General features: G+C 32.9%; 3 protein-coding genes, 1 long non-coding RNA gene and 1 other non-coding gene across 6 annotated transcripts; 3 read left to right on the forward strand and 2 right to left on the reverse strand.

Annotated features, from left to right (window-relative positions):
- Positions 1-22,374: 22,374 nt before the first annotated feature.
- Positions 22,375-22,446, forward strand: Trnav-cac (transfer RNA valine (anticodon CAC)). The gene has a single exon. It is a non-coding gene; the product is annotated as a tRNA-Val (tRNA).
- An 8,956-nt stretch (positions 22,447-31,402) lies between these two features.
- Positions 31,403-34,735, reverse strand: LOC129909160 (DNA repair protein Rev1). The gene is made up of 4 exons (XM_055986158.1): positions 34,602-34,735; positions 33,053-34,545; positions 31,634-32,992; positions 31,403-31,568 (listed from the first exon to the last, which is right to left on the reverse strand). The coding sequence occupies exons 1-4, from the start codon at positions 34,626-34,628 to the stop codon at positions 31,424-31,426; spliced, it is 3,024 nt and encodes a 1,007-aa protein (XP_055842133.1). The 5' UTR covers positions 34,629-34,735; the 3' UTR covers positions 31,403-31,423.
- A 1,516-nt stretch (positions 34,736-36,251) lies between these two features.
- Positions 36,252-38,781, forward strand: LOC129909161 (uncharacterized). The gene is made up of 4 exons (XM_055986159.1): positions 36,252-37,189; positions 37,253-37,722; positions 37,777-38,146; positions 38,208-38,781. Exons 1-4 carry the CDS (start codon positions 36,343-36,345, stop codon positions 38,711-38,713), a joined length of 2,193 nt encoding a protein of 730 aa, XP_055842134.1. The 5' UTR covers positions 36,252-36,342; the 3' UTR covers positions 38,714-38,781.
- Positions 38,782-39,580: 799 nt separating this feature from the next.
- Positions 39,581-41,250, reverse strand: LOC129909164 (PHD finger protein 7-like). The gene is made up of 3 exons (XM_055986163.1): positions 41,034-41,250; positions 40,860-40,961; positions 39,581-40,787 (listed from the first exon to the last, which is right to left on the reverse strand). Exons 1-3 carry the CDS (start codon positions 41,130-41,132, stop codon positions 39,663-39,665), a joined length of 1,326 nt encoding a protein of 441 aa, XP_055842138.1. The 5' UTR covers positions 41,133-41,250; the 3' UTR covers positions 39,581-39,662.
- A 1,600-nt stretch (positions 41,251-42,850) lies between these two features.
- Positions 42,851-45,987, forward strand: LOC129909180 (uncharacterized). 2 transcript variants are annotated; one of them, XR_008771418.1, is made up of 3 exons: positions 42,851-43,317; positions 43,379-43,497; positions 43,561-45,987. It is a non-coding gene; the product is annotated as an uncharacterized LOC129909180 (long non-coding RNA). The 2 variants fall into 2 exon arrangements; XR_008771419.1 differs by having other exon boundaries at positions 43,379-43,472.
- Positions 45,988-54,821: the final 8,834 nt, after the last annotated feature.

Raw genomic sequence — 54,821 nt, forward strand, 5'->3', positions numbered from 1 at the left:
AAACACCTGTGATATAAAATAAATCTATAGAAACCTAGGTGGCCATCTTTCTTAAAAATATTCTCCTTATACCAGAATATTTTTAAGAAAGTTGGCCACCTAGGTTTCTATAGATTTATTTTATATCACAGGTGTTTAAAATTTTTCATAAAATACTTTTTTTACATTTTGCATCAAAAAACAGATTTCAAAATTTTTTTTACGAAAATGTGCAATAGCTATGAAATTTTTAAAGTGTTTATGTACTCATCCAATTATTGTAGAAAATTATAAAAAAAAGAAATAAATAAAATTCATTCATTCGTGGTTGTAGTGAACGAAAACATAAGATGATAAAATTTAAAATACACTGAACGAAAAAAAGTCCATATTTTATGAACTGGTTGCGATAGAACTTTTTTCTATCTGTTTTTAGAACAATCATAAGTGTAGCTTTAAGCCGTTTTAGGGTTGTCCATTCTCTATTGCACACCCCGTATATTTTCAGACATATTCTAAACAAAAATTCACAGGGAAATGGTTTCGGGAGAAGGGCCCCAATCGGAAAAATGGCGAAAATTTCCATTTTTTTTTGGTTTCCCCATATTCTTAACAGTTGAGGAACGAAATTCAAGCTAAAAAAATAATGAAATTTCAGGAACTTTTCAGTTAGGAGTTTTTTTTTTCAGGAATAGGATTATGACGATTACAACTAAACTTCAACTTTTTGAATCGTTATACCTAAGAAACGGTGGGTCTTAGGAAAAAAAGTGTCATGGCACTTTTTATATATAATAATCTGGTCTACAATTCTTGCTTTGAAAATTTTTTGATAAGACTTACCGTTTTGCTGAAAATCGTGAAAAACCAGTTTTTGTGACCTTTTGACCCCTATAACTCTTAACGCGGACACGATATCAATGTCGATTTTTCACATCTTCATAACAAAGCCGTCATTAAGCTGTATACCAAAATTCAGCCCAGTAGGAATTTTTCCGCAGATTGGGCTTAAAAATGACTAAAATGACTGGGCTATATAGATTTTGTGCAAAAAAACGACATCGGGATTTTTGAAATCCATGCAAACATTTGGCACCACTGTACATATACTTTGGCAGCTGTCTGTCAAAAATGTTGCTTTTGTTTTTTTTTTTTTATTTTAACTCCGAAGTGGGAAGGCCATTACATCCATGTTGGATGCAAACAAAAATTTTCATATGGCCATGGCATCCATGTTGGATTCAAAAAAATTGTTTTTTCACATAAAACCAAAAATTATCTGTATATTCTTAGCTACATTTTAAGACCATGACCATTAACATTAGTTGCGTCGTTCTTGTGTTATAAGCGTTTGAAGGTAGCCATATTGAATTTTTTTTCGATTTTTTAAAAATCAAATGTGAAAACTTTTTTATTTTTATTTCTAATTTTTCGAAAAAATTTTGGTAATTTTATATACATATCTGTTCAACAATCTTATCAGGATCCATTTAAGACTTTTATCTGAAAAGTGCATTGCGTATATCTCGAGATATTAACATTTCAATGCAACCATGTCAAACAAATTTTTGATTATTTTTTTCTATGAGAGTTTTTTTCAAACCTCGTTTTCTCCGCTTTTTTTTTACTTGCGATATAGGTACTATAGGGCAAGTTTAGGATTCGTAAAAAAAATCGAACTCGAGATAACAATTTTACATGACATTACGATGATGGAGAATGCCAAAAAAGTGGGTCCGGCAATTCTGTCTGTCTGTCTGTCTGTCTGTCTGTCTGTCTGTCTGTCCGTCTGTCTCTATCTGGAGCTGCAGCCTAAACGAGTGAAATGATTTTCTTCAAACTTGGTAGTTAGCAGTTTTTGGCGATTCCCTAGAGGGGAAATTGAAATTTTTTTTTTATGACCAAAACTAACGGTACCTGTCATATAACGGAAATAGAAAAGTTAATTTTTTTCAAAAACGGCTCTAACGATTTTGATTAAAAATTTTGTGTGTAATACTACACATAAGGGCCAACTTTTTAAATAAAAAAAATATTTTTTGTACCGTTATTAACGGTACCTGTCATAGAACGGTTTTTTTCGTTTCTGAATATCTCGTACAAAATTAACCCGATTTAAATGAAAATTTTTATACAAAAGTGTGTAAGTAAAGATAATATTAAAATTTTAGAAAATTTTCAAAAAACGCATTTTTGGTTTTTTAAAAAATATTTCAAAATTTTTTTTTGAAAAATCAATTTTTTGAAAACGGATCAATGAAAAATTTTGAAATTTAGTTTTTATGTGTAAATTAATTATTTCTTCAAAATGGCATACCAACTTTTTTTTTGAAAAATGTTAAAAAAATTTTATATATAAAAAATTATTTTTTTAAAAAACGGCTCCTACAATTTTCAAAATTTTTTTTCTAAAAATACCTTTTTATACGAGAAATAAAATGGCATATTTGTTTTTTTTTTTAAGATATTTTAAATCGGAGTTTTATTAATTATAAAAACAGATTTAATTTTTTTATACTACTTATGAAATTTCTTCACAATATCGAATTTTAAATTTCTTGAATAAAAAGCTTTAACATTATAGTTACTTTAAGCATAAGAGCAAGTACGTGCGACCCCAGTCGTGCAATTTATTTGTTAATATTTTCAGATATTTCTATATGAACACAACAATTAAACTACCTTGGCACTACTGTTTTTATCGAGAGAAAGTAAAATCTGGATAATTATCTGGATTTTTAAAAAATCTATACAGATAAAGTTTTTGTTGTTTTTAACACGTAAATTGTTTTGATTTAAAAAATCTCGATGTCGTTTTTTTGCACAAAATCTATATAGATAAACAAAAAAACACACCTAATGAAAACAACCCCTCTCACTGAGAACTAGTATTCGAATCATAAACAAGGGAAATTTTTTTGAATTTTCGTACGGATTAATGCTTTCTTAAAATTATAATAGCTCGGCTCCCGTGGGTCGTAGAAAGCTAAATTTTTTTTTAAATTGTAGATAATTTAAAGGACTACAATAATATTTTATTTTCTTAGCCAATACTCGCACCATTTGCAAAATAATAAGGCAAGAGTTTGCTAAACAAAAAAACGACTTTGACTTAATATTACTTATTTTTTATTTGTTTCAACAAAAAGATTGTGCACTAAATTGATAGAAAATGTTGTAACGAACAATTCATTGCTTTATTTTTTGCCGTAGGACATTCTGAAGTCGAGTTATTCCCAAAAAAACGATATTTTTGGGTATTTTCGCACCGGTTTTGCATGCGTTCATTTATCAATAGCTCGGCCATCTTTGGTGATAAAGAGCTCATTTTTTCTGTAAAATGCAGGACATTAACAGGGCTACAAAATAGATTAGAAAAATGTCAATCATGATATAAGCTTTTTTCGAAATAATGACAAAAATGTGTTTTTTAACAACAAGAATTTGACTTTAAATGGCTGCCATTTTATATTTACTCACTCAAATACAATGAAATTACATACAACGATAGAAAATATTATAAGGAAGAGAATGTATGTTTATTTTTTGGTCTACGATAATCTGGAGCAAAGATATTAGCTTAGAAGTAAAATATCCCAAAAAATGCATTTTTGTGAATAACTCCGCTAAAAAGAATGATCAGGTGGTGAGAAATTGGGTTTAAGCCTTTTAAATATACCCCTATCGATCCATGAAATAAAAACAGACAGTGCCTCTCTGCGCAAGGTGAGGCCCTTTTTTCCGACGCTTTGACTGGAGTAAGATTTAAATTTAAAATTGCTTTGATCATTTATCTTCATTTGATATCAAAATAGTTTGTTGTGTGTTTTTGTGTTTTTTTTTTTATTGGAGTTGTATATCAAATGCAAATGGGTGGGCTTGAAGAATGTTTGTTTATTTGTTTATCTTAAGGCTTACGATATGTGAGGTCAGACTTTTCAAAAAGGTATTGATGATTATTATCAGGGGAAGAATGGGTACTAATAAAATGTGTGTATTCTTTTCTTCTTTGAATACGATATAAGATTTAATAATGTCATTTGTTTACTTCTCTTAAGAGATTCTGTGGCTAAGAATATACGTAATTTTAATACAACTTGTTTGTTTCTTCACATAATTCGCATTCAGTTCGGGCAGTATACAAAAACAGGTGTTAATATACGCTTGTACGTTTAGGTAAGTAGAAATAGTAATGATGGTAACCTAATAAGCGGAGAAAACTACACAGAGAAAAATAGAACAAAAACAATAAGATTTCTCTATGGTTTTCATCTAAGAAGGAAACCTTAATAAAACAATCGATTTTCCTTATTTTTTTTTTTAATTTACACTTGAAGGGTTTTTCCAAGAAAAAAAAAACCACGACCAGGCCGGGGATCGAACTGAAGACATCAATCATTAGTCGCATAGAACCAACCTGCTATACAAATATTGATCGCGATTTTCGTTCTAGTGCCAAGTTGAAAAAAAATCAACTTTCCACTCAAATTTTAAGAAGCTTTTCTCTATAGAAATATTTAGAAATCTCCTTAAAAAAACCATTTTAATCGTCGATTTAAATAAGATTTCCTTATAAAATTAATAGGCAATAAAACAATCTGTTAGTTTTTAGGTGGTAATATTTTTCTCTGTGTATTTATAGCCATTTTGTCGTATTTAGAAAAGTGTACAAATCTTAGATCAACGATTCCGATGGGAGACGGATACAATCCCGAAATTTTTAGAACGGAAAACTTTTGCGAATTTGTTGTTGGCGAATTTGTTGTTTGTACCTAATTCCAGGTACTGAAATGGCAAAAAGGGCATCAGTTTTCTTTTAATATTACGATGCGTTTGGAGTTTTCAGCTGCAGAGTTGGTAAAATTCGAGCTTTGTGGCAGATGTTGAAAAATGATCCTTTTCACCTTCCTAAGATTAGTGAGATCTTCATTCAACTGATAAGACCTTGGGTTTCTTAAAAAGATCACTACATTTTTATTAACAAGGCACTTTTATGTTTTCAAAAGATTGTGTTTTTTTTCTATTGACAAACTGATTAAAAATTATGAGCTTGAATAGCCACAGAACAGTGAAAAAAGCATTGCCTCTTTGAAAAATTTCCTTTCTCATACTTATTTCTAAATCTAAACTGCACCATAACTACCATATTTAGCTAAACATGAATACAAACCATACACCACATCTAATGTTGACGATGACATTAAAACACGATAATGGACCTTGTCAGTTCCTTATATCTAAAGAAAAGTACCTATACCTACACTATCTGCACATAATAACCGATGTGATGCGACGACCTTTCACGTTCGCAAAGTTTCGCATCGTAAAACCAGCAATCGCACACAAAGATCACAACCTATGGAAGCATAACAACTTTGTAGTGTAGTGTGTAGACTTTTAGTTTTGCACATCCTTGCTATCTCTTTAATTTCAAGGAAATCTCATTGCCATCTCCAGCCACAGCCACGCAAAGATCATGATCATCTCTAAACCCATAAAAGGGCAACCAAGACAGCCAGACCAAAACACTGGGAAAACAATATTCTCCCATGGAGCACGTATAAAATTCAATTCCACAAAGTCGCCTCTGTCTCTCTGGTCTCTGGTCACAATTATGCAGAGTCGTCCATTCGTGCGCCTGGTGCACATGACTTGGGAAAAAATATATAAGTACAAACAAAAAAGAAAACCTGAACAAAAGTGCGTGGCCATAACCGTTGTTGTCGGTTCGGTGCCATGAACGAGGTTCACCTTGAGGGGGACGATCACTCCGATATAATCACTCCACTGTAGTTGCCCTTTTGAGGTAAAATCGTATTTCAACACAAGTAATTCTCGTAATCATTTGAGAGCTATGTACACTCGTAGCGAGAAGAAGAATAAAGAAACTGGACAGAATGAGCATCAACCAGTTCATAAGGTCGACTTTGACTTCCATGGTGCACACTGCACAGTGCATACAGCTCTCCAAGACAAGATTACTTCCGCGTGATAATGTCGACATTCGTCCAGTTAAGCTGATCTTATTACACAAATTGCACCCAGATGAAATCAAATTGGACGTAGGAGCGCCATGGTTGTTATTGGTTGCAGCTTTAACATCAACAAACCGTATTGCACCACACCGAGAGACCGACCGATCGGATCAAAAAGATTGTAATTTCATACCTCTTGATGGTGGCGTGCAACGTCAATGCACCTCTAGAGACTTCAGCATCACCAACATCTCCTCATCCAACAAAAGAATGGGAAACGTGATTGCAGCTTATTGCATTCGATTCGATTATGCGCGCTTTATAGCATTTTGTGTGCACTGTGCACCACTCGACTTGCAGTTGCAGGAGTGCAAATCCTAATTTAATATTCTGATCCTCATTACCTTCATCTCATCTCTCTTCCATAGTCTCTCTCTCTCTACTATCAATCGAGTTGCATGTCCACTCGTGCGAGACTAAGGTTTGATGATTTTTTAGTGGCATTTAACCTCAATGGGGTTACATGAAAGGTGCAACTCACTTGTAGCTCTATGGGTCTTTTTTTTTCTTCTCATAATATTTCTCATGACCTCCTCAGCAGGTTTTTGTAGCAAAATATGTAATGCCAGGGTTAGGAATTTGATCGAGCACCTTGTTGCATGAGTTGCAGACATCAATTAATTTCGAGATGTTAGGATTTTTTTATGGAGCTGAGCTGGTAATGAATCAATTTGAAAGCCTGTTGTTATATTAATGTGGACTTGAAGTGCATCAATCGTTGAGATGATGAAGAGCAATTAAATGATTGGATTCAGCAAAAGAAGATATGTCTGTTTAATTCGTGAGGTTCGTGTTGGAAGATTAACAACATCTTCATAACTGAAAAGTGTTATACTAAGTATGTTACTGGACGTAGAAAATTTCTTAGCATTGGAACTTAAAGATTGCATGTTAAGATATACATTATATTCTTCATAAAATGCTGGAAACAAATTTCCAGGAGGACAATGAAGACATTATTTATTTTTCTATTTTCATTCCATAAGACAAAAAATGAGAACTAATCCTATCAACTTCAAAACCCATGTTTAAAAAAATATTAATTTTAAATGTATCTGAAATTTTCGAGGCCTTTCCAATAATCACTATGGTCTACAACAATGGGACGCAACGAACATCAAAGTCATTATTCTCCTTCCCTTCAATGAGCAAAGCAGTCAATATGTTCACCAGGGTGTATACGTGATTTTATATTATATTTTTACTTGCATTTTATTTTTGAAAGTATATCATGAAACACTAGAACACAATTTTTTTATGGATAAAACAATATCAATAAATACATTTTGAACTTAACCTCTATCTCAGGACTGAACCTGTCCACTTTTTACCGACTTCCAAAAAGGAGGAGGTATTCAATTCGTCTGTTTTTTTTTTTTTTTTTTTTTTTTATGTTTGTTACCTCATAACTTTGGACTAAGTGAACCAATTTTGATAATTCTTTTTATATTGGTGGCTGCAGTGTGGTCCCATTTTGATCCATGGAAGTCGGTTTTGTTTTTTGATAAAAACTTGTTTAAAATATTTTGAATTATTTAAATATTATGTAAAATAAACAATAACAGGTAATGGAATAAAGTTGAAAACTTTAAAAGAAAGACAATACTGTTCTATTGTTACGCCGAATACGACATATTATGGACAATTTCTCTGGGATAGTTAAATTTTTTATGGACAAATCCCTGCATTACTAAGATAGACCACAACGTTATCGTGATACGTCAACAATTCAATCAAAATTTGAGTTATATTCTATTTTGTTGAATACGTAAATAGTGTACTACATATTTTTTACTAAATATAGTTTTACATTAATTGTTCTTTTTCCTCTAGAAAAAAAATTTTTTTGTGGCCAAAACCAAATATTTAGACAATGATACAATAATAAAATAAATTGAGGAATCTATAGTTCATGCCAAATTCTAACACTGTACGATTTTTTGCCAACATGGCTATTTTGCCTACATGGTTTTATTTTTTGCCTTGAAAGCTTTCCCAAATCACCTTTAGAAAAAAAAAAAAACATCTTTTTAATATTAGCTGTGTTTTATTATTCATGTGATCCAGATCAGAACAATCTTTTTATTTGTTTTACAAAAAAAGCAGGATCTCGTTTTGTTATTGTAACGCTAACAATTACAATGATCTGATCTAGATCACGGGAATAATAAAACACAGCTATTATAAGGTTCCAGTTCCTTGAAACATTTTTCTTAACAGCTCAGGTAATGAAACCTTAAAAAGCACATCACTACAAAACGGTAAAATATATACAAGTTCTGACAATCGTTTGTACATCTGAAACCACAAAGCATCCTGTTACGACACATTCCATAGATAATTCTCAGCTCTTGACAACTTCTACAAGATTGCTCTTGCATTCTTATTTAAATGCTGCAGTTTGTTTTACTTTATCTAGTGTCTTAATGAATGAAATGTTCAATCTGATCGCCTTAGGTTAAATTTTATACTACTCAAGTCGTTGAGAAAACCGCAAATTCTTCATTTATTTTCCAAAGATCACATGAATTATATGTGAAAACAGAGACGGCCTTATAGTAAAGGACTATAATACTCGCAGTATTCACTTCTATTCATCTAATAAAATTGCGAAAAAGATTCTCACGAGATATTGCGCGACTTCGTGGAAATGTGCAACTCTGGACAAAATCGTTAAGGGAAATCTAAGAACTAACATAGGTAGTGTAGTAGGCACTCTAGCACTACTGTGTGTGTAATAGAATAGGTTTAGCTCAATGCAAGGTGCTGCCATTGGCATCAGGCACCGAAGGTAGGTTTATCTTTTCTACAGAGTCTTTTGTCTTGTCCTTATGCTACATGTACACCACAAAAGGTCGGTACTTATTGTGGTCTAAGTCGTATCAGATGGTTGTGTTGCACTCTTCCCATGGGAACCTTTTTGCCGCAACATGACTTGAGAGAGCTCCTTAGTGTATAGCTTTAATAATAACAACATTATATGTACTTGGGAGTCATTGCGGGAACTGCAAATAGATAAGCCACACAATGGGATGTATCAACAAGTACAAAGTTATCGCTAGAGAACAATACAATTGGACGACCGACTGACTACCGACCGAAGTACCTACATTTCCAATTAACTTAAAAGTAAAAGAAGCGATTACTTCGAGCCTTCAAGCTTCAAGAAAACGACGACAGAGAAGAGAGAGATGGAGTCATTTCGATAGGCGATGTGTCATCATCAGAGAGTACATCACTCTCCGTTGATTGCCATTAAATGCTGCCTAAAATGGTTAAAGCAAGGTTTCTTGGTGTCTGGAATGTTGCCATTTAGTTGAAGATTATGTACGTTTTCAATGGTCTTGAGGCCCTTTTTAAGCAGCCCATTGCCGGCATTGCTTGCTGGTTTGTGTCTGACAACAACGACGACCCTGACAGGGAATCAATTCGATATGAACAGTTTAATAAATTTTCCAGAATTAAGCGATAACCTGCAAGCGGGGAGGGGAGCAGCAGAATAAAGGTAGAAGTGGGTACGGAATACAACAAGTCCGGGTAGATGGTTTTATGGCGGTAATGGCTGATGGTTAGTTGACTGGCTGTGGATGGCCCTGGAAGCTAACAACTGACATGGACTGGACATGGACATCCCACCTGAGAATGCTGAATGCCTAACTTTTTGATCGTCTTGGTTCGTCTGTCTTCTCTTTTTTTTTGTTTTTATCTTTGTGTTGGTTATTTTATTTTGTTTTAGCTTTTAGTGATCGTTTGACCAAAGTGAATGCCGCACTTGCGGGAGAGTGGTAGAATCAGTGTTGTCGGCATTCTGTCGCTTAATGGCATTCACTAAAAGGACGAAAAATATATATCTAAAGAACGTGCAAAGAATATGCCCGAAGGCGAAAAATGCACTTTAGGACATGATTTTTGTTCTGGAGGGTAGAATGTGTGTGCGGGAGATATGCTATGTTCTTCGGTGAATTTTTTTTTTTATAAAATATTTTTTTTCCTTCTTGACTGTTAAAATTAATGGCCACAAAATTTGGCGCCTGATTATCATTTGAAATGTCGTCGAAGGGTCGTTATAAAATACAAATAAATATTTTCCAATTAAATGGTTTTTGGGAGGAAATATTTTTGATTTTAATGAGACCTGTCTTGGAGATGATGAAATTACAATTCACAAACAATGCTTTATTGAGGGCTGAGTGAGTTGTTATATTTTGAGTCCAAACGTAAACGGAATTTGAAGAAGGGTAAGATTTCCTTCTAGAAATTAGGAATTTTATAGAGTTAATAGTTAACGAAATGTATGTGTTCATCAAACTGTATACCCGTTCGAATGGAGTATTTAGAAGGAACTACATTCAATTTAATGGAAGCTCACAAAGCTTATAACTAGCAAACAAAGATGTTGCTTTCAACGATACCTCATTTATAAAATTACGATTAGTAGTTTAGAAGTAACGACGGAACTTATGAACAGTCACACATGCATACAAACCATTTTCTTAAAATTAAATCAACATAATTCGGATCAAATGAAAAAATAACATCGATAACTTTGCCCATAATTTTGCTGAATATTATTCTTGTATTTTGGTTATTAGCTCATTTCCATAAGAAAACATTTTTGAATACAATGTTTTTCTTACAACAAAAACACTAAGAAAAAAACAAATTCAAAGCAAGACACTCCTCCAAATAAACATCTACAATACCTTTTATGCGGTATAAAGTACGACTAATAAATGTATTCAAATTCAAATAATAATAAACCATTGTCAGTCCTCGAAAACCACCTGTGCCAGTTTCAAAATGAAAATTGAAATGTAAGTACTTTTATACCTCTCACTTTGAAAAGGTATATTGTTGGTAAATAAGGTTCAATTAAAAGAAGCGTGGGAATCATTAACAAGGATTAAATAAAAGTAGATCACACAAACAAATAAAAACGAAGAACCTCAACAATAAGAACAACACTATGGTTGGACAGACAAAACCTGCCGGACGTGTCGTAGGAAAAAAAAAGACAATCGTTATGGAAGAAGCAAGATCTTCTGACAGACAACAGACGCTTTGAGCTATTTAATTTTGCATACACTTTGGAGAGCTGCAAGTGCGTGGGAACATCTTCATTTGAAGAAGACGTAGTCAATTCACAAAAAAAAACACAAAACAACAACAAACAAACGTGAGCTTGGGAAGGAATAGGTACTTCGCTTGAAAGATAACATCCGCATTGAATAGCAATGAAGGCATCTTATAGCCTTTGAGAATACAAAATATCTTAGCCTTTAATGAAGAAAGACATTGGGAATGGTGTAAGAATAAGTTATAATATTGTAAGTTGTAATAAGTTGTACTTTCATTAGCAATTAAGGGATTGACGATAAACTTTTGGAGAGGAAGAGGATATTTTTTTATTATTTTAACAAAACGAAAATTTTTTTTTATATCTAAATGAATATTGTATAGTCATTTTAGTAATCAAAATCTTACTTCCCTTGAATGAGTGACATAAAGTCAAAATGTAAAGTGCAGTGTTACTACACGATAAGAAAAAACATTAAACCAAGCAGATTTCTGCATGGTTTAAATTAAACAGGAAAATCATCTTATTTTTATGTGGAAACATTTTAACTTAAAAAAAAACTGGCAGCCACTGGGGATCGGTCCTACAACTGTTGGGTCACTAGGAAAATGCTTTACCATCGTGCTATCTCATTGTTGGAAAAAAGTATGATGAACTGCATCTAAAGCTAAAATCTGAAAAAAATTTTAAATTTTCGGGAAATCATATTGTTTTAAGAGGGTGGGATTTAAAGTGGGCATCAGCTTATTTTGGAGTGCCCCTTTTTTTTCCGTGCATACATAGAGAAGATTGAAATCTTCTTGCAAATGTGCACTGTAATGCTGTAAGAAATACATAGTAATATTCAGAAGGCACCAAACGATCAAATTACAATGAATTAGTTGATATGATTATGATTGAACAGATAAAAATCGATAAACATCGGTCAAACACTTAATCCTTCTTTTGGCTTTGCCTTATTCGGGTAATAAATGTGACAGAATATCCTTTCAAATCGAGTTTTGAATGTATATGTTTTTACTTCACATAAATTTATAAAAACAATCATTCACACTTCACACCCAAAAATCAAAACATTTTTTAATCAGACAAATCACGCATAACTCCCACTCACTCTTTTTTTTCTGCTTTTAGAATGGCACGAACAAAGTATTTGCCGATCAGATTTAAAAAAAAGAAGTTAAAAAAAAAAATAACTTATTAACCTTTCTAAAAACCACACCGCATTACCTGCCAAAGTTCACACAACATAGCAACACCATACATTTTGCCATAGCGCACACTTGGTGGTGCACCCTGCAATTTATCTGATTCTCTCTCAGTCGTCTATTTACATTATACCTCTCCTATGAACCCATTCAATATTACTACATACATTCGCCGCCACCGTCACTACTATGCCCCATAGTTGGGTATATAGTGTCAAAAACGTGACTTCATTTGGCCACCAATCCTGATCGCCAGTAAACTTTGTATCCATAAGCTCTACAATTTTATAAAAACAAACCAATAAGAAGGTATAACCAGGAAAAAAAACTATCTCGGCGAGCAAGCATATAGAAATCTTGAAGAATTCCAATCCTGACTTAGTGTCTATAATTTCACTTCGTGCTCCCCTAAAGCCAAAGTATAACGGCTGACTATTGCACTGGACCTCCACCAAGTTGTACACGAGTATTATGGTATTCTTCTCTGTGCGGCAAACATCACGTCGAACCAGCAGAGGCCCCATTAACTCTATTGCGAGGCCTTCAAGGCGAAAGAATAAAATTAAAGTTGCTGCAACCTTTGAGCGGGGTACTTATGTGGTTTATGTTACATTAGCCACATATGCCTACAGGTGTTCGGGAAATTGAATCACCAAGCGCAACCAACCAGTCGATGAGTTGTTTCCTATCTAAAACAGAGAGAGAGAAACTGCACCTTTTTAAAGCTGCAAATAGACACAATGCACCACATTGTTGCATTCTACCTCAATCATTGTGTTAGTGGCGACACCTTAAACTCACTTCACTTGCATGCTTGCACTCAGAATGTGCCGAGTGTTTTACTTCATCCAGTTTTATCTGAATATCAGATTCTGAGATTTTTCTCCCTGCAACATACAACACAGCTTTGCTGTCCGCCCCAAGTGTCCACACGTGATATCGATAAATCCGCACATATAGACACTCCGTATTATAGCCCAGCCCAGAATGGAATCGAGAGTGGGTGGATGGAATTTGCGAAGTTTAAGTTTCCTGATAAGACACAGACCTCTCTCATGCGAAATGGTCCCGAGCAGCTGCGATCTAGACAAGAAAAAAGTCCGCTGAGTTGTCAAGATTCCAGAACTGATTGGGAAACAGAATCCGCACTGCACACAGAAGAAAAAAAGCACTATGGTATTTGGTCGGTCAGTCTCCACTGGTGGTCTCCAGGTGCCTTTACTTTAAAAGGATCCTCATGTGTGGTGCTGCGTTCGTTACATTTATTCGTTAACCAAATAAATTCAAGAATTAAACCGTGAAGCGAAGGGATTTATTTCCCAAGGGATTTAGCAAACAGGTACCTTTGTATCAGTTTTATTCTTCATATTCCCCAAAGAGAGGCGTGCAGTAGGTACACATACATCAGCTAAGAATATTCAAGGATGCTGACGATTTTGGTGGTCTACGTTTTCCAATTCGTTGAAGTTTTTATGACCCATGAAATTTGTTTTTGTTTTTTTTTTATACATAGTTGAGCTGGTGTTTTGTTTTTGTTTTATCGTTTAGACAACAAGTTTTGTTGATTTTTTTGTCTGGCTACCTGGAAGGCAATTAATGTCGATTAGCCATACAAATATGAGGCAGAGATTAAATCATAATTTATTGAAATATTTTTATGTCTACTCAAGACAAGTTTCTTAGCATTTGAAATGAGTTTTATCAATAAAACCGAAATATGGATATGAGTTTCGGATTGGAATAAAATTTTAAATGAATGAAATATGGCTAGTTATGTGCTTCCTGTGATTTGTTCTAAACATGATAGTTTTCTTCAATCGCCGACAAAAAATATATTTAGGTACCAATAAAACAAATCACTCATTTTTAACACACTCTTTTCACAATTAAGCAACATCTAAGTGCAACAAATAATAAATCTCAGCACAAAAATCTAGTGTTTTCAGATTATTTTTGGAACTAAAATCGAATTCTAATAGGTCACTATGGCGTATACGCAACATTTTTAATTTTTTTTTTATAGTTTCCAAATGTGTAATTTTTCTTCGTATACCTATAAAACTTTAAGTTATCATAGTATATTGTAAAAGTATCATCATTAACAACATATTTCACGAATCATTAGATATTGATAGACTAAAGCAGAAAAATAAAATAGACGACTTAGAATGCTAAGGCTTATGTAGGTATATAAATATTCATAAAATGTAGAAAAAACTGTTGCTTTTAAAATTATAAGGAAAACAGTTTTTTAAAAGGCCTTGCCCTCGAAATTATCTTGTACAACAAACAAAGAATTTTTGGGAAAAAAATTGTTTAAATTGTTTAGTTCCCAAAAAAAATTAAAACTTTTTTTAAACTTAAATTTGCTTGACGTTTCTGATGAAACTATTTATTCCCACTAAAAACAAAACTTTTAAGAAATTCAAGGGGAACTTTTATAAAAAGAAATAAACTTAAAAAAAATATGAACTTAAAAAAATTCAAAATTGTGTTTTTTTTTTCAAAAACGGCTACTCAAGCAACTCTATACCTACTAATTTTTTTATTGCAATTGGTTAATTGATTTACGAGAAATTGAGAGATAGGCAACTGTGTCGCAAGAACTTTTTTTTTAGCTAATTTTTATTTAAATAACACTGGTCAACAAGGTTTTTGCCACAAGAACCAAAATATACTTTTCTAGTAGTTTTTAGGGTGCTGAATCAGAAAAATTTGATTGGCCTTCGTTTTTGAAATATTACCGTTAGAAAATGTCAAAAAACGTAATTTTGGCTGTTTTCGAGGTTATGTTTTTATGTAGAGTAATTAATTGTGAATAAATTTGTAACGGTGCCTATAGGAGCTAGTTTTATTCTTTCAAAAAATGTTTAAATCTTTCCGATATCTCTTTTATTGCCCGAGATATTTAAAATTTAAGTAGCGGTCTTTGAATCAGAAACAACACTGGCCAACCAAATTACACTTTTTTTGCCACAAGAATCAAAATATACTTTTCTGAAGGTTTTTGGGTTGCTGAACTCGAATCCACAATCAGAAAAATTTTATTAGCCTTCGTTCTTAAAATATTACCATTATAAAATGCAAAAAAGGGTTTTTTTTTATAACGGTTATATTTCAAGAACGGAGGCTAATAGAATTTTTCCGTTTGCGGATTTGAGTTCAGCAACTCGAAAACCTTCAGAAAAGTATATTTTGGTTCTTGTGGCAAAAATTCTGTGTCCAGTGACTTAAACTTTAGATTAAGTTTAGTTTCTCTTTGACTTATTAAATGAAACTTAAGATATCTCAAGCAATAAAAGAGATATCGGGAAAATTTTAAAAGTTTTTGAAAGAAGAATATAACCGTTACAAATTTGTTTATAATGAATTACCCCACATAAAAATAGAACCTCGAAAACAGCCAGGTTGACTTTTTCTAACGGTAATAATTCAAAAACGAAGGCCAATCAAATTTTTCTGACTTCAGATTCGGATTCAGCACCCCAAAAACTACTAGAAAAGTATATTTTGGTTCTTGTGGCAAAAAAAGTTAAAATTTGTTGACCAGTGTAATTTATTGAAAAAAAAATTTATTAAAATTGGTATGCCCATTTTGGATTTTTTTGTTAAAATCCAAAAATTAATTTTTTTATTCAATTAAAACTGTATAACAGGTTTCGTATACAAAATTTCGTTGAAAACGAATTAATAGTCTGGGAAAAAACTCAGATATAAGAATAAAACGGCTCTCTACCAGGTAACATTAACAATGATTCTCGAAAAAAAAATATTTTTTCAATTATTATTATCTATTATTTTCATTAAAATATGGACCTTGTCTAAAAACTAAAAATTGATTTTTTAAACGTTGGAGCCATTTTTGAGAAAATTAAACTTTTCCAAAATTGGTACCTACATACAGGGTGTCCCAAAAGTTAACGTCAAAACGAAAACGGTAGATAGGGTAGGTGGTGAAAGCTATTAGAAAAATAATAAAAAAGGATTTCTTAAGAAAAAAAATTGTATCTCGGTTATTTATGAAATATTCCCAACAATGTTGTACCATTTTGAAAAGAGAATTGAACACACCAACTTTTAAGGCAACTTGCCGAAACATCGTAGTGCATTTTTTTTACACTACGGTTCATTGAATTAGAGTCACGTAAAATTTTTTAGTACTAAGTTGGGTAAAAAAGTAATATTTTCTTTAAAACTGATGCAGCTGAGTTAAAATTTTTGAATGCATTTGATAGCAGGGTTATTCAAGGTTTCGTAACAAAAGAAAGAAATGAGAAAAATTAAGATTTGTAGTCACGGCACATGAAAAACCGTCACAGAGTGACCATTTTTTCGACTTTTTTTCAAATGCCCAAAATATATGGCTGCGATTTTTTTTATTATTTTTCTAATAACTTTCACCACCTACCCTATTTACCGTTTTCGTTTCGACGTTAACTTTTGGGACACCCTGTATATGAAAGTTTTTCATTATTGGTTATATGGCAGGTACATGTTATTTGAAAAAGACAAAGAAATGACGCTTTCAAAAAATAAAACTTTCTAACTGTACGAAATTTCCACCTATTACAATTTGTATACTTCAACAACATATTGCAACATTTTACTTAATCTTGTCTGTCTTCAAACATAAGGCGTTAGACATACAATCAAGCTAAATGAAAGCTAAACAACAACCACAAACCCAATTAACGTGTCGCATTTCAGAAATTCTAGACATGTTCGTTTTACACCTCTGCAAACTATTGCCACCAATGTCTTGTCTTGTATATGGCTACTGCTGCTGCTGCTGACACGCCATTCAAATGTGAAGCACTTCTTAATTATTTTGTTGTTGCTTGTTTTATTATTGCTCAATTAATTACCTACCGACTCCGCACACTGCATGTCAGCGTTGCAATTTAATTACATTTGATTCACTAATTATGTGTTGGTCGTTGAATATGCAACCATGTTACCATGTGGCAATATTGACAGATATGTAGCTGCAACAACATTCCTTCCAATCAGGATTAGATCTTCAGGAAAAAATAAAAATAAAAATCATCGATGTTGAACTTTAATTACAAATAACACTCTGCATACCATTCTTGACATCGGCAAAAAATTCCATTGAAATCTGAAACTGCAAAGGAAGGCTGATCCGTGTGCTTAAAAAAAATTCTGACACTCATCCGACTGCACCACAACCAGTTTATATTGTTGTCATTTAATTGAACTGTGTGCAAAAGTGCAAACTTCAGTGACCTTCGTATCGTGGTTAAACTTAGAAGCAAGTTCGAAGTGATTCCAGTAGCTTAACCGGATGTTGGGAATTGCTTTAATCACCTTGATTCTCTTGTTTATATTTTTTTTCTTCCAGTTGTTTAGGCCATGTCAATTGGGGGTGCCCTGCACCCCTTGGAGCGGTTTTATACTCTTCCTTTCCACACACCACCGGATAAAAATAATTAAAAAATATAAAGAGAAAAAAAAAACCATAAGTAATGATGGTGAGAAAAAGAGCAATCCCAATGAACAGGTGCTGCATATCCAGTTCTGATTTCTCTAGCCCTGGCATAAAGATGAAGATAGATCAATGAATACAGAATAACTTGCATATATGTATACACATATAGTGACTGTTAATTATGATGACGGGGTATAGGGAATATCTATAAGAATATTAAATGACTATGACTAAAAGTCCCTCTGGTGTTCTTATTGCGAAATACCTTTCGGAAATTGATCTACGAACAGGTGCAAGTGGTATAACGATGGTCTAATTCGTATGAGAATATATAAAAAAACAAAAAAAAAAAAAATAAAGGGGGGAAAAACTCTTGAGCCTAGATTTGATGATATCAGCTTCCTGTGAACATGTTTTCTAGAATGTCTCTGTTAAAATAGGATGCGTAGCGTATGTATGTTTGTAGAAAAAAATAACCAGATGTCTAGCTAATTTACGCATTAATATCAAACAGAAGGGTATGCAAGTAATTTTGCTTACTCGTACGCACCAGAAAGCGTAAGAAAGTTAATATGTTTTTAAAGATGTTTATCTGGTTTGGGCCTCAGTAGCCCTCTCACTGTCTTAATATTATTTATATGATTGAAGAGATATACAATCAATTTTTGTGTTCAGATTTTATGATGCTGGAAAGCTTACCTAGAGTTTTTTAAAATAAAAAAAAAATATTTAATACATTTATTTACATTAACTTTATATGTGCCGTAATTTGGAACATGCCAAATTCGAAAACAATATAAAATATTTGGAATACAATATTTGAATTATGTATCTAAGGTCAAAACAAAATTAGTTCTCTGATTTTATACTGTTTAATTCCATTGGAGGATGGATATAATCTCATTGGATTAAAAAACTTTGAAAAAAAATCTAATATTTTTCAGACTTTGTTTTCTGCTCCGGAAAAAATAGTTACTTGCGGATGGTCATGGTTAAATCGAAGTCCTTGGGAAGTTGAGTCTGGTTTCTAGTTCACAAGCCTTCGATAAGCTTTTTCAGAGCTCCCAGTTAGGTATAAATATAAGCCTGTAGTGTAGCAATAATACACATTCGCTAATTTTGAAAGTTTTTTTTTTTTCTAAAAGGCTTTAAAAAGATGTATAAGGTATCTTTAATCAACTTGCACATGCCTCTTCAAAAGCTTATTAAGCTTCCCGACTATACAAGCAATTTTTCTGAATTGTAAATAGTTTCGTTGGTCCTCAATGGAAGAAAAATTGTTAGTTAGGATTAATTACCAATTTGGAATTACTCCCTTTTTTAGAAACTCGTGACTTTACCAGAGAAATCCTTCATATTAATAGGGCAACCCGTGATTTTACTGAGGCGGATTGTGATGATTTTACCGATAAAACTGTGATTTTACCAGAGAAATCTGTGATTTTATTGGGCAACCCTTGATTTCAGCGAGAAACTCGTGATTTTACCGGGGTGACCTGTGTTTTTACCGGAGTCCGTGATTTAATCGGGGAAACCCGTGGTTTTACTGGGGCGACTCGTTATATTACCTGGGTAACCTGTGAGGAGCGAGTCGTGGTTATACAAATACATGTTAATTTGTATCAAATTTTTAAATTCCTATAGATAATTTGAGTATTTAGACTTTTTCAACTTAACGGCCGTTCCGTGGTATCAAATCATCAAAATACTGTGAAATTCGGGTTTTTCGCCTTTTTGAAAAAGTTGCGTTCGATCCTCGTGTACCACAAACAACTCTATCATGCAACTCTATCAAAAACCAGAACTACCGAATTTAACGCACCGTAAGCAAAAATTAACGTGAATGCTACAAACTAATGTTTTCTTTTTCTTAACGAACTTTAAACAAATTAAATAAAAACTCCACCCAAATAATCAAAAAACAAGCTGATGTACATAATAATTACTAGGTATCTACCACAAAATTTTCGTTGTAAATTTTGACCCTTTCCATGTACCACACCATATAATACCGTCACCCTATATTCAACAAAATCTAAAAACATTTAATAGACCTAATGGCCACTTACACAGAAATTATCTGTAGCAACTACTCTTCCTGGTATCTTATTTTATTCGATGCAATTAGCAAGTTACAACTCTTATTTTACAAACTAACATTCATTCCAATCCAATTGCAATTGCAACTGCACAACTGCTGCTCCACCCATAAGCCAGCGCTCTCAAGCTTGTTGGCAAATTAACATTCAAATAAAAAAAGCCGATAAGCTGAAACATAAAGTTCTCCTCACACCCATGTTTGCCAGTCACTTTGGTATAAAAAAAAGTTCAAATCCAAACAAAACGTCACAACAGCTATAAAGAAATAATTTCCATCACTATAGCTCCTGCATACAAACACCAGCCCATAGCCAGGCTCAATGTAATAATGGTCACCAAGTTCTCCTCTCCTCCAATCTCCAAGCTTTAAACTTTGAGAACCAATATACTTGCTGGCTGACTGCTGTTGTTGTATGCATACACTCCATTACCCGTAATGGGACACATTGTAAATTAATTAGTAAAAATTTGATCGCTGTCATTGGAAGCAACAACAAAACAGTCGATTATCAAAGTCTCGTGCGCTTTTAGCTTACTTCATGTCCCCACCGTCAACCATCGCCACCCAATACACAGAGCACAGGTCCAGAAAATGGATATTGAAAAGCGATTTCCGCGAGGTAGATCTGCCGCAGCGATAGTGTTTCCAGATTTTTTATTTTATTATTGCCGACAACCGAAACCCGTTTATTACCAATTGATATTTATTAGCCAAACATTAGTCGAATTTTGTAGAGCTCTCTATAGAGCTGGTTCTGGCGGTGGTGGTGGTGTAGCATAGTGGCCTGGCCAGATCTTATATAGCCGCTGCTAAAGTTGGTAGCAAGTTAAGGTGTGCAGCAATGCATGTTATTTGAATGGTTGCAGTTTGTTTAATGGGCACCCGCTTTGTAGACCTATCGCTCTGTAACAGCAGACTCCAATTTAGTGTTTTGTGGTATAACAGAGACGTGTTTCCATAGCCGCCATCACCCAGCACCACCGTCACCGTCGCTTTTCTGCCAGTGGTAATAATTTCATTTAGCGGGGGATTAGTGCGGCGCAGGGCAGTGAATGCGAAGTGTTCTCTCTGTTTGCATGGAGTCAGCCTGAGGCGTGCTGTTGTTAGATAACAATTAAAGTCGCGTTTAGTGGGTGGTGCCAGCAATCCCAAAAAAACCGGGTCTAAGTTAATAGAGACCTTTTGCCAATTGAATTGATTTATATTTCAGGAAGACACAAGTGGCATTTAAATGTCTTAGGGCTCGCCATCATCGCAAAGAAATAAACAAATTCTTCCTTTAGGCTAGGCTTACACTAACATTGTTGGGTTATCGAAAGATAAATATTTAAGTTTTCGCTGTTCAATGAGGTGAATTAATTCTTTGTAAGATTGCAACCTGCACGACTTTTAACTATGCAATATTTTACTTATTAACACAGTTAACTTAAGGAAGGCTTTAGGAGTAGCTAAGACTAACTTATTCTTAGAAGACCGAAATTATGATAAAAACTTATATTTTAATAGTATTTTTATACTTATTGAAGTAGTTTCCGTAATGTGGAAATAACTGTTGGTTCTATAAGGCCTTATAAAAGCAACAGTAGCATCTATAAGGCTTCATAGAAACAAAATTGTTATCTTGGTCTCTAAAAAAACAAAACCATATCTAATTCTTGAACCTGAAAGGACTTTCAATGAAGCAAGTGAGATTGATGAACCTAAGTTTTTGCTGAGTGTTTTTTTTTTCTATTCTGTATAATTTTAGTATAGACTATGCCTTAAAGAGGTGAAAAAAACGATTATTGCATTTCCGATTTAGCTCATTTGAGTGACGCAAAACATCATTACTCACGACTTCTGATTCTGACTAATTGATGACAGCGTCACCGCCTTGCATTTTAATTGAAAGCATCCACAGTAGCGGTGGCGGCGGCAGCGCGGCAACGAAGTCTTCATTAAGGTATCTACTTTGTGTGATGGTGCAGCACTAAAAAAAAAAAGCCAATGAGCCGACAAACGAAGCAACTTAACTTATGCTATAACCGCTTTTAATTAATTTCCAGCAAGTCTATAAGATATAATCGGTATGAGACTTTGTGGTTGCTTGGTGGACGGACCTTTTTTTGTTGTTGTTTTGTTTAAAAAAGACATACAGTAGTAGGGACAATATCAGAGCTTCTGTTCTTGGAAGAGAATATCAGCGCACAATTAACCATGATGTATAGGTACTCAATTCCATAAGAGGTATGTTGCAAAAGCGGCACCATATTTGCGGTGAGTGGTTTTTTTTCTTTTAGTTGATGATGGTTTGGTTTTGCTGCAAAATTCTCACAATCTCATAGTGAAGAAAAATAGAATTCACGACGTGAGTAGCAACGTTTTTTGAAATGACTAGCACTAGCTTATTAAGTTTTTAATGTTGGTGCGTAGGGAAACAACGCAACGAAAGAAATTGTACTGTATTGTATATAAAAATCCTTTAATTTTTGGATTCTTTAAGTGGTTTAGAGATGCTTCTTTTACTATATTTGTATTATCAACAAGTTTCCGTAGTGCAGTGGTTATCACGTGTGCTTCACACGCACAAGGTCCCGGTTCGAACCCGGGCGGAAACAATATGAAAATACGTTTTTTTTTATTTTTATTGAAGAAATAAATAAAATAGTTTGGGAAGCACTTAATTTTAATTTTAAATGTTGAGTAGAGTTATCATTTAATAGACAGGCAGTGGATTCCATGATGATTATGTACCAAAACAATAAAAAAAACATTAAACTGAAGTTTATTCAGAATTTTATCATTAGACTGAAATCGAAGGCAAATATTTTATTAAAAATATCGAATACAGAACCGAAAGAGGTTGAAATCATTTAGTTACATATTTGTTATAGTTCAAAAGCGTTCCCAAATTGCCTATATGAAATTAAATGAAAATGTAGTAGAAAATGTATACTTAGACACTTAGAGGACGCTTAGGAGATTTTTTTCAAATTTTATTACCAAAACTATAAAAACTGCTAAAGAAAAAGTAATTCTCAGGTGGGAACGTTTGATTTTTTAGGTGTATCCATAATCTCTATAATTAATCATATTAGGTAAGGATTCTGACCAAAAATATATTGAAAATACTTAATTATATCAAAAAAAGTTCCCAGAATGTCTATATTATTTTAAACTTAGAACTTTTTTAAAGAAAAAAAGTACACTTACATAAGTTCTGGGTTAAATTTATCATTCAACGATTGATGTACAAAAGACATACCTACAGACCTAATGGTAATTTATTTTAATACATCACCAAAATCAGAAAAAGAGCCAAAAGGGGTAATTACGGGAACGCTTTTATAATTTTTTTTTAAAGTGTGTCCTTTATTTTTTCCATAGATTTTTATTTAAATTCATATTTGTGAAGGATTCTGATAAAAAAAAAAAACATTTTGAGCTCAAATCATGGTGAAAAAAACCTGATCTCAATCTATCAACTTTTACTGGAGGAGGAAGGAAGCCTTCAACATAACCTGAGTTGAGGTGTTCATCAGATTCATCTCTTGTCATAGACATCCTACAAAAGTTTAACCCCATGAAACCCATCAAAGCCTATTCACGATTTCTTTCTTCATAATGAATATCTCTTTATGCAACACATAAACTTTGCCACTAGCACTGCCAGTTAGCATGATCCAACTGTGTGATAGTATAAAGTGTGATGAAGTGGACTTGAGTAGGACGATCAGTTGTATTTTTTTTTTTTTTTTTATTATTATTTTGTTGAGTGGTTTCGATTGCTTTTACTTTGCACCTTAAGAGTTAAACTCCACAATGTAAAAGAATATGATTGACATGCATGTTTAGCAGACTTGATATACGTACCAGCCTTCACTATTTGGATATCAATCATCAGATTTTTGCATGGCAGCCATTTGGCAGAATTTGAAGTGTTGAACAGACACTTCAGTTGTCACGTTGTATAGACATTAAGTTTATTGTAAATTTTTTGAAGAATAGAATGTTATTCACAGAAGTCAATAAAGCTAGTCATGACAAAGAATGAAACTTTGAGTAGTTTGTTTGTGATTCGTGACTTTTTGGTAGCCAAAAGAGTTATCAACACTTTGGCAAGATTATCAAAATTATGAAAGCATTTATAATGGATTTTTTTAGAGTTTTTAGAGATTGGAATGTTTACTGAAATAATAAGCATTTATACGTCAGACATATTTTAGATCTTTCAAAAACAATATGGTAGAAGTTAAGGGTAAAGGTTCGGATGGAAAAGCTTCCCAGATTAAAACATTAACATCTCAACCACTTAATACGAGGTTTTCCTATACACATTTGGACCTAAGGACAGTGAGGAACGGATTGATCGGGCTTTTGTATTTGGGGTTATTGAATTTTCTGATTCGCTAGATAGTCGACTCCCCCCGTTGGGGTTTTGACAAACTTACTGATAACAAACATTGCAAACGAAATAAACGGAACAATCTTCGATAATGTTCATGAATTGTAAAGTTCCTTAATATGTCATGTTCAGCAGAGGCCCTATAAACCTGCTGCATTGCAGAAAAACGATAGGGAAAGTGGCGTATAACAGTTTGTTTTGATATTAAGAAGTTTAAGTTTAATACTTTTTTTTTAAGGTTTCGACATACGTTTTTATTATTTAGTTCAAGACTTAAGGCTTTCATTTATTGGATGATATATCACTTCTTTTGGATATTTTTATGTTTTTTTCATAAAACATTCCTCTATCTCAGAATCATGTACTTCAAGCACCTGTTGGCCTGATTTTATAACAACTATCATTCTTATACTCTGTCCTTACGTTGGCCTTTCACCAAAGCAAACAAAAAAAATCTCTGCTGTACCATATTTTAAGTCCAAAGACTTTTTACACAAAAGGTATATGAATATTGAAGCACTTTACTTTAATAATGTCTGCAATAAAAAATGTCCCTAGTGATCCTTATCAACACAACACACAATCTGCGCACAACAACAACAAACATACATACATACATATATAATTAAAAGCCTCGTAATTTCATATCAGCCGCACACATTTTCCAAGACAATTTTATTTATGTGACCAGAGTCGAGCGGCAGTGTCGATCGATTTGCGTTAACATTGCGTGCCCGATCTGATAAGAAAAGTTCGCTTAGCCAACTTTAATCTTTGGCCATAAAATATAATGTTTGTGCTGAGAGTGTTGCATATTGCTTGCACTGCTGGGTCGGCTGTATAAAACAGCCTCCAGCTATATAATAGCAGCAGGAGTATTATAGAGGTGGATATAAAATTCAAGCCACTGAAATGGTCATGTTTTCTCACGGCGATACCGATTCCCAGAGCAATAAATAAACGACATAATGAATTTTTCATTTCCATCAACATGACTCAGCTCTGTAAATCACAAGATCGCAATTAAATACGCGCGTGCGTTAAAGCGATCAATCTCTATTTATAAACCAGTACCAAATCTAAAATTGGATTTTGAAATAAATGAATTAACCTAGAAATAGCTGATCACAGTAGGGAGGGAGATTTGTTGGGGGTTTGATACATTTGGTGATCTATAAGAGTGAATTCGATATTCTTAAAACTGGTGTAAAGGTGTTAGTTCAGGACTTCTTAGAAGTTCAGAGCCATTTGTAAGGAATTAATTGAAGCCAGCTTTTATAGTTTCTAACACTAACTTATTTACAAGTTCCTATAACATTATCCTCAAGACAATCTGTGTGTTTAAATGGTAAATAAAAAGCACCAATTAAGGGCTGCCACCTCCAGCAGAGACTCCCACTGGAATTCTTTGCAGGTGTTTAAGAAATTCTTTGTATTGGCTGTCCGAGTCGAGTCTATGGCGCCACACCCCATTGAGATCCGTCTGAGAATTTCGCAAGAGAATAATATGTATTGTTGGTTTCATGGGATTCTTTAAAGCCCCATAACATATTATTCTTCCTTATTCCCAGATCCCGTATCGTCGTGTTTTTTACAACTTCTTTTGCGAATATTGTTTGTGTTGCGCATACACGTTAAGTGAGCATAGTAATTTTAGCAACCAACAACGCGAAGACCCCTCTTTGACCGATCAACAAGTGGCGTTGTATAGGTTTCTTCCACCGACACTTAAGCTGTATAGTTATTATTTATTTTTATGCTTTTATGACCACCGACACATACACCATGAATGCGGATCGCACTGAAGCATGCCTACCATTAATCAAGAAATTAGAATTTAACACTCTCAGCTGGGGGCTAACCAAACACGTTCAACGTTCATCCCGAAACAAGTGTTCGAGGATTTTTATGTGTAATGTATGCTAGCTAGTTAGGGGCTTTGCTAATAATGATTTTTTCCACCCGTTAGATCCAACAAGCTGGCAAAATGTACAAATTTCCTACATTAATATGATGTTCACAAGCTGATGTGTAAATTTCAACGGATGCTTTGAGTTGAATGAATTTAAACGTCTTATGAGCTTGCAATGGATACATGATGACTATTGGAATCCAAAATTGCAGGATGGAAGTATTTAAGATGGAGATGATAGTAATATGTTTTAAGCTGACACAACATACATTTTAGGTAGTAAAATGTGACTTTCATTATGCTGGTAGATCGGGTCGCAAGTACTTGCTCTTGGTTTTGGATGATTTAATTTTATAGCGATATAATTCACACTCACTTACGACAAGTAAAATTATATGCCAAAAGAAAAATTTGAAAACCTAGAAAAAAATACTTTTTCAGCCTTTTATTTTTGACATTAATCACGCCAATAAGCGCAAAGTCTACTGACGCCAGTCAGAACAATAAACAAAATGTTTTTCCTGCGAAAACAACATCATCCCACGCACTAGATCTAGATATCGCCAAGTATTTTTTTTAGTTTATTGGACAAATTTTTTCCGGAACAGAACAGACCACCTACCAATTCAGCTTGCATGCAAGATCCAAGAGAAGTGATCCAAGCTCGTGCCTTATATGCAAATACATTGTTGCTACCATTTGAGTATACTGTCCAATATACATACTTAAAGCGTCACATTTAATATCTCAAGTAATTGCGCCCCAACACATTCCCGTAACGATTTGCATTCAAATTGAATTTAACTTGCCAGCAATGAGCCGATGACTATTATATGAGCGCGAGGTGTCCAATTGCGGCAAGCCTCAGCCCCAGCTGTCCTCAAATGCCGCCATATGAGTTGTGGAGTTGTTGTAAAGTCACAGAGAGTTAGAGTTGGGTGGTTGAAAGTGCTGAAGCATAAATTATGAGACGATACTCTTTTTCTCTCTCTCTGCATTGGCTGCATTTAAGCTACACATTAAATGGCTCATAGCGATGTCATATTTGGTATCAATTTAAAGACTCATCGATTCTGGACCATATAGCCGCTAGCTAAATGACCGTCATCGTCTTGTCGTCGTGGTCGTGGTCGTTATTGTCAGCGAGCTTGCGTTGTCTTTATGTTGTTTGTCGTCGTTGGCGCGTATGACGTCACTGGCGACTGAATGTCGGCTGAACACCTGCATCCAATGCGAGAATAGCATTCCATTCGTGATTGTCGTTGTTCGTCCTAAGATAGACTTTAGCTCTACCAATATCTTTTGGTTCTCTTTTTTTTAATTTTTTTTTTTGTTATGTTTCTTATGTTTGCTTTGTTTATTTTTTTAGCATCTTGTTGTAAAATGCCTGCGTGAAGAGACATATCCTTTTTTGGTATTCTGATGCTGCTCATCTTCTGCCAAAAAAATTGATATCGATTTTTTATTTTTTTCTTTTTTAAAGCACATCCACTCTCGCCAACATCAACCACATCCTTCTCGGTAATTTGAGAATCAAGTTATTTGAAAAAAAAGAACTAACAATCCAGACATTATATAGAAACCAGTTGACCATAGTCCAAGAAATATATTATGATGGAGGATACAAGGTGCTAATGGAATTCCAATGATGATGTCTTAATTAAACGTGCAGAGATTTTTTGGTAGCCATGGCGAGTTTTAAGTTAAGAAATCTGATATTTCAAACAAAATAATGTAATACAAGAAGTTGTCTTGCTGCTTTAAAAGCATCAACGGAAGCATATTATTCAGCATGTTCTTTATACTACTTGATTTAGTAATTAGAGATTGGCAAACTTCTGGAAACAAAAACCTTCTGTTTAAAGAAAGTATATGTACGTTTTAGCCTACGACAAAACACGTGCTAATAACAGCAGTGATGTTCATATTATGTTACAGAAAGTGAGAATATGTAAATTTTAACATAAAATTCGAAATTTGATCGAAAAATTGATTTTCCGCAGCTAACAAATTAATTTTGTTAAGAATATGTTTGCTCTTTTCTTTTGAAATATAATTGCATTATTAATCTTTGCCAAGTAGACTCCGTTTCCGCAGTTTTTGGAAATGTAGAAAAAAAAGTTCGAACATCAGCTCTTTCGTTTAAAATATCTTTTTTTGAAAACTTCGAATATTTCAGCCTATTTTTTATTCAGATTGTACCCACAAGTTTTTATTTTCTAAAATAAGTCCTTAAACGAATAAAAACCATTTAAATTATTATTCTCATAAGTTCTTAAGCTTAAAAAACAAAGTGTTAGTGTCTCAAAGTCGACTTTTTTAAAATTGCTTTAGAATTCTTGCGAAAAATATTGCTAATCAAAACTCCGTGGCGCCACTCTATGACCTCTGCAAACAGGATTGTAAGACTCCAACCAGAACAAAAATGTATTAAACGCTAAATAACTCTTATTCTTTTTTTTAATTTATTTTTCTGTGAAGTAAAAAAAATGACGAAACAATTTTTTAACTTTAATGTTGATTATATTATTAAAATGATTTGTACTACGTAATCAAGGCCCCTATGTCGTTATACATTCATTATCAATCATTAGGGCTTCGAGAACATAAAACAACTAACTAAATAAACCCTCCTCTTTTTAGCTTTTTGTTGTTTTTTTCTTCTTTTGGTTTAAGTCTAATTGCTGCATTTTGGCACAAAATAAAATTTAACCTTTAATTTAGCTGAAACTAAAGTGCTACGCACACTCCTTCAGATGGGCTCTTATTTCTTGTAGGTACACAATTTATGATGAGAAAAAAAAATCCTGAACAACTAAAACAAAACATCATTCGGAAGAGCCATTTAATTTTATGGCCAAAATTAAAACGTTTAACGCAGCAATTTATGTCCGAGAAAGATCCTTTTATAAATAAAACAAGAAAAAATCGAAGTAAGCGAAAAGAGAATGCCCCCTTAGGGGTGCATTTTGGATGCAATCAGTGAATTTTTTCGTTTGCAAATGATCTACGCTTGAAGCGTTCTTCAACTGCATCCATGATGTTATTGCTATAAACATGATGCAGCAAGAAGAATTCTTTGTATATACGTGTGTTGTGCGTGATTCAAGTTGTTCATTAACAAAATCTTAACCTCAAGTGCATCTCCTGCTTAACTATATAGATGATACACTCGTACACCACACAACAACAACGGAGTGGAGCTCATATCAGAGCTCAGCAATAAAAACACCATAAATTATAATTGTTTAATTACACTGGGGTCCATAAAATAACTCTCTCGGGACAGGATTGGTGAATCCTTTACTTTGCTTTTTTTTTTCTTTGAGCCAAAAAAGTTAACATAGCGAGCGGCAAATGAAACGAACAAAGATTCTTCAAGAGATACGAGATCGGCGCATGCTACTCCTTTGCCTTGGTAATTAATTGAGGTTTGCGTTCGCAGGCTAAGAGCGCATCAGAGCCAGTATCCAAAAGCATTTGGATGGCGGAGAGTTGGGATTGGGATTTAAATTTATGTTTTGGATGCATGTAGCCGGTGCACAGACACTTACTTCAATTCTCGAATAAGGTTATCTGAATTACGACGACCGACAACGACGACGACGTTCCGGCAATGTTGTGCCAGTGCGCGCATGTTAGTCTTAAAGGAAGATATCTCGTTGAAACGCAACATTGGCAAAGTAGTTAGTTAGTACCTATAGAAGAGAGTCAGCTTATGGTATTTTCAAGTAAAAAGATTGTTGAGATTGAGACTTTGGAATGATGAGACTGATTATCGCAGCGCAATAAATTTTATTATGGACTAATATCTATGTTTATATAATGGATATGTTTTCTGCGAGGATAATGATAAGGAACGAAGAACTTAACCATCTGCACATGCAATAGTGCTAATGAGTTCAGGCAATTGAAGTTTAAAAAGAAAAAAGAAATTCAAGGTAAAGTAGTATTTCTTTATTTATACTAAATTAATGAACGCTCAAGAGTTTCTTTATTAAATGTTGTATTCAAGTTTGAATGATAATTGAAACGAGATGACTATTATTTATTTGTACATTTTAAAAATGATCATATCAATAGAACAAAAAAATGTATTCCAATAAGAACCTGAGTCTTTTTACCTGTTAAATTATTAGTTCAGCAAAGCTGGGAGTTATTTAGAAAAAGTCACAAAATTTTGATAATTATGTTTGCAGTTTTTAATAAACTTTTGCCAACTTGAAAATGAAACCACCGCTATTTTAATATGCCCAATCAAGTCTTAATGAACGCTCACAGGACATGAGCAATTCAACATTTTCTTTTGTTTTATTCCTGGGGATTTGGTTTTGGGCCATTCAAATACTAAAGGTTTTTTGCATAATATTTTGTTAAAAAGGTTCAAATTTCGATCTAAAAGTATAAAAAAAATAAAAGCTTGAACTCGAAGAACATGTCTTTAAAAAGTTTTTGAGGTTTTCAACAAAATTTGTTGGCAAAGTGAAGAAATGTTTGAGCTCATCAAATATGTTGAGGCATTTCTTCAAACACTTTTTGCTATCCAACTATTCAACCCTGCAATATTTTAAATTAAATTTAGTACACCCCGATTTGGATGAAAACAAACTTCTCCTTCAAAAGTGCCTTTGAAAACGCAATAAAAATTTTAAGAAAAAGGCTCCAAGATACACTCGCGAGAGCATTCTTCATAGGTCCATGACCAACATGAATACCTCATACCCCAAAGTTGAGATCCGTCTCATTCTGATCTTGCCTCATTTTTTTTTAACGACAAATTAACATTTGGCCCGTCCATAGACACTTGAAGAAGTTAATGTTTGTTTAAAAACCGAATCGCGTTCTAAAAGTGTTTTAAAATATTTTCAAAACCCATAAATTGGGTTATTACGTGCTTCACCGAAACAAATAACATAATCTTCAGATTCATGTCGTGATTGAAAAGATATGAAAATTTTGTTTTTCCAAGCGAAATTTTAAAAATATGATACTTTCCTGGTTTCCTTTCCTAGTTTCCTGGCTTTCCCTCACCAAAATTGTGTTCCCTCACTTTCCAGTTAAGCGGACATCATGGATTTTCTATTATTTTAAGAAATAGAACAGTAACCCGGTGCCAAACGATAATTTTCAGAATAATTTGGAAGTGTTCCGAAATCCGAGCCACTCTGGATCACCAAACGAAACCAGCTTCAATATAGCTTCCACATCAAATGCATTTTTGTATTGAATAAAAAATGTATATTTTTCGTATAAAAAAATAAATTAGAAAATCACAGTTTTACAGTGTCCAACACTTTTTACATTCAATATTATTACTAAGATACAATTTATGACCATAAGTCAGTCGCATTTGGTTTTGAATGGCATCGATGATAACATTATAAGCTGTGTGCCAGCCACAACTTCCAAATCGATTGATTATCCTTGAAAAGAAAAAAAATAATAAATAGACGAAAGTTTAACAATTTTTCATAGCATCTATACATACCTACACAGATACACCAATGGATCATATAAATCATGAATCTTCTTTGCTCGAACATATTCCGTCGCATGCTCACATATCAATTCAATGTCATAATTCTCTGGCTCCGTCGAACTTTTCACCCATTCGAGAAGCAATTGAATTCGTTCTTGCTGATGAAATATATTCTCAGGGGAAATCGATGTAGGTGGTGGAGGTGGTTTTATTTCTTCAACAAAAGTTTTCCCAATTTGCATTTGAACTTCCATTTGTAGTTCTGGTGGCATTGCTCTAAGAAATTCTTCTTCCATTTTCGAAGGACTTATTGGGGCAGGTTTTTTTCTCGGCGATGGTTGCTCTTTTGCTGTGCGTGCTTGCTTTCGAGCATGATCCCGTAGAATTTCATTACGAATATCATCAGGTAACTCAGCAAATACTGTAGCATCAATGCCATCGGGAAGATCAGTGGTCGATGGCACAGGTCTCTTATTTGCGGCAGCACTTTTCAACATTCCCATAACATCCGGCATTTTAGGCGGTTTTTTACGAGGTCGCCCTTTCGTTTTAACCTTCGGAATTGCTCCTGTGGATTTTTTCTCGTTGGATTTTTCTTCAACTTTCATGGATTTATCTTCCACTTTTGCTACCACCTCTTGAGCCTTTGGTGGCTTATCCTGTTGCTTTTCGGCAACTTTACTAAACATATTCTTTATAACATTTTCCTTCTTCTCTTTTGGCTCATTTGGTTCATCCAGCTTTGTGATTTGAATACCAATTCCTCTTAGCTCATTTGGAGGCACATTCAAAGCTTTCGTTGTTGCAAGAACAGTTCGTGTAATGACTTCCAGATCACAAGTGTAATCTGAAAGCGAGACTGCTTTTGTAAGATTATCACATACACCATGACCCATAAATTTCGATGTCTCCACAGGTGCTTCTTTAGCTCTAACCATCAATTTGAGGGTTATACATTTGCCTTTTCGTTTTATGTTCGTAAGGCGAGTATGCACCTCGGTGCAGAGTTGCCGTAGGAATGTTTCCAATTCAGTTTGTGTCTTGAACCGAATTCCATAATTAACTTCAGCTGAAACTGACTTTCTAATTTGACCATACGCCAACGGACGAGGATCAATTCCTCTACAAAACTGATATAGAGTCTCTCCAAACTTTTTACCAACAGCAGCTTGAATTTTACTCAATGAAATAGCTTGCAAATCCCCACAAGTCGCCAGTTTCATCTCTTCTAATGTGTACATAGTGCTACTACCGACTCCCGGGAGGTCTCTTATAGGAATACTCGCCATATACTCTTCAACTTTATCAGAACCAAGGTAATACTGCCCATCTGGCTTGGCTTTCTTTGTTGCCATTCTCGCTTGAAGTCTATAAAATTACATGAAAACTCAAAGAGATCTTCCTTAAAGGTCATAGAGTAAAACTTACTTATTCTCTCCAACTCCAGCCGAGCAAGGACATGAAGTCTTATCACGTACCTCCTGTCGAACATGAGTTACAAAATCCATTGGATCAACTTGTAACTCGTTGATGAGGTCTGTGAGGTTTACAAACATCTCATCACAACTGACAGCCTCAATGTCTAAAGTATACATGGCAATTGTGTTGTACAAAGTGTATGCCACTTCCCTGTAACCCTCAAAGTCATAAGGAATTGTTTTCAGATTTGGACAGAGTTTCAAAGCGTGTCCAACAAACATCCCATTCCGAATGCCTTTCTCTCGAGCTTCGTAACTGCATGAGGCAATCTCAGACAGAGACTGTTTACCTTCAAATGCCCCACGAACTTTGTCCGAGAGAATGTTGTTGTGAAGTTGGTTTTCAAACTTCTTTGTGAACAGATCCATTTCGACTTTTCGGTCGGCACCTGGGTGGACAGGTACATCACCACCGCCACCCTTTGAATGGGTCACAGCAATTGGTTGACCTCGAAGGTAGGGATGGGAACGCAGACCAACAGAGACGAAGAAGCAATCCATGTCGATGTGCATTATGATTTGACCTTTTTTGACAAAGTTTTCTGCTCGGGGAAGACTCTTTTGGAGTTGTTCACGATCTGGAAACAATCCCGTGGATGTTTCACGAAGATCGGATACGTATTGCTTAAAGCCAGCTCCCAATGTGGCTATATGATGCAACCTCGAGTTATTATAGAATTCAGAGAGAAACTTGGGATCGACTGCAGTTCGAGCTAGACCTCGAGAAGTGGAGGCAGTTGATGTGTCAGCCTTGACACTCGGTTCAGAAGGTTGCTGAACTGGTTTGTCGGTTGCCAGGCCTCGAGAAGTGGAGGCAATCGATGTGTCGGGCTTGACATTCGGTTCAGGAGGTTGCTGAACTGATTTGTCGGGAGCTGGGCCTCGAGAAGTGGAGACAATCGATGTTTCAGGCTTGACACTCTCATCAGGAGGTTTGTCAGGTTTGACAATTGTCTCAGAAGGTCTCTTCATCTTTGCATTGAGATTTTCTAGATCTTTGAGTATGCTAGCAACTTCTTTTTCATCGATTTTGCTAGTTTCCTTTGCTTCTTCCTTCTTTTTGTGGACACCACGACCAAATGATATTCTTGGTTGTGATTTATTCTGATTATTGTACAACAAATATTTGGTATAATCTACAATTTTTTGTTCCTTCAGACAATCAACCACCCATTGGGCACTTATTATCTTCGATGTGTTCATATTGCGAACCTTTACATCGGGTAAATTGGCGGCAATAATATAAGTTGTATGAGATCGTTCGTACATGTGAAAGATTCCACCATGAACCATCATAATTCTTTTTAATTCATCTGCTGATGGATTGGTATGGCCATTGACAAAGATAGAAATTCCAGAGAAAAGATTTGTTTGACGAAATGGATTACTGGCAGCAACAAATTGTTCTTCCAATTTGGTTATTTTTGCTTCCATATAACCACCCTTTTTTTGATTGAATTTAGTTATTTTAATAAATAAAAAATATATAAGTTACTTACCCATTCATCGAAACCATTATTTGCCATTTTTGGAGTAATTTAAGTAATTTTTAAGGGAATAATTTTTGTATTTTAATTTTGTGATGAAATTTTGTATTTTTAAACTTGCGCGGTTAAAAAAATAAAATAAACAAACATGTATTTGTCAAAGTCAGCTGTGCAAGTGAGCTTTTACCAGTGATGCCAAAATCTATGCAATATAAACTGGGTTTACACAAAAAGCAACCCTCAAGTAAAGTTAAAACCGGTGGTTTAAGTTTAATTTTACGCCAAGTAGTAAAAAAAAAACAGATAAATTCATGCGCCATTTTGTTTATGTTTTTTATCTCTGAGGCCACTACAAGAAATGCAAACAAAACTTTAATTCGGTGCATCTTACAAAGAAAAAATCTTTGAGCGCTTTATGACATTTCAAAAAAGCAAAATAAATATAAAAAATAATTTTGTGGGACACTGACCGACCACTGCAAACAGCGAGGTTGTATGAAAAAAATTCTACACGTTCCAGTTTGGAATTTTTGTCTTCAGTCATCATTGGTTTGCCTGCTTTAAAGGCTTGGCCACACCGGAGGGTACGCGGTAGAGGTACAGGTAACGGTACGGGTATTTGTATGGAAAAAATTCCAAAGTGACACATCAACGTTCGGGTGTGGAATTTTTTTAATACAAATATCGTTGCCGCTACCCGTACCGCTACCGCGTACCCTCCGGTGTGGCCAAGCCTTAAAGGCTTGGCCACACCGAAGGGTACATGCGTTAGCGGTACGGGTACTTGTATGAAAAAAATTCCAAACTGACACATCAACGTTCATTTTTTTTTCATACAATTACCCGTACCGCTACCGCATGTACCCTTCGGTGGTGGTCTAGCCTTTATGGCTACTTTCCAAGAGTCGATTTTTGACCTGCCGGCAACACACGAATACCCAAAAGCGTGAGACGCATAAAGAACAAGGGAGAAAGAAAGTTCGAAAAGCATGATTTTCAAACCTGTGAGTCTCGGTTAAAAAATGTTAGAAATCATTTTGACGTTTCTCTTTGATATTATTTTTCTTTTTTTGTTATTTCGCTTTATTTGATTTCGTCGGCCGTAGAGTTCCCTTTGTCGGTTGTATTTTATTTGAGTGTATAGGTATTAACTTTCTTTAATTTACTAAAATGTTTTCGTTGCACATAGAGCCCACAGGAGTTGTTTTTATTTTTTGTACCTACCAAAAAATACTACACTGCAACAAATATCAAAGACAAATTCAAAGATAATTTTTGCGTCTTAGTGTAAAAGCAGTCTATACAATTCACATTCGAAATGAAATAATTTACGAACTTAATTTATTCGGCGTTATTATGAACTCCATTCGTATTGGAAATTTGCTACGATTCCCGAAAAAATAATCACGGAATCCGTCCGTAGTGGAAAATTTCATACAAATCGTCATCACAACCGGATTTTGTGATTGTATTATTCGGGAATCGTTGAAATTTTTCGATACGATGGAATAAGTGATAAGACCGATTATATTATTTCTAGTGAAAAAAGGCTCTATCAAAAATAAAAGGCCAACCTTAAAAAAATATTTCTTAACATCCCTGTTATTTTACAAACAAAACAGAGCTTTTGAAAGCTCTCAGCGACTACTGTCAAATTGACATTTTACAAAATATGTAAACAAAACCACAATTTTTGGAAATTTCTTCAAACTAAATTCAAATCGTAAAATTTCCCAAAAAAAACTTTGTAACAATGAATCTACAAGTCCTACCCCTCTCCGATTTGCAATCATTTACTTACCAAAAATGCCTTTTACCCAAAGAACTCTTTCCCAAACGCACTCTACCTGGTGCATTGGCCAAATGTAAGTTATCCTCGGGAGCTGAATATATTTGCAACATTTATCCCATGGAAAACCAAACACCACCATATTTCTGTTGGTTAGATGACACTGTCAAGGTAGGAGCTATTAAGAATACCATAACAAGCAGCTTGACATCATTGGAAGTTCTAGATAATAGTATCCAACCTGCTTCCCGGGTGAATCTTATTTTTACCATAAATGAAAAACTATTTGAAATGAAAAATGCCAACAGACAACTTTTAATTGATTTAACTAAAACCATCCTTCAGACTTATAGTTTTGTTAATAATTCTTTTATTATGTTGGAAGAACTCCAAGAAATTGGAATCACTGAAATACACATTCAATCCAAAGATTCCCATGTCTTTAAGTTTACAGAAACAACCGAAATTATAGTTTCAAATATTAAACTACAAACTTCAGGTGAAGAATGCTTCTTCCGTAATTTAGTTGCAATAGAACAACCTCAAGAAGAACTCCAACAATTGATGGAGAGCATGTCAATCTATGAAGAGCTCAATTGGAAGATGAAACCATCTTTGAATGCTCTTTTGATTGGTCCTCCCGGTTCTGGGAAGACCTCAATTTGTATGAACTTTGTTGTTGAGAATAATTGCAATTGTTACATTATTCGATCGGCAAATATTCTGGGGCAATATCCTGGCGAAACTGAAGCCGAACTGAGAAGAATCTTTAATTCAGTAAAGTTATTCATTCAATCTTTTCAACCAAATGGTATAACTTCATCAAATAACTTTCTTGATTCTCTTTTGTTAAACAACAAACTTTAACTTACAGATCCAGTTGTAATTCTCATCGAAGATCTTGACCTAATTTGTCCAGCAGTGAGCAAGAAGAACTCCAATGACTCTGGGAATTCAACACGAGTCTCAGGACAATTGGTATCCCTGCTTGACAATTTACGTCATTCGACGGAATCATCAAAAATAATTGTCCTTGCAACGAGTTCGCGATTAGAATCAATTATGCCAGCTTTAAGACGTCCTGGACGCTTTGGAATCGAGATTAATATTCCAGCACTTAGTGAGGAACAAAGAGCTGTTATATTTGCATCAATGTTAGAGCATTCTTTCTACGGGAAGACCTTTGATCTAAACACTGAACTTCTACAGAAGATTGCCAAGCAAACACAAGGTTTTGTTGCTTCTGACTTGGAACTTCTCATCAACTCAATTGGCCAGGAGCTTATTCGTACTGAAATAACTTTCGACAAGTTTACTGAGACTCTTGAAAGACTTTTGAGAACGGTAAGAGTGTAATTCCATCATTTCTTTAATCATTTTGTTTTAAATTAATTTCAGATGAAACCAGCATCATTTGGTCATACGGACGTTAAAGTCTTCAAAACTGATGACAAATTTAATTCAGTTGGTGGCATGGAACAACTTAAGAAAGCACTTGAGATCTCAGTGTTATCTGGTTTAAAACAGAAAGCAGCCTTCGAAAGATTTGGATTGTGTTTGCCGAAAGGAATTCTCCTCTATGGTCCACCGGGATGTGCAAAAACAACAATAGCCAAGTGTTTGGCAACTGAAGCTAATATGACCTTCATTCCGACATCGGCAGCTGAAGTTTATTCGCCATATGTTGGGAATTCAGAGAAATATATTTCAAAAATATTTGACACTGCACGAAAGAATTCTCCGTGTTTGGTTTTTCTTGACGAAATTGGTAGGGATTCAGTTGATCCTTCAAAATTTCTGTTTAAAACTTGATATGTTTTCTTTTTTAGATTCTTTAGTTGGTCGACGAAGTGCTGATGCTAAAAGTGATGTTCAAACTCGAATACTTTCGACTCTTTTAACCGAAATGGATGGCATTGGTGTAAAATTATTCTCATCAGCTCCTGGTGGTAATAGTATATTAGTTGTTGCTGCAACAAATCGACCGGAAATGATTGATGATGCTTTAATGCGACCTGGACGTTTTGATAAACTTATTCATGTTCCAGCGCCCGATAGAGACTCACGATTACAAATACTTAAAATGCATGCTGGAAAAATGCCATTCCATAATGATGTTGATTTGGAAAAGATTGCTAAAGCAACTGAACTATTTTCTGGAGCAGATATTTGCAATTTATGTAATGAAGCTGCTATGCATGCATTCACACAAGATAGCGATGTGGAATATATAAATATGGAAGACTTTGAGAGTGTTTTGAGATACCAAAAGTCTTCATTAACACAAGCTCAAGTTCAGTGGTATAGGGATTTTGAATGTTCACACAAGAGGTGATTGATTGGAGGGGGAGGCTTAGAGAAGAATTTTAAAAGTTCAATAAAAAAAATGTGGTTTAAGAAAAAGGTTTTTGTTCATTTTTCTTGTTTTTCTCACCAACTTCAAAAAAGAAGGATCTTCTCAATTATTCGTCTATATTTTTTTATGTTTTTTAGCTCAGAAGTTTCAACTGGGTCAACCGATTTTGGTGATTCTTTTTGTATTTGAAAGCTGGTGCTTTCTGACATTTGCATCCAGTTGATAACCGTGATACAAGTTTCAATGCATAGAAGTCGCTTTTTTTTATAAAAAATAATTAATCAAGGGTCGAATTACGGTATAAGATTAAGATCATACGTAAACGTTTTGATTCTATTATATCTCTATCTTTTTCTATTGATTAAATAAAGACAGCAATAGTCAATTCGTTAACGTATGATCGTAATCGTATGCCGTAATTCGACCCAGGTCTATTCATCGTTACTAATCGGAACAAAATTTTCTCCGATTTCTACAAAATGTACGGATTTTTTTTTATCGTTTTAAGGGTTAAAATTGACAAATCGCATAGACTTCCAAAAAAAAATTTTAGTGCGCCTCGAAAATCTTGAATACAAATAAATTTTTACTCATTCATTGCGTTGTGTTGCAATTTTCTCTCTTCAAGTCTCGTTGAAGATAAAATTTTGGAGTGGTAGAACTTAACTTGGTACAATCGACTTAACTTGATACAATCGACATTAGGCTGCATTTAATTCGGCTCAGTCGACCGATCTCCATTGAATCAAATTAGATACTGCTGATACCCGATTATAATCAAGCTACATGCTTGGCCCCTATCTTTCATCACCAAATAGTTTCTTTGTGAATAAAATTAAGCGTTCTTTTACTAACAAAAAATAACCAATTCCTTTATTTTGTATAACAAAAATTAATAATATGTATTCAATACATAATAAGTATTCAATTAATTCAAAGAAAATTCACTTGTTGAATCATCACCAAAATTCTCCAACGTTAACTTAAAACGATCAAATATTTCATCCACCATGTCTATGGACAACTCACGACCTTCATCTTCAATATCTGAAAAAATCGACTTCAACAGTTTACTAGAAGTTGAATAATCAAGAACATCCTCTTCTTTGCATGTAAGTCCATCGGCTGTTTCTTCAAGCTTCTCTTTATCGACTTTAACCACACCAACTATTTGCTTATTTTTTCCAAACATAAACATCTCTCTGATTTGTGGTTTCTTTTGCGAAACCAATGAAGTTGACGGCAGATTTATTTGTTCAGATTCTTCAGTGCCTTTTGATGATAGGACTTCTTCAATATCTGAGTTTTTTGTTTCAATCGAACTCAAACAATTTACAATTTGCAATAGATCTGGTCTTTCTTCGAACGTTTTCGACATGAACATTGTGCAATTAAAGTTAGTGTCTTTTGGTCGTTCCTTATCTCTTTTTGCTTGCAATAGAACTTGACTGCAAGTTTCACATGTGTATTGATTTTTGGATATCAGCGCGCTACCACATTTCTCATGAACTCCTGATGCTCCACACATACAACAAATCATCAACTTCCACAAAGTGGCGGTAAAGTAATCGCGACCTTGCGGACAAACACACCTTTTAGCATCGCATTTTGAATAGCCACGATGTAAATCAGTGTATCGTTGGGTTTCATTATTATCCCAAATTGCTTCACGATCTGGCACAAAGACTCCATGCTTGCGCATGTCATCGCGAAAGTCTTTCCCAGTGCACCAAATGCAGATCAAACGATAGCCAGCATTGAGGGCATGTTTGCGCAAACAATGACGATGGACATAGCCATTTTGGCAACAATAAGATCGAAGAGTTAGAATGGGATTATATTCGCCAAGATCTTCCTCACAAATCCAGCAAGTACTTTTCTTTTGTTTTAACATTTTATCATTTTTAAATGGAACGTGATAGTGGCAATAGGAGCGAAAATCATCGATAAATTCAGAGGAGCAATTATTTTGATTGGCACAAATGTTATGGAAATAGTGTTTGCATGTGAAGCATGCTAATGAGGCATTGGGTTCTTTGCAATAGCAACAAATCTGCATGTTAATGGTTGATGGTTGTTTGAAAAATTTGTTGTTTTTTTTTTTTTAATTTGCAAAAGCACTTACCCTTTGGGCACATTTTTTAATTTCATTGCGAATGTCACGCAATAGAAACCCTAATATTCCAGAGGAATCTGATCCGTTTTGAGGAAGATGTGTCGAAAGGAGCTTAGTTTAAGAATAAACAATGAAAATTTATTGGTTTTTTGGGAATTAAAGATTTCCAGGTAGCATACTCACAAGGCAATAGTAGTGGACACATATTCCGGATTTATTCATGAAATCTCCATAATCAACAGGATTGTCATCTTCTTTTTTACAAATAGAACAACAAGGCATTATTGTTGTTTGTTTAAAAGAGTATATTTTTACCAGTTAATATTTAATTGCTAGGAATAATTTAATAATAAATTTTTAATAAAATCCACAAACCACAACTGCCATTTTTTGTAAACATTTTTTATTGAGTGATGCCAGAATACATTTGTAAAAACACCTACTGTGAATATGTGAATGAATGCATTCAGTGAATATGTTCTGAAATTTCAAAAAAAAAAAATCGAGAAATATTTTAATTCACAATTATTTGAAATTTAGAATCACCAGATTTTCCATTTTACCAGGTTTACCCAGAGTTTACACCTTTCCATTAAAACTGGTGATGGGAGCTATCGAATGATTTGAACTATCGATAGTTAGTAACTGCAGGACTTGAACTATCGATAAGTTCATTCATTCATTTATTCATTCGAATAAAAACTATCGAATAAAACTATCGAATAAACTATCGGATAAAAACTATCGAATAAACTATCGAATAAACTATCGAATATAAAAAGTATCGAATAAAAAAACTATTCGAATGAAAATAGTAAATAAATGAATAAGTGAATGATTTAAAACTATCGAATGAATGAATATTTAAAAACTATCGATAGTTTGATAGTTTTTATTCGAAAGTTCCCATCAGTAATGAAAACCCCTAATATTTTAAATTTTGCTGTCGGAAAATATATCATAAAATGCGAACGACAACGTATCTACACAGCAAATTTTTTTCAGTTCTTAAAAGAAATATACATTTTTCTTGAAATTAAAGCCATAAGCCTGGTACGCAGCTCGCGCTAAATTTTAGCTCCCATACAAATTATCGAAAAATTTTAGCCGAGCTAAAATGAGTCCCATACAAATTATCGATAACTTGTATGGGAATTTTATCTTGGCTAAAATTTAGCGCGAGCAGCGTACCAGGCTATAACTACAATGACCTAAAAAGTGAAAAAGTGGAAAAGTGAAAATTTTCAAACTCATTTTGTGACAGTTTTTTCCTCCACAAAATCAAAGCGCTATTTGTTTTTAGAAAAAAAAACTACAAAAATGGTTTTTTAAACCAAAAAATAAGCTTTCTGCATCATTATTTTAATTTTGCAAAATGAGTTTGAAAATTTTGACTTTTTGCAAAAAGTGGCCGTTGAAGTTATACCTTTAAGCCATAACTACAATGACCTAAAAAGTGAAAAAGTGGGAAATTTACAAATAAAGTAAAAAAAATTTATTTCTTTGTAGCGCTATTTGCTTTTAGAAAAAACTACAAAAATTGTTTTTTTTTAGCCAAAAAATAAGCTTTTTGCTTATTTTACTTAGGAAGGAATAAAAAATGTACTTTTGTAAATTTCCCACTTTTTTAGGTCATTGTATAGTTAAGCCTGGTACGCTGCTCGCGCTAGATAAAATTCCCATACAAGTTATCGATAACTTGTATGGGATCCATTTTATCTCGGCTAAAAATTTTCGATAATTTGTATGGGAGCTAAAATTTAGCGCGAGCAGCGTACCAGGCTTTATGACCGCCGTATAGTTAGCAGCGAGTTTTCACGATTTTCAAAAATTTTGATGCAAATAATTAGGTGAGAATTAGGTGAAATTTGGTTAACGAATTTTAGAATTTGGTGAATCCTAGTTTAAAAGTTATTAACAATTTAAGGTTTGGCGTATAGTTAGCAAACGATAGTAACAAAAATAGGGTTTTTTGGTATCAATCGATCGGAAATCGCTTTGTGAAATTTGGTTAATCAGTTTTAGAATTTGGTGAATCATAGTTTAATAAATAATTAACAAAATGTGAAAAAAATGACAGTTCTATAAACAATTACAATTTACACACATATTTAACGTTACGCGACGTAATGTTATGTAACGTAGTAAAATCTGTCATACACGTACACAAAACCAACACACATGAAACAAAATCTGTCCCAAACAACGTCAAAATTTTTGACAGCCCATAATTAATTTCACATTTTTTCCCGCGTTTCTTTCTATTTAAACAAAAAAAGGAAAAGTTCTCTTATTTAATCGACATGTAACTTTTATGTACATCCTAAATATACATATGTATATTTTTTGTTAATTATTCGTTCTCCTTTTATGCTAAGTGCTAAAACCTACGGAACTTATCCATCGTTGGTTGTGTTAAATGCATTTAGGTGCTTCAGAAAAAAAGAGTCCAATAGACTTATATATTGTAAGCCGCCATCATCAGTTTTTGTTTTTATTTATAAACAAATCTTAAGCATTTTCTTAAGGGAAAAACAAAAAAGAAGATTTTAAATGATGGCCAACAGAATCATTCAATTACATATGTGCAAGCTATCCTGGACTTTAGGCTGCAAGGGTTGAGTAAGTAGTATTGCGATAAGGTGAAGTACGTCTTATGCTGATTGTACCATATTATATATATATATATACAAATAACATTTTATTATAGTGAGCGTATCAAGCAGATGCCAGGCCAAAGAAGATTAATATGAAAGTGCAACGAAACGAAAAATCAACGACGTGCTCTAGTCTTAACAGTAATCAAGCAATTTGATGATCAAAATACACTCAGATGCTCTACATCGCTGACAATTTACCTAATTTCCATATGTTCCAGATGCGCCCCTCTGATCTGATTTATCAAATCTGTAAGCCACATTCAAAGAATGTCAAACCTGCTGAAAATGCAGACTATATTCTTGAAGACCATGAGGAAGATCCACATGTTTTCTTTAAACGTTTACCGAGGATATTGGCGACATTTGGAAACGTATAACGTCAGTGTGGGCGTGTATACTGAAACAGTATTTGAAAGATATGTACGCCGTACAGGCTGAGGAGACGGTAAAATATCAAATAACACAAACATTTTACAAAAAATTGTTACGACGAAAACAGTGCATAATTTCAATTGCAGAAATTAAGGAATTGGTCATAAAATCAAGTGATGTCTGTTTAAATCCAGAAGATGAGAAAGATTTATTTATATGTATGTATGTTCTTTATGATAAATGTAAAAGAATTTATTCTCTTTTAGTTTTTCAGTTTAAAAAACTTATACATAAGTTTGGTCCAGATGATGCATATCTGCTCTTGATAAAGTAAAAAATAAACATGATCAAGCTGGTGAGAGTAGTATAGGAGCAAGAGCGGGCAGTGCGACAACGCCACATGTAAATAGTGTTAATCATACGATGGTTTCAAGACCATCCCAAAGCAAGGGTAGTCAAAGAATGTTGTCTTTGTGATTTGCTTTCACAAGTTATTTTTTTTATCGATAGAATGCAACAAAAAATTCTTTCCTATAATCTTTCTATTTTCTATTCCTTCTGACTTGTGCCGTGCAGCATGCATTTAAAAGACCTTAGGTCCTACAAGCATATAGTCAAAATTATTATTGTTAATGCTCCTGGAGTCAGGTGCTTCTATTAATAAAGTACCTACAAAAATTTAATATTATTTTCAAATGCAAAGTTTTCAACATTTTAATTCTTATAGGTATTTGACAAAAATGTTTGTCAGATCTATGCTTAAACTAATCAAAATTGCACCTCCTTGCTAGCATGCCTTCATTACACGGCCAGTAAAACCCAGATTTGTGAAAACAGTCAAATAATTATGTTCTTTGTTCTGACAATTTTGTTACATATGTATTATGTTTCTCTTGAAACTGTTCTGCTATGTTATAATTTTTTTAGCGTGTCTAATGCAAAATTCTGCCAATTACTTGTGTATATGTATGTCTGTCTTCAAATGGGTAGGATTTTGCTATCGGGTTTCAACTACCTTTTTTGTGATCTACAAGTTTCATCAGACAGAATCGCATAACAATGTTTTCTTGTGTGAATATTATTTTTTTTTTGTTTATATGGAATCTTGCAATCTATTTTAAAGTATAGCACTACCACAAAATTTGTTAACCAAAATGTAGGCTTACATGTACGATGTACCTACCTAAACCCAAATATACAATTATTATCTTTGGAATCGATATCTTAAGATATAAAAAATAGTAAACAAAAACAATACCGTCCCATTGTAGCACTTTGCTTTTATTTACCCCTAAAAAACTAAAAAAAAAACATAATCCCTACGAATGTCGTAAGAGTAGTTACTTTTTTCTTGTTTTACACGTTATATCTCATTGAATGGTCCAGGGAAAAAACTGCATTAGTCTAATCAAACCCACTCCTAGAAAAACGCTAAATTTTGATTTGATACAACTTATAACTAAAGATCCATTTTTTTAAATTAAACTGTATTTTTTTTCAAGCTAACCATAAGATATTACTCAAACACTAGGAGTTTAATTTCCACAAAAAGTAAACAAATGCAGTTTTAAACTTAGAGCCTCCTTCAATTGTATTTATTAAATCATAGTCTTGCTACCCAATAAATGTTATAATTATTTTAATACAATTTTTTTTTTTCAGAGAATCATTGGATAGTAGCAGTGGAAAAATTGCACCCAGCATAGGCTTTGGAACGCCAACATTACAGAACAAATGAATCAGAAACAACTATTGGAAAATTGACCCAATGAATAATAATAATTAGTTTTTAACAAGTCTTGTTATTTAATTAAACAATTTCGCGGAAAATTGATGAACAAAAAACAATTTTGAAGAACATAGGTACCTTTTGTTTTGATCTGGATTTGTTTTTATGTCAAAACTGTTCTTACTTTGGTTCGATATATAAATATATTTATCAATATATAAATGTTCAATAAATCAATAGTATAATAGTATCTGGTTAATAATGAAAATGACTTTTTTTAAGTTTTGAGAATCACTTTGAAAATTAACACCACACAAACTAACAAGTTATTCTTTAGAAATCTCGAATAAACATTATATATTATTTAATGTTATCACAAAAGCAAAATTTCTTGAACAATATATTTATATATACAAATAAATTAATAATTTTTTTTTTGTTTTTTTTTTTTAAATTGAAATTTTTGAAAATAAGTAAGTATGTTCTTAGTTGCAAGTTAGGTTAGTACAAAATTAAATGCGTACTTCCTCCTACAGTTCAAGGCTATAAAAAACCGAATTAAAGAACTGAATTTAATCAAAATCGTAAGATCGGGAATATTTGAATGAATCAAAAATGTTATATTGGAGTTATTCAAAACTAGCTATTTGAGTAAATTATTTCTCCGTATTTCAAGAACACCAGTTTGTTAGCCCCTGTAGCCGCGTTTCTTCATGCATGCATTTCGCACGTTGAGAAAGATAGTGTCGCAATTCAAAAAGTGATTTTGAATATGATTTTCTTATTTACTTCGGCTGAAAAATCGTTATTTTTGAGTTGTGTCACTATGCTTCTGAACGTAAGATAAGGCAGTATTTATATTTGAATCAGAGATTTTTTGGCAGATCCAATGATCTTTTGTGGCAAATTGGCCAAGAGATTTATTTTTATTCGTAATACTATGTTTCCACCTACGCTAAATCCGAGATTTAGCTAAGTAGATTTAGAATAAATCTCGAGATTTATTTTAAATCTACTTCGCTCAACCTCAGATTTGGGTCCAGCTACCCTAAATCTAAGTTTTCACCTACTTTCAATCCGAGATTTAGAACAAAACTCGAGATTTACGCTAAATCTACTTAGCTAAATCTCGGATTCAGGGTAGGTGGAAACGTAGTATAAGTAACTGTGTGTGCACGATTTTTTTAAACATATAAAATCATGTGAGAGTTTCGTGTGCAAATAGGTGTAAATCTCGATAAAAAAGGCAATGAGTATTTTATATAATGGGTTTGAAAGAACTTTAATGGTTTATAACATCGCTAATAACAATTTCCGCTAAAAGAAAGATTTTGTGTTTAGGTACATCAATAAAATTGAACTTTCCAGCTAAAAATAATTCAAAATGGCATTTAATACATATCTATCTTTATCAAAAATGCGTTTATATACAATATGAGTTTCTTTGTTTTCTCAACGGACTTTTTTGTTTATAATTAAAGAAAATCGTTTTAAGCATTTTTGTAAATAAATAATATTCAAAAAGTAAAGAAAAATGATTTAAATAAAGAAAATCTATCTCCGTTTTCATAAACAAATTAATCCCCTTCTTAACAGTTGGAATATCCATTGATAATAGTAGTAGATATTTCTATTGTTTCATTTTAAATTTCTTGATTCGAAAAAAAGTGTATGTGTATCCTTATGCTACTGATGAGTACCTCGCTTAATATTTTAAATTTCGTTCAGTCCACTGAACTGAAACTTCAGAAATTGGGACATGTGACAGGTGTTTGTATGTATCAAAAATCCTTACGTTACGGGTTTCAAAAAAGATCTGTTTCCTTTAACTATTTGCATTTTAGACAAAATTCTTCTCCTTTGTTACATTATTTAATTTAAATTGTTAATAAAATAAAAGGTATAGCACACCAAGTTCTGTAAAGCTACAAAACTGATAATACATAATTTCTAAACATTAGGTTCAAGTTTCAGAATTTGGTGAATCATATTTTTTTAGTTATCAACACTTCAACCAAAAGAATACACTAAAAAATGAGTCGCGACAAAAGAAAATCGCATTTATTTAGGAATTATGATTCACCAAATTATGATTTATGTACCAAAATGTTTTTGAACGTTTTCTGAACAAATGTTATAAATTTCAGAATTTGGTGAATCATACTTTTTGAATTACCTTCTTCGAAAGTTCAAAATTATTCGCAGACACTTGCGAAAAAAAATACAAAAGTCCATATAACTCTTGAACTAAGATTCAACAAATTATGATTTATGTACCAATATGAAAAAATGAAAAAACACTTTCGCAACTGTCTGCGAATAATTTTGAACTTTCCAAGAAGGTAATTCAAAAAGTATGATTCACCAAATTCTGAAATTTATAACATTTGTTCAGAAAACGTTCAAGAACATTTTGGTTCATAAATCATAATTTGGTGAATCTTAGTTCAAGAGTTATATGGGCTTTTGTATTTTTTTCGCAAGTGTCTGCGAATAATTTTGAACTTTCGAAGAAGGTAATTCAAAAAGTATGATTCACCAAATTCTGAAATTTATAAAATTTGTTCAGAAAACCTTCAAAAACATTTTGGTTCATAAATCATAATTTGGTGAATCTTAGTTCAAGAGTTATATGGGCTTTTGTATTTTTTTTGCAAGTGTCTGCGAATAATTTTGAACTTTCCAAGAAGGTAATTCAAAAAGTATGATTCACCAAATTCTGAAATTTATAACATTTGTTCAGAAAACCTTCAAAAACATTTTGGTTCATAAATCATAATTTGGTGAATCTTAGTTCAAGAGTTATATGGGCTTTTGTATTTTTTTCGCAAGTGTCTGCGAATAATTTTGAACTTTCGAAGAAGGTAATTCAAAAAGTATGATTCACCAAATTCTGAAATTTATAACATTTGTTCAGAAAACGTTCAAGAACATTTTGGTACATAAATCATAATTTGGTGAATCTTAGTTCAAGAGTTATATGGGCTTTTGTATTTTTTTCGCAAGTGTCTGCGAATAATTTTGAACTTTCCAAGAAGGTAATTCAAAAAGTATGATTCACCAAATTCTGAAATTTATAAAATTTGTTCAGAAAACCTTCAAAAACATTTTGGTTCATAAATCATAATTTGGTGAAGCTTAGTTCAAGAGTTATATGGGCTTTTGTATTTTTTTCGCAAGTGTCTGCGAATAATTTTGAACTTTCGAAGAAGGTAATTCAAAAAGTATGATTCACCAAATTCTGAAATTTATAACATTTGTTCAGAAAACGTTCAAGAACATTTTGGTACATAAATCATAATTTGGTGAATCTTAGTTCAAGAGTTATATGGGCTTTTGTATTTTTTTCGCAAGTGTATGCGAATAATTTTGAACTTTCGAAGAAGGTAATTCAAAAAGTATGATTCACCAAATTCTGAAATTTATAAAACTTGTTCAGAAAACGTTCAAGAACATTTTGGTACATAAATCATAATTTGGTGAATCTTAGTTCAAGAGTTATATGGGCTTTTGTATTTTTTTCGCAAGTGTCTGCGAATAATTTTGAACTTTCCAAGAAGGTAATTCAAAAAGTATGATTCACCAAATTCTGAAATTTATAACATTTGTTCAGAAAACGTTCAAGAACATTTTGGTACATAAATCATAATTTGGTGAATTTTAGTTCAAGAGTTGTATATGCTTTTGTATTTTTTTCGCAAGTGTCTGCGAATAATTTTGAACTTTCCAAGAAGGTAATTCAAAAAGTATGATTCACCAAATTCTGAAATTTATAACATTTGTTCAAAAAACCTTCAAAAACATTTTGGTTCATAAATCATAATTTGGTGAATCTTAGTTCAAGAGTTATATGGGCTTTTGTATTTTTTTTCGCAAATGTCTGCGAATAATTTTGAACTTTCGAAGAAGGTAATTCAAAAAGTATGATTCACCAAATTCTGAAATTTATAACATTTGTTCAGAAAACGTTCAAGAACATTTTGGTACATAAATCATAATTTGGTGAATCTAAGTTCAAGAGTTATATGGGCTTTTGTATTTTTTTCGCAAGTGTCTGCGAATAATTTTGAACTTTCCAAGAAGGTAATTCAAAAAGTATGATTCACCAAATTCTGAAATTTATAACATTTGTTCAGAAAACGTTCAAGAACATTTTGGTTCATAAATCATAATTTGGTGAATCTTAGTTCAAGAGTTATATGGGCTTTTGTATTTTTTTCGCAAGTGTCTGCGAATAATTTTGAACTTTCGAAGAAGGTAATTCAAAAAGTATGATTCACCAAATTCTGAAATTTATAAAATTTGTTCAGAAAACCTTAAAAAACATTTTGGTTCATAAATCATAATTTGGTGAATCTTAGTTCAAGAGTTATATGGGCTTTTGTATTTTTTTTGCAAGTGTCTGCGAATAATTTTGAACTTTCCAAGAAGGTAATTCAAAAAGTATGATTCACCAAATTCTGAAATTTATAACATTTGTTCAGAAAACCTTCAAAAACATTTTGGTTCATAAATCATAATTTGGTGAATCTTAGTTCAAGAGTTATATGGGCTTTTGTATTTTTTTCGCAAGTGTCTGCGAATAATTTTGAACTTTCGAAGAAGGTAATTCAAAAAGTATGATTCACCAAATTCTGAAATTTATAACATTTGTTCAGAAAACGTTCAAGAACATTTTGGTACATAAATCATAATTTGGTGAATCTTAGTTCAAGAGTTATATGGGCTTTTGTATTTTTTTTGCAAGTGTCTGCGAATAATTTTGAACTTTCCAAGAAGGTAATTCAAAAAGTATGATTCACCAAATTCTGAAATTTATAACATTTGTTCAGAAAACGTTCAAGAACATTTTGGTTCATAAATCATAATTTGGTGAATCTTAGTTCAAGAGTTATATGGGCTTTTGTATTTTTTTCGCAAGTGTCTGCGAATAATTTTGAACTTTCCAAGAAGGTAATTCAAAAAGTATGATTCACCAAATTCTGAAATTTATAAAATTTGTTCAGAAAACCTTCAAAAACATTTTGGTTCATAAATCATAATTTGGTGAATCTTAGTTCAAGAGTTATATGGGCTTTTGTATTTTTTTTGCAAGTGTCTGCGAATAATTTTGAACTTTCCAAGAAGGTAATTCAAAAAGTATGATTCACCAAATTCTGAAATTTATAACATTTGTTCAGAAAACGTTCAAGAACATTTTGGTACATAAATCATAATTTGGTGAATCTTAGTTCAAGAGTTATATGGGCTTTTGTATTTTTTTCGCAAGTGTCTGCGAATAATTTTGAACTTTCGAAGAAGGTAATTCAAAAAGTATGATTCACCAAATTCTGAAATTTATAACATTTGTTCAGAAAACGTTCAAGAACATTTTGGTACATAAATCATAATTTGGTGAATCTTAGTTCAAGAGTTATATGGGCTTTTGTATTTTTTTCGCAAGTGTCTGCGAATAATTTTGAACTTTCCAAGAAGGTAATTCAAAAAGTATGATTCACCAAATTCTGAAATTTATAAAATTTGTTCAGAAAACCTTCAAAAACATTTTGGTTCATAAATCATAATTTGGTGAAGCTTAGTTCAAGAGTTATATGGGCTTTTGTATTTTTTTTCGCAAGTGTCTGCGAATAATTTTGAACTTTCGAAGAAGGTAATTCAAAAAGTATGATTCACCAAATTCTGAAATTTATAACATTTGTTCAGAAAACGTTCAAGAACATTTTGGTACATAAATCATAATTTGGTGAATCTTAGTTCAAGAGTTATATGGGCTTTTGTATTTTTTTCGCAAGTGTCTGCGAATAATTTTGAACTTTCGAAGAAGGTAATTCAAAAAGTATGATTCACCAAATTCTGAAATTTATAAAATTTGTTCAGAAAACCTTCAAAAACATTTTGGTTCATAAATCATAATTTGGTGAATCTTAGTTCAAGAGTTATATGGGCTTTTGTATTTTTTTTCGCAAGTGTCTGCGAATAATTTTGAACTTTCGAAGAAGGTAATTCAAAAAGTATGATTCACCAAATTCTGAAATTTATAACATTTGTTCAGAAAACGTTCAAGAACATTTTGGTTCATAAATCATAATTTGGTGAATCTTAGTTCAAGAGTTATATGGGCTTTTGTATTTTTTTCGCAAGTGTCTGCGAATAATTTTGAACTTTCGAAGAAGGTAATTCAAAAAGTATGATTCACCAAATTCTGAAATTTATAAAATTTGTTCAGAAAACCTTAAAAAACATTTTGGTTCATAAATCATAATTTGGTGAATCTTAGTTCAAGAGTTATATGGGCTTTTGTATTTTTTTTGCAAGTGTCTGCGAATAATTTTGAACTTTCCAAGAAGGTAATTCAAAAAGTATGATTCACCAAATTCTGAAATTTATAACATTTGTTCAGAAAACCTTCAAAAACATTTTGGTTCATAAATCATAATTTGGTGAATCTTAGTTCAAGAGTTATATGGGCTTTTGTATTTTTTTCGCAAGTGTCTGCGAATAATTTTGAATTTTCGAAGAAGGTAATTCAAAAAGTATGATTCACCAAATTCTGAAATTTATAACATTTGTTCAGAAAACGTTCAAGAACATTTTGGTTCATAAATCATAATTTGGTGAATCTTAGTTCAAGAGTTATATGGGCTTTTGTATTTTTTTTGCAAGTGTCTGCGAATAATTTTGAACTTTCGAAGAAGGTAATTCAAAAAGTATGATTCACCAAATTCTGAAATTTATAAAATTTGTTCAGAAAACCTTCAAAAACATTTTGGTTCATAAATCATAATTTGGTGAATCTTAGTTCAAGAGTTATATGGGCTTTTGTATTTTTTTTCGCAAGTGTCTGCGAATAATTTTGAACTTTCGAAGAAGGTAATTCAAAAAGTATGATTCACCAAATTCTGAAATTTATAAAATTTGTTCAGAAAACCTTCAAAAACATTTTGGTTCATAAATCATAATTTGGTGAATCTTAGTTCAAGAGTTATATGGGCTTTTGTATTTTTTTTCGCAAGTGTCTGCGAATAATTTTGAACTTTCGAAGAAGGTAATTCAAAAAGTATGATTCACCAAATTCTGAAATTTATAACATTTGTTCAGAAAACGTTCAAGAACATTTTGGTTCATAAATCATAATTTGGTGAATCTTAGTTCAAGAGTTATATGGGCTTTTGTATTTTTTTCGCAAGTGTCTGCGAATAATTTTGAACTTTCGAAGAAGGTAATTCAAAAAGTATGATTCACCAAATTCTGAAATTTATAAAATTTGTTCAGAAAACCTTAAAAAACATTTTGGTTCATAAATCATAATTTGGTGAATCTTAGTTCAAGAGTTATATGGGCTTTTGTATTTTTTTTGCAAGTGTCTGCGAATAATTTTGAACTTTCCAAGAAGGTAATTCAAAAAGTATGATTCACCAAATTCTGAAATTTATAACATTTGTTCAGAAAACCTTCAAAAACATTTTGGTTCATAAATCATAATTTGGTGAATCTTAGTTCAAGAGTTATATGGGCTTTTGTATATTTTTCGCAAGTGTCTGCGAATAATTTTGAATTTTCGAAGAAGGTAATTCAAAAAGTATGATTCACCAAATTCTGAAATTTATAACATTTGTTCAGAAAACGTTCAAGAACATTTTGGTACATAAATCATAATTTGGTGAATCTTAGTTCAAGAGTTATATGGGCTTTTGTATTTTTTTCGCAAGTGTCTGCGAATAATTTTGAACTTTCGAAGAAGGTAATTCAAAAAGTATGATTCACCAAATTCTGAAATTTATAAAATTTGTTCAGAAAACCTTCAAAAACATTTTGGTTCATAAATCATAATTTGGTGAAGCTTAGTTCAAGAGTTATATGGGCTTTTGTATTTTTTTCGCAAGTGTCTGCGAATAATTTTGAACTTTCGAAGAAGGTAATTCAAAAAGTATGATTCACCAAATTCTGAAATTTATAAAATTTGTTCAGAAAACCTTCAAAAACATTTTGGTACATAAATCATAATTTGTTGAATCTTAGTTCAAGAGTTATATGGACTTTTGTATTTTTTTTCGCAAGTGTCTGCGAATAATTTTGAACTTTCGAAGAAGGTAATTCAAAAAGTATGATTCACCAAATTCTGAAATTTATAACATTTGTTCAGAAAACGTTCAAGAACATTTTGGTACATAAATCATAATTTGGTGAATCATAATTCCTAAATAAATGCGATTTTCTTTTGTCGCGACTCATTTTTTAGTGTATTCTTTTGGTTGAAGTGTTGATAACTAAAAAAATATGATTCACCAAATTCTGAAACTTGAACCTAATGTTTAGAAATTATGTATTATCAGTTTTGTAGCTTTACAGAACTTGGTGTGCTATACCTTTTATTTTATTAACAATTTAAATTAAATAATGTAACAAAGGAGAAGAATTTTGTCTAAAATGCAAATAGTTAAAGGAAACAGATCTTTTTTGAAACCCGTAACGTAAGGATTTTTGATACATACAAACACCTGTCACATGTCCCAATTTCTGAAGTTTCAGTTCAGTGGACTGAACGAAATTTAAAATATTAAGCGAGGTACTCATCAGTAGCATAAGGATACACATACACTTTTTTTCGAATCAAGAAATTTAAAATGAAACAATAGAAATATCTACTACTATTATCAATGGATATTCCAACTGTTAAGAAGGGGATTAATTTGTTTATGAAAACGGAGATAGATTTTCTTTATTTAAATCATTTTTCTTTACTTTTTGAATATTATTTATTTACAAAAATGCTTAAAACGATTTTCTTTAATTATAAACAAAAAAGTCCGTTAAGAAAACAAAGAAACTCATATTGTATACAAACGCATTTTTGATAAAAATAGATATGTATTAAATGCCATTTTGAATTATTTTTAGTTGGAAAGTTCAATTTTATTGATGTACCTAAACACAAAATCTTTCTTTTAGCGGAAATTGTTATTAGCGATGTTATAAACCATTAAAGTTCTTTCAAACCCATTATATAAAATACTCATTGCTTTTTTATCGAGATTTACACCTATTTGCACACGAAACTCTCACATGATTTTATATGTTTAAAAAAATCGTGCACACACAGTTACTTATACTACGTTTCCACCTACCCTGAATCCGAGATTTAGCTAAGTAGATTTAGCGTAAATCTCGAGTTTTGTTCTAAATCTCGGATTGAAAGTAGGTGAAAACTTA

This window comes from Episyrphus balteatus, chromosome 2 (assembly GCF_945859705.1).
Source record: "Episyrphus balteatus chromosome 2, idEpiBalt1.1, whole genome shotgun sequence".
In the NCBI taxonomy this organism is placed as follows: Eukaryota; Metazoa; Arthropoda; class Insecta; order Diptera; family Syrphidae; genus Episyrphus; species Episyrphus balteatus.

Bases quoted from the DNA above. Each gene is read 5' to 3' on its own strand.
- LOC129909160 (XM_055986158.1), bottom strand. From the start codon at position 34,628: ATGGCAAATAATGGTTTCGATGAATGG. The intron at 34,546-34,601 runs GTAAGTAACTTA...AATCAAAAAAAG, and splicing joins ATAATGGTTTCGATGAATGG to GGTGGTTATATGGAAGCAAA. The intron at 31,569-31,633 runs GTATGTATAGAT...TTTCTTTTCAAG, and splicing joins CCATTGGTGTATCTGTGTAG to GATAATCAATCGATTTGGAA.
- LOC129909164 (XM_055986163.1), bottom strand. From the start codon at position 41,132: ATGCCTTGTTGTTCTATTTGTAAAAAAGAAGATGACAATCCTGTTGAT. The intron at 40,962-41,033 runs GTGAGTATGCTA...TCTTAAACTAAG, and splicing joins GTGTCCACTACTATTGCCTT to CTCCTTTCGACACATCTTCC. The intron at 40,788-40,859 runs GTAAGTGCTTTT...ATTAACATGCAG, and splicing joins TTAAAAAATGTGCCCAAAGG to ATTTGTTGCTATTGCAAAGA.
- LOC129909161 (XM_055986159.1), top strand. From the start codon at position 36,343: ATGAATCTACAAGTCCTACCCCTCTCCGATTTGCAATCATTTACTTAC. The intron at 37,190-37,252 runs GTATAACTTCAT...TTTAACTTACAG, and splicing joins TCAATCTTTTCAACCAAATG to ATCCAGTTGTAATTCTCATC. The intron at 37,723-37,776 runs GTAAGAGTGTAA...AATTAATTTCAG, and splicing joins TTGAAAGACTTTTGAGAACG to ATGAAACCAGCATCATTTGG.